At 37.7% G+C, this 72,089-nt stretch overlaps 3 protein-coding genes across 4 annotated transcripts; 1 reads left to right on the forward strand and 2 right to left on the reverse strand.

Moving 5' to 3' along the window:
- Positions 1 to 7,189: 7,189 nt before the first annotated feature.
- LOC129008760 (putative olfactory receptor 10D4) lies at positions 7,190 to 8,125 on the reverse strand. Its single transcript, XM_054441071.2, is given in 1 exon segment — positions 7,190 to 8,125. A coding segment is annotated over 1 exon segment (936 nt).
- Positions 8,126 to 18,903: 10,778 nt separating this feature from the next.
- On the reverse strand, positions 18,904 to 19,836 carry LOC129008761 (olfactory receptor 10N1-like). Its single transcript, XM_054441072.2, has one exon. It carries the CDS (start codon positions 19,834 to 19,836, stop codon positions 18,904 to 18,906), a length of 933 nt encoding a protein of 310 aa, XP_054297047.2.
- Positions 19,837 to 29,219: 9,383 nt separating this feature from the next.
- Positions 29,220 to 60,275, forward strand: VWA5A (von Willebrand factor A domain containing 5A). Of its 2 annotated transcripts, XM_054441709.2 has the most exons (19): positions 29,269 to 29,300; positions 30,385 to 30,499; positions 31,316 to 31,373; positions 31,492 to 31,694; positions 32,002 to 32,224; positions 32,346 to 32,521; positions 32,789 to 32,903; positions 36,745 to 36,914; positions 37,151 to 37,239; positions 37,443 to 37,587; positions 38,023 to 38,102; positions 48,705 to 48,819; positions 49,595 to 49,759; positions 50,034 to 50,134; positions 50,443 to 50,696; positions 55,011 to 55,154; positions 55,855 to 55,985; positions 58,585 to 58,711; positions 59,214 to 60,275. In XM_054441709.2, exons 3-19 carry the CDS (start codon positions 31,331 to 31,333, stop codon positions 59,291 to 59,293), a joined length of 2,361 nt encoding a protein of 786 aa, XP_054297684.1. In that variant the 5' UTR covers positions 29,269 to 29,300; positions 30,385 to 30,499; positions 31,316 to 31,330; the 3' UTR covers positions 59,294 to 60,275. The 2 variants fall into 2 exon arrangements, with proteins under 2 accessions (XP_054297681.1, XP_054297684.1); XM_054441706.2 differs by lacking the exon at positions 30,385 to 30,499 and having other exon boundaries at positions 29,220 to 29,300.
- Positions 60,276 to 72,089: the final 11,814 nt, after the last annotated feature.

The following is a 72,089-nucleotide window of genomic DNA, read 5'->3' on the forward strand; positions in this document are numbered from 1 at the left end:
ATGAGCAACTTGGATTGTAGGAAGCACCCTAGCAACCTGGGAATAGAATGATGTGATAACGTACACTGAGGGAGCCTAATCAGTCACCTTTCTGCCCACTTCCTCGTCTCTGTGTGCCAACTATTGATGAATAGAAGTAAAGATCCAATTGGATCAAAATGTTGGTCATTAATGATAAAACTGCATTAAGAATGCAAGGGAAAATCCTATCTCTTTTCTTCTAAAGCTTTGGAACCAGCAGCATCTCAGATTGCCTTCTCCACTTCTGGGGGAAAAGCAGGACTCTGACTTCAGCCAGCTTGTTGCCAGGCAACCCAGGGGGAGCTGCAGGAATCAGCCAGCAGGATGCCCTGCTTGGCTGTCTTCAGAACACAGTGTACATTGATTTAATATCAAGGACACACTTCACTCTCAGCCAAAAATGCATTCTCTAATCTATTTCTCATCACAAATTGTCTAGTCATAGCATTCAATATAGCCCAAAAGAAAAAACAGTAAAACGAACATTCACAAGTGTTAAAATATGCCAAATAATATAATGCCAACAAAATTAAACGGCACACAAATATAAATTCTAAATATGAATTTTTGGTATTAAATTTTCAGAACGAAATGAAAATACAAATATGAAATATCCTTTTGTTGTATATTAAAGTCCAAAGAATTACAAGTCCAACATTTCTCCCTCCACAATTTTATATTCATGTTACTCTAAGGCTGAGTGCCTTATTTGAGGCACCAGGTCCTTCTTCTTTGGCTAACCTCTGGGCTTTCTCTTGATGAAATAGGGTGGGGCTCCTTTTAGTACTTCCAAATTTCAATGCTCCAACTCAAAGGCTGTGTGTTAGTTTCCGCTTTCCCAAGTGGAAATATATGAATTTCACAATACCAACCTAGTATCTAAAATAGTAAAAAACAATAAAAAAATTCCTAGCCATGTAGTAACATTTCAAGCAAAATAATATTCTCAGGACCCAGTACATGGTATAATTTCAACCAACTGCTACTGCAAAAATTATATGAGAGAACTAGTGGTCTGGAAGTTAGGAGTGTAACTTCTAGAGACAATATGAGAGAAAGGAGAAAAATCTTGATGTCATCCTGTCCGGATGCTAGTCAGTCTGTGCAGGTTGCCTGGAACCCATAAACAGTGAGTCTGGATTTAGAATTCAACTGCCAGTAATATCTTATTGAGAGATGCATATGGTATTAGCCTGCCATATCCTGGGAAATAATTTACCTATAGATACTTCTTTCTCTCTTTGGTAAATAAATGTCAGGTATTCCTGTTTTTATGAAATATTTAGAAATTTACAGCGGTGACATCAGTCTCCAAGTTTTACTGAAGGCTCCCTTCTTCCTTTGATGTAAGTTTCTTAAAGGTAGGGCCCGTGTTCATTTTATTCACCTCTGTACTCGAAGATCCTAACTATTGTACAGAGTATGTCAACAAATAAGTGCTGAATAATAACATGCAATTTGGTATATGCTTAACCTATTAATTTCCAGTCCTTTTGAGCCTTGTGTTTCTGACACACCAGTTATAAAGGAAGTACAGTTATTCTAACTCATAATCAGGGGACCCTACATTTATAACTCTGCAAGCCATGTTTATGGTTTTGTATTCTCTCCAGACAAAATCTCCTTCATTCTCCAGAGGTGATTTGCTCTACGCTCGGTTGTATCACACCCTCTTCAGTGCCCATCTCCCACAAATGTCCAAAAACTGTTTAGGGGTCTGCCGTTTAACTTATTGCCCACTTAAGTGAGTTTTAGACAAGGTTATTTCATATCATGTGCTGAAGGTGATAATTTACAGAAAACCTTGAAAGTTTAGTAAGATTTTAATGGACAAAGAAATCACGTTTTCAAAGTGTTCTGGGCTGGGCGCGGTGGCTCACGCCTGTAATCCCAGCACTTTCAGAGACCGAGGCGGGCAGATCACGAGGTCAGGAGATCGAGACCATCCTGGCCAACACGGTGAAACTCCGTCTCTACTAAAAATACAAAAAACATTAGCCGGGTGTGGTGGCGGGCGCCTGTGGTCCCAGCTACTCGGGAGGCTGAAGCAAGAGAATGGCGTGAACCCGGGAGGCGGAGCTTGCAGTGAGCGGAGATCGTGCCAATGCACTCCAGCCTGGGCGACAGAGCGAGACTCCGTCTCAAAACAAAACAAAACGACAAAAAAAAAAGTGTTCTATTCCCAGTGCACTTGACTTAGGCCTTTTGGCTAGTATAGAGTGCAAGGCAATTATGTTTTGTAGAAACTGAAATTTTTAAACAGCTTTGGGTGATGTAAAGGTATAGATTGAAATAAAGTCCTGATTGAGATGGACGTTGGAATTCTTGATGTGATTTCCCAAGAACTCTGGGAAACGGATTCATTTTCTAATTCTGCAGCACCTAATTCAGAAATGTTTTCATAGCAAATGCTGTAGACTGCAGAGACTGAAAGCAGTGGTTTAGGACTTTGTCACGGTGTGAGTTTACTTTGCACTCTATTCTATAATCATATTGTGTACTTGTATAATGCTGAGATTGATGAGGTATAACCGCTTCTGGCTGAGGTATTTGGCAACACATACATACAGGAATGGTCAAGCCTTGTATTCTAATGTACAGTCTGAGGGGGGTGAATGATGTTTCCAGAGGCTCTAATGTAAACTTATTCATTCCTATATTCTTATGAACAGCCCTGTGTTCAATGGTGAGATTTGGGTCCAGGGAACTGGCATCTCCTGTCTTGAAAAATGTTGGTGATCTCTCAATAATATATCCTGATCATGTCTCTTCTTAAAACAAATAAATCCTGTTATTGGCTTGACTGCCGTTATTGTCTAGTATTTAATATTTAATATTTACAACTGGCGGGTACTAAGCAAGTGAAAGAGGATTTTTTTTTTTTTATTTGCTGGCTGATTTACAAAGGCTTCCTAACCCCCCTCCCTCCCAGGCTTCCCATATGCCATTTCTTCCTCTCTCTATGCTTCCATTTTTCCAACGATGTAAGTGATTCTACAGTTATGAGACAGCCATATGGAATCACAGAATTAGTATTTCAGAGTTGGAAGGTAACTTAAAAGTCATCTAGTTTAGTGGAAGGATCTCCCTTTAATATTTTTTACATCTCCTCTCTTAAAAAGGGATGTTCTTCCTCCGATGAGAGATAATGTCCTAGTATAATCATCTTATCCCATGATTCCAGCTGACAGAGCAAAAAGATTGGTATCATATGCTTTATTCAGTTAGTTACAGTGTCATTTTGATATAAATAGAGGGAGAGATAAAGATCTTCTTTATAGTAGAAAACCAATGACCTAATGTGGTAAGAATAGTTAATTTGGAAAGTTATTATTTGGCAATTGTAACAATAATTCAGACAAGAATCGTCTATGAATGCTAAAAGTAGCAGATAAAATTGAGAAGTAATAGGATATGTATATAATTGCAAAGTTTCCATCCCTCCAAAAAAATCATTATTAATTTGGAAGGTAAAATAATAACTTTATGGTTGAGTAGTCTGACAGACACTACCTTAACCAAATGATCAAAATTAACCTCACTAGTAATGGAACAAATTCACAGCAAGTACCTCCTGATATAATATACTAGAAAGAACACAGCATCATTTCGGAGTTGGTTCTGTCAAAAACACATTACCTGAATCTAACCAGGAGAAAACATTAGACAAACTCAAACTGATGTATGTTGTACAAAGTACCCATCTTAAAATATTCAAAAACAATAATGTCCTTGAATACAAAGGACTCAGAGACTATTCCAGATTTAAAAAAAAAAGATAAATAACATTATGCAATATATAATACTGGACATTTTGTGCTATAAAAACATTATTAGAATAATTGGGAAAAGCTAAAGAATACCTGTAGATTAGATGATATTATTGTATCCGTATTCATTTCCTGGTTTTGATAACTATATTATAGTTATATAAGGGGACACCCTTTGTTTTAGGAAATAAACTTTAAGTAAGATATGGGGAAAAGGACCACATGATTGCAACTCGTTCAGAATAAAGTGTACACACACACACACACACACACAATATTGGGGGAAGGGGTAAAGAGAGAATGAGAAAGAGAAGGAATAAAACAAATACAATATGCTGATAACATTGGGAATCTGAGTAACAAATATACGTGGACTTTGTATTACCTTTTCAACTTTTCTGTAAGTCTGAAATTGTTTAAATCTTTAAAAGTCAATTTGATGAAACTTCTAGGAATGCTTTAACAGAACAGAAAAACTAGAAATTATTTCTTTTGTGTTAAATTTTTTATCTTTAAAAACTTTCAATGTTTTATATTAGAATAAATAAATATTCTGATTCAACAGATACATTCTTACAATAAAATATTTATTTTTATTTAGTATATTTATTGCTGTTATGACTTGTGCAAAGATTAATTAAACTTATGTTGCATCAAGGTTATCCATAAATTTCTCACTTGGCATTATAAGTTTGTGAAGTAAAATGAGAACTGAACTGAAAATCAGAAGACCTGGATTCTACTTTTGGTTCTTCCATTAACTAAAGAAATTTCTGAATCCAGGTGCTTAGCCTGTAAACCTGAGCCTTGGATGAAAAGTGAAGCAACTGAGAGAGAAGAGCTGGAATGACATATTAATGCACATAAGAGGAAACTGTCAGGGAAAAATTCAAAGAGATTTTCTAAACCATTGTAACTTTACAAGTGATTATTATTTTTTAGTATTGCCATCTGTTTCTTTGTAGTGACAAGTGGCAACATGCTTAAAACAGAAGTGTGTATGTGTGCATTTGTGCATGTTAAAAGACAGAAGAGTGGAGGTTGTGAAACATATGGCTGTTTCAGCACTTGCCTGCCAAAAAGAGAAGGCCAGGAAAGAAAACATGGATATTGAAGACAGGAGTGACTGTTATGTGTCTTGGTTAACAGAACATTGAAAATTACAACAACCTTGCTGTAATGGATAGTTATTACCTGTTTCAATGTTTATATTAGAGAGATAAAGGGAAATGAAGCTATTATTTACATTTTATCTTTTAACATTTGACATGTTTAATATTATAATCCAACTATTACTTATCTGGAAGGAACTTGTTACAAAGACTTCTTGAAATTGAATAAGTCTATTTTATTTCTAGATAGAGTAACTATCTAGATTATAAATAAAATAAGTCTATTTTATTTCTAGATAGAGTAACTGACTACCTGATTGCTTGTGAGGTACACTTATGGTTTTCTCATCTTAGAGGCTCTTATATAGCACATCACAAATCACCTGTCACCAATGTGCCTTCACTGGGGCTCATTTAACATCTTTTAGTAGCTCGCTGCAGGCTCAGTGTGATGGCTTATAGTTTCCACTTGGAGAACTGATGTTCAATCACCTGTGTTGATAGGAATTGAAGGTAAGAGAAGGAAGGTAATAATCATTCCATTATGAAGTACTATTTTAGCTCTAAATATAGCTTTCTTTCTATTTACTTTTCTTTTTTTCTTTCTTTCTTTCCTTCCTTCCTTCCTTCTTTTCTCCCTTTCTTTCTCTCTTTTTCTTTCCTTTTTCTTTCCCTCCCTCCCTTCTTGCTTTCTTGCTTGCTCTTTCTTTCTTTCTTTCTTCTTTCTTTCCTTCTGTCTCTCTCTCCCTCTCTTCTTTCCTTCCTTCCTCCTTCCATCTTTCTTTTTGTTTATCCTTTGCTTCTTTACAAAAAGGACTTCAAGTAGCTTAAAAGAAAAGGCAGACATATTGGAAATAAAATATAAAAAGAAACAGAAAATAAAATCAGGAAAAGAGAAAAAAGAATACATTCATTATAAAATGTAACATTATTTCCATAAGCAAAATTTACCTACTTTTCCCCCAGCATTATGGAACACAGAGATTAGAAGAAAAATAAATTATATAGATTGTATTATGAGAAAAAAACAAATGTACTCTTTCTCAGGTGGACAAATTTATTATTGTTACCTGAATTTCAATGAAAATTCTAACATGGGCTTTCTATGACAGACACGGAAATACATCTACATTCCTTTTTAAATTAAATTAAATTAAACTTTTTTTTTTGAGAAAAAAGTACACATAACCTTCCAGGGATTTAATAATACAAGGAAAATATATATATTCCAAAGGGATCTGTATGCTAGAAAAATCTTGAAATCACACAATACTGAATACTAGAAGGATTACCTTAAACAGTACTTAAGTTACTTTGAGTTTTAATATTGATTGGCAGAAAATTAAAGATTATAAACTGCAGTAAAGTAGGATTTTCTGATTTCTCTTCTTTCATTCTCTCCTTCCTTTACATGTATATAAAAATGCACTTTTAACAGGGACTATGATAGGAGAAAGCAAATGTGTTCTCTTAACTCTTTCAAAGGTTTAAAGAACAAAGAAATGTTTGGGGCAAAGGTGTGTGTCAGTGGTGTTAACAGAATCCTTACTACAAAAGAATTGAGCCCATGGAGGTTGCAGTGAGCTATTATTGCACCACTGCAATCCAGACTGGGTTACAGAGCAAGACCCTGTCAAAAAAGAAAAAGAAAGAAAGAAAAGAAAGAAAGGAAAGAAAGGAAGAAAGAGAGAGAGAAAGAAAGAAAGAAAGAAACAAAGAAAGAAAGAAAGAGTGCAATGTCTGCTAAATTACCCTATTAATTACAATTAATTACATTTAATTCTAGGCTGGGCTTAGTGGTTCATGCCTGTAATCCCAGCACTTTGGAAGGCCGAGGCCGGCAGATCACTTGAGGCCAGGAGTTTGAGACCAGCTTGGCCAACATGGTGAAACCCCGGCCCTACTAAAAATACAAAAATTAGCCAGGTGTGGTCCCAGCTACTCGGGAGGCTGAGGCAGGAGAATCACTTGAGCCCGGGAGGCAGAGGTTGCAGTGAGCCAAGATCACGCAACTGCACTCCAGCCTGGAGTGCAGCAATTACACATTATTTCTTATTCCTATCTTTAAACCCTCCAAAAGTAAAAAAAAAAATTAATTCTAAAGTATAGGGAAATATACCAACAGACAGATATTTTAAAAGAGCGAGATTAAGTAGTAGATTGATTCGGAGTACATTTCATTTCAACATGCCTTGTCAGCAGCAGATGGGAAATTTTCTTAGGGAGTAGAGAATCAAACTTTAAAATGTTATCAAAATCTTAAATCCAGCAAAGCTTTAAATGTTCTCATTTATTTCCCAGAGCAAAGCTTTTCTTGGGAAATACATTCCTCAGGGCTGATTTTACATCCTTATTCCTAAGGCTATAGATTAGTGGATTCAACATTGGGGTTACCAGATTATTCAATATCTGAATTATGGCACCAAGCAAAGCACTGGGATTGGGTTGTAGAAAGATGATGATGACTGGCCCATAAGCACAAAGGATTGCAGTGAGGTGAGTGCTGCAGGTGGAGAAGGCCCGCTGCCTGCCCTCTGCTGAGCGGATTTTTGATATGGAAATCCCAATGCAAGTATAGGAAACAAGGATGAGAAAAAAGCAAATGAGAGACAAAAGACCAACATTTGTAAAACCTACCCTCTAGGCTAAGGATGTGTCCTTACAGGCTAGAGGTAACACTGCAGGAATATCACAGAAGTAATAGCCCACCTTGTTAGAGCCACGGTAAGGTAACTGGAAGGTGAGGGATGTTAGGATCATGGCATGGACACAGCCACTCATCCAGGTCCCTGTGGCCAACGTAAAGCACACCCTGTGGTTCATGATGAACGTGTATCTCAAAGGAAAACATATGGCAACAAAGCGGTCACAGGCCATCACTGTGTAGAGGAAACACTCGGTACAGCCTAGGAAATGGTAGAAGAAAAGCTGGGACAAGCAGCCTGCATATGAGATAGCGTGGCTGTTCCCTGAAAGGTAGAACAGCATCTTGGGAGCAGTTGTCGAAGAGAAACTCAGGTCAAAGATGGAGAGGTTTCCCAAGAAAAAATACATAGGAGTGTGAAGTCGAGTGGAGGAGATGATAGCTGTAAGGATAAGCACGTTTCCCAAGAGGGTGCATAAATAAAATGAGGAGAACAGGAATAAAAGGGCTGTCTCTAGGCCCTCTGTCTCAGGGATTCCCAGAAGGATGAATTCAGTCACCATTGTGTGATTTCTCATTCTTGGGGAGGCATCAACTCTTGGGTGTCTGTGAAAAGAAATATGTAGTTAAATTTAATATGCATGTAAATTACCTGTGTTTAGATCAATGAAATGGAAAAGAAGCAAGAGATCTAGATAGTTACAGAGGAATGCTTCCTGGTAGAATCATCTTGATCTGCCTGCTTTGCTCTGTACTGGATATCATTCTGCAGAGGTTTCTTTTCTTGTTTGTAACTTTTTATTTTTACAGATTTAAGAGGCACAAGTGCATTTTTGTGATATATTTTGTTACATGGGTATATGGCCAAATACTGAAGCCTGGGTTTATAGCATAGTCATCACCCAAATGGTGTACGTTGCACCCAATAGGTAATTTTTCTTCCCTCACCACCCCCTCCCACCCAAATCGACTTTTAGAGTCATTCCACTCTGTACGTTCACGTGTGCCCATTGTTTAGCTCCCACTTAGAAGACTGCAGTGCAGTTTCTAATTGCAGATGCCTCTCATTTAATAATTTTACCAAGAAGCCTTGCACGACTAGTCTTGTAGCTGCCATTCTCCATATTTACCATTAAATAGCATAAATTACATATGCTCTAAAAGGACAAATGTAAATACTTAATGTCTTTATAACAAACAAGGTCTCATCCAAATTTCTTATATTCATCTAAGAAAATTTTGTTACAGTAACTCTCCAAAAGTTATTTATAATTCTGTAAGACATATACAAAATATAAAGTATCTTTCCCTCATTGTCTCCCTGGCCATGAGGGTCAACAGTGAGAAGAAGGATCTCAGATAGCTCTTAATGAACAGAAAATTACAATAACAAGTTCCTTATCCTCTGCAGTCACCTGAATTCAGTGCACTTGAGTAACCGGTAGACTTCATTTCTATCTCCAAAGTCTGTAATTGTCTAACCAGACCCAAGTTAAGCCACATCCTAATTTTGTGGCAGCAGAAGGTACAGGGGTAGCAGTAGTAAAGACTCCTTCCCAAGTTTCATACTTTAAAAAAAGCTAATATATTTTTCTACTTGTTTTAATTTTTTTTGGAGGTAAGATCTATAAATTATAGATCAGCCCGTATATTCTATTACCTAAGATGATTCCCTTTCTCTCTCTCTCTCTCTCTCTTTCCTTCTCTCTCTCTCTCTCTCTCATTTTTCCTGGAGATTGTGAAGGGAGGAAGACAGTGAAAGCCAAGATAAAAAGTGAAGGGCAAAATGTGTGCACTTATGTGGCAAACAGGGAACATAATTGGCTGCTACTTGTGAGTGTTGTCCTCCTTTCCTTCCCCAGCAGAAGGAAGGTTCGTGCCTAAATCCCCATCAGCCTAGAGTCTACAAGTAGGTGACTTGAATTCTTTTTGTTTTTTCAATCACTTTCAAATAGAATGCCACAAATCTAAATATGCATCAGCTGCCTTGCAGTAATTTCCTGTCTAACTCCAGGAACTGCAATCATTCCTCAATACAGGACGTTTTAAATAACCTTGGTATTCCCTGGGGTATTAATCCCTCAACTTAAGGAACTTTTTAAGCAAGGGAGCAATTAACTACTTTGTATAATTACACCTTAGAAATGAATGAGAGAAGAGAAGAGAGAGAGGGAGAGAGAGAGAAAGAGAGAGAGAGAGAGAGCCTGATTATTATAATTTCCTTTGTAAAATATACTTCTGTGGAAGAATATTTTTAAACATTCCTTTGACACATATATCACACATATTTATGGTGTATTTTTATATTTACTGCTTTTCATGTGTTTATACTATTTTTTTATAAATAAATTATACCTTATTTTCCTACATAGTATTGACAGGATTGACTATTGCAAGCAACAGTAACTGGGGTAGCTTAGAGAACTAAAGAAACTAATGGAAAACTAGGCTCAGGAAGGGTGGGAAGTAGGGCAGCTGGAGGGACCTTAGCTGTTAGAATTCATGGAGCAGCCTCAGGGCACCGCCATCAGCTTGTTCTACTTCAGCTGCCTTTGCTTCTGTGTGCCTCACCCCAAGATTCGAATCTGACTTCCTTGGCTGGGTCACACGCCTATCTCTGTGAGCAGGGTACAGGCTACGGTGGGATGGAGATGGGCAGTTCTCCAGCAGGGAGTGAAAGGGGCTATTGCCAGAAGAAAGATGGAAGAAATATGCCGGGAGTTCAAACATAATGTTAAGCTATCACTTGAAGTATCTGTCCTTATACTACTTGACATCTATTAAAGCTTCTGAGTTAAATACTTTCAATACTCAATACATATTAGGGGTTGAGGTGGAATACAGACTTCCTCATTGAATACATTCTTTCATTTGTTTATTTATATATACATTTACTTTAACAAATGTTGAGTGCCAATCATCTGTCAGCATTGATTATTTGCCAGGAGAGAGAAAGGTTGTGGGTAGGTGAAGTGGGTTAGACATTGTCTCTCTGCTCAAAAAACGTATAATCTATCTGGAAGAAAAATATATTTTACAGTTTTACTTAAACCTCAAAACTCTGGTGAAGTCCTCTACAGATGAGGAAAGTAAGGGTCAAAGAAGTTAAATCACTTTCTTAACTTGGAGGGAGTTTAGATTTAGTGTCTTCTTTAGGATTTTGGCCATAAAGTTTCAGTGTTTAAGGAATGTTTAGGTAGTTGCACTATTCCAAATACATCTGGAATTTTTATATGAAAAGAAAACTGTTTTGCTGCACATCTAGCAGATGACAAAAGAGTAGAAAATTCAATAATTCTGCCATTCTATTTATCTTTGATTATCTTTAATGTTTTGAAACATGACTAACTTGAAAAAATATTTTGTACAAAAAAAGAGGAAGTAAACTTTTAACTAGCAAGTAACATCTCATGAAATTTACTGGTCTGGTAAAAAATGTATTCAGGGAAGTCAAATGCCATGGACTATTTTAGATCTCCAAATAGAATGTTTTAGAATAAAAATGGCACGTGCTAAATTAATGGGATGGTCACAGTAAACACTCATGTTCTACATCCCCAAAGGTCAAATGTTCTCAGTGACAATACCTGTTACAGAAGAAATAGTGATCAGATCACGGCAGGAAAGACTTCAATACAGTAACTAAAATGTTTTCTGGTCGGTCGCGGTGGCTTGTAATCCGAGCACTTTGGGAGGCCAAGGAGGGTGGATTACCTGAGGTCAGGAGTTCAAGACAAGCCTGGCCAACATGGTGAAACCCCGTCTCTACTAAAAATACAAAAATTAGCTGGGTGTAATGGCATATGCCTGTAATCCCAGCTACATGGAAAGCTGGGCAGGAGAATTGCTTGCACCCGGGAGGTGGAGGTTGCAGTGAGCAGAGATGGCGCCACTGCACTCCAGCCTGGGCAACAAGAGCAAAACTCTGTCTAAAAAAAAAAAAAAAAAAAAAGTTTTCTTATTACTGCTTACAGTTCAATTATCATAAGCAACAAAAGTGTCATTGCAAGTTGTATTTTGTCTGCATTTTAAAGCAAAGGTTCAATGTTTGATCAATTTTCATGTTAAACATAGATTCTATATGTGTCTTGAGCATGTTAAATATTTATATTTAATAAAATTTAGCTTTATTTTAATTGACAAATAAAACTGGTATATACGTATGGTGTACAACATAATGGTTTGAAATATGTATACATTGTGGAATGGCTGAATCAAGCTAATTAACAGGTATTATCTATCTCACATACTTTTTTGGGTAAGAACACTTAAAATCTATTCTCTTAGCAACTTTTAAGGACACATTATTAACTATAATCACCACGTTGTACATTAGATATCTTGAACTTATTCCTTTGGTTTAACTGAAATTTTGTATCTTTCACCAACATCTGCCCCATCCCACCCGATAACTATTATATCATTCTACTCTTCTGTTTCTACGAATTTCGCTTTTTTAGTCTCCACTTACAACTGAGATCATGTGGTATTTGTCTTTCTGTACCTGACTTATTTCACTTCGCATAATATCGTTCAGTTTCATCTACACTGTCACAAATGACAGGATTTCCTTCTTCTTAAAGGCTGAATGGGCCGGGCGCGGTGGCTTACGCCTGTAATCCCAGCACTTTGGGAGGCCAAGGTGGGCAGATCAAGACGTCAGGAGATCGAGACCATCCTGGCCAACATGGTGAAACCCCGTCTCTACTAAAAATACAAAAATTAGCTGGGCGTGGTGGCATGTGCCTGTAGTCCCAGCTACTCAGGAGGCTAGGGCAGAAGAATTGCTTGAACCCAGGAGGTGGAGGTTGCAGTGAGCCAAGATCACGCCACTGCACACCAGCCTGGGTGACAGAGTGAGACTCCGTCTCAGAAAAAAAAAAGAAAAAAAAAGAAAAAAGAAAAAAAAAGGCTGAATCATATTCCATTATGTAGATATACCACAATTTTTGTATTTATTAATCCACTCATGGGCACTTGCAGATTGAAAGATTGGCTATTGTGAATAGTGCTGCAATGAACATGAGCAAGCAGATATCCCTTCAATATACTGATTGCAAAGAAATAGAAATTTTTAAATTTTCGTTTCATTTAATTTTACACAGCAAAACCATGTACTCAGGATTCCAATTTTCTTCAACAGATGAAGGTTACATTAGGAAAGTTATCATGTAAAAAAAAATTATCCAGTAGGAAATTTAATTTTTTAAAAACTAATATTCATTCACAAGGCCTTGCAATGCATACAGCACTGTGCGCGATAGTAAACGTCATATAGACAACTAAATGATGACATGGTGTACTTGACCTAGGCTCTCCATATGGGACAGAGAAAGGGTAAAGATCACAGAGAACTATTGGGGACACCATCATTCTTCCTGTCTCTCCTGGCTTCAGTTGTCCCGCTGTGACAGGTGCAATAAATCAGGTAGCTCTTGGGCCGCAGGTCCTGCTGTCTCCAATTCAGCCTAGAAAGAAGGGTCTCCACTTAGGTTTGGATTAAGCCACATTTTCCGCTCAATTTCCCAGAGAACTTCGTGACTGGGAATATTGAGATCTTGCTGATCTTTTCATTCTCCATTTGCTGGTGATTTCAATTTTCATTCTTTGTGAGTGAGAGCCTAAAAGTTAAGTAGAAGTTTGAGACCCCAAACTCATGAATAGTCATTCCAGTAAGAAATAGGATCAATACTGTAGAGGAAAAGTATTAAAACTGCTAGCAAACACTAGAGGTAGACGATAATAAATTTGTAGAATTGCTGACCTGCTTGGTTTGTGATTTTTCTCTAAAAGAGCGTAACAGGGTGGGTGTATGAATGGAACAGGCAGGTGAGCTCACTGAAGACTAGGCAGGAAGACATGATGGAGGGAAGGATTTTAGTAATTTAGAACTAATTATAATAATGTTTAAGACATCTGAAGCAGATAAGAAGCTAAGCAAAGGCAAAGGCAAGAAAAGGCTACAAGAGGAGAAAAGTTTACGTGAACAAATTAGAGATTTTATTGAGGTCATTTTAGCCTTTATTACATCAAAAATTTATTAGAGCTACCATCATACACAAAAACAGCCATGTTCTGGTGAACAGGAACTAGCCATGGTCTCTGTCCTCAATGAGCTTACAGTCTAGTAGAAGAAGAGAGGCATTGCTCAAATAATCCTACATGTATAAATGATAATTATTTAAGGTGGTAAGGGCTAGGAAGAAGTGCTTGGATTGAAAAGCTATCATGGTAGAGTATTTGTATCCTACTCATGTTCCTCTTTCATATCAGTAAATTAAATATGTATTCACATCATGACTTATATGGCTAACTGATGTTCCTTGAAGGTAGAAGAGGACTTCCCTGAGAAAATGTTATCCCAGCTGAGATCTGAAAGTGAAAACCTTTCTAGGCGGGGGTAATAGCATGTGCAAAGCCTTCACTGGAAAGATGTAAAGTATATTTGAAGAACTTGAGCAAAGAGAGGAAAAAAATTGAGATAAAGCTTGAGAGGCAGAAAAGCAAATGATGACTAAAGGCTCTGCTCTTTAAAGATTGCAGTCTCTACATTAGGAGGCTTAAGAATATGTAAGACAGTTTTAAGCAGCATTGAGTTTCGGTACATTGTGGAAGAGAGAATGTGAAAGATAATTCTAACTACAGTCAGGAGAGCAGTTGTGGGGGGCAAGAGCACCTTCAGGGAGACAAATAAGGAAGATCACTGGGCTATAGAATTTTGAGATATTTGGTCAGGAAAAAAAGAGGAAAGATAGGCACTAGGGCAAAGAAATGCTGCGGGGAATGTGTGTGGATTAAGGCCCTGCTTTAGCCTCGTGTGACAATGTCAGAACAAAGCTACATTTTCTGCTTACATTTCTATACCTGAATGTGCACTACGAACCACACTTTAACTCTAATTATCAGGTAAAGCCCCACACAGGTATCGTCTGGGAATACCCAGAGGATTAGAACCAAGAGAGGATAGTAACAAGATAAGAATGAGCATGATCGCACCCCACTCTGTGGGATTAGAATATTTTATTACAAATGAGTTTTCTCTCAGATGAGCTTTCACGCATCTGAGAGATTGAAAGGGAAAAAAAAAGTTGGGGTAAGTTTTTTTTTGAGGGGGGTGTGGAAGGCCAAATGTTTATTTCTAAAGTTTCATCAAATGTGCTGTATTGTGCAGAGCTGCATGAAGATCTGAAACAGATTCCCAGTCACATCCACAAACTAATTGTGTGGCTTAAAGAAAATTACCTAACATCCCTAAATCTCATTTCATCTTCTGTAAAATGATCTCACAGAACTCATATGTAAGTTACATTAGATAATATATAAAAAGTAATTACACAGTGCCTGGTGAGGAATAAGAGCTCAATGAATGGTGACTTACAATTATTACTCTAGGCAGATCTTCTGAAAAGCTAACTTAGACTACCTTCTCAAACTTTCTCTGCCCACACCAAGTGGAGGTATAAAAAATAAAGAAACAGTGATTTGAGAGGGTTCAACTACAGTAGATGTAGTTATAGGAAAAAGGAGATAACTAATAAGCCACAGAATGTGCGAAAACTGCATAAGCAACCTTTAAAAAAAATGTAGGCCAGGTGTGGTGGCTCACGTCTGTAAGCCCAGTACTTTGAGAGGTCAATATGAGAGGATCCCTTTATCCCAGGAGTTTGAGACCAGCCTGGGGGCAACATAATGAGATCTCATTTCTAAAAGAAATTTCAAAAATTGGCTGGGTGTGGGGTGCACACCTATAGTCCCAGATACTCTGGAGGCTGAGGTGGGAGGATCTCTTGAGTGGGGAAGTCCAGGCTATAGTGAACCATGATTGCACCACTGCACTCCAGCCTGGGTAACAGAGCAAGATTCTCTCTCAGAAAAAGAAAATTGTGGTAAAATACACAAAGCATACAATTTAACATCTTAACCATTTTGAAATATATAGTACTGTAGTGTTAAGTATATTTACATTGTTGCTCGACTATTTACATTGTTGCTCAACTAATCTCCTGGACTTTTTCATCTTGCAGAACTGAAACTCTATAACCATTAAACAACTTCTCCATTGCCTTCCCACATCTGTGGCTCCTGGGAACCAACATTCTAGTTTCTTTTTCCATGAATGTGACTACCCTACATACCTCATATTACTGGATTTAAATAGTCTTTTTGTAACTGGCTTATTTCACTTAGCATAATGTCCTCGAGGCTTATCCATGTTGTGGCATGTGTCAGAACTTCCTTTCTTTTTAAGTCTGGATAATGTTTTGTTGTGTGTATATACCACATTTAGTGTATCCATTCATTGAATGAATACTGGGTTGCTTTCAACTCTTGCCTATTGTGATTAATGCTGCTAGGAATGTGGGTGTACAAATGTATCTTCAATACCCTGCTTTTATTTCTTTTGTATGTATACCAACAGCTGGAATTGCTGGATCATAGGTGGTGGCTCAAGCCTGTAATCCCAGCACCTTGGGAGGCCGAGGCAGGGGGATCACGAGGTCAGGAGATCGAGATCATCCTGGCTAATACGGTGAAACCCCGTCTCTACTAAAAATACAAAAAATTAGCCGGGCGTTGTGGCAAGCGCCTGTAGTCCCAGCTACTTGGGAGGCTGAGGCAGGAGAATGGCATGAACCCGGGAGGCGGAGCTGGCACTGAGCCGAGACTGCGCCACTGCACTCCAGCCTGGGTGACAGAGCGAGACTTGGTCTCAAAAAAAAAAAAAAAGGAAAATACTGCACCATTTTACATTCTCGTCATTAGTGTACAAGTGTTCCAATTTCTCACATCATAGCCAAAGCTTATTACTATTGTAATTTTTAAAATAGTAGCCATCCTTATTGAAGTGATATGTCATTGTGGCTTTAATTTGCATTTCCTTAATGCTTAGTGGTATTGAACATCTTTCCATATGCTTATTCACCATTTGTGTCTCTTCTTTGGATAAATGTCTACTTAAGTCCATTACCCATTTTTCAATCAGGTTATTTGGTTTTGTTGCTGTTGTTGTTAATGAGGTAAGATTTTAAAAAGTGATTGTGTGTGTCTGTGTGTGTTTATGTATGTGTGCGCACGTGTTTTAAATAAAATCTCATGTTGTGTGCTTTTAGATATAGGAAAGATTTAAACAGTTAAAGTTTCTGTTTTCAGTGCCAGTCATTGCAAGAGTAATTTAGAAAGAGCCAAAAAGTTGGTCATTCAGATTTTGTCTTTTATATATCATCAGTTTTACCTAAACATGAATATATATTTAAATTCAGACATAATATTATTCTGTATCTTAATTATTTCACACATGTTCCTCTGTATCAATAAATATACAATTGCATCACAATTTGAATGGGTAAAGAGGTATCCATTCATTCATTCAGCAAACCTACACTGGAAGCTTACTATGTCACTGGGCTATGTCGTATGGATACAATGGTGAGCAAGACACACATAATCCTTACTTTTATGAAACTTTCCATTGTCTAGAAAAGAAATCTATTATAGAAGTATCGGTGTGTTGAACATCTGTTCCTAAACACTATTCAGGCTTTACCAGATATCATGACATGTAGATTCTTCTACAAATATCCTGCATTAGTAGAACAGCAAACTAACACTAGGGTTATTTGAATCCAGCATATCATCTCTGATAGGCATCTCCAAAGTGTGGGAATAAGATACTATGACATCTTGGATTTTTGCCAATCAAGTTAGGAGGAGCCATGGAATCCTCCTATTGCACTAAAACCATTTAACTATGCTTGAAGGAGCTTCATTTTATCCTTTTTGCTTCACGCTATTTGTAAAGTAAGCATTTTTATTAGAGATTTTTACTTGTTTTTGTTTACTGGTTTCAAATATGAAGGGAACTTTGGGGACTATAAATGGAATAGAAAAACTACAAATAACTAAAATGTCATGGAAACTAGGAGCTGGCGTGTCTGTGGGATCCCCAATTAATAGTACCGTTTCTTTCACTTTAGATTCTGAGAAAATTGAGAAACAGTTATCAACTCCAGTCTCATTGGTAGTTAAATTACAAAATGTAACTTGTTGGGAGAATCAAATGAGCATGCTAATTAAGCCCCATAATTAGACCATCTTCTCTTCAACAACACTGGATGGAAAGACTTCCCCTGCGTTTACACTAAAGAGTATTTTGACATATTGGCAGCGTGATGCAGTAGGAAAACCATGACACAGTAGGACTTAAGAGGGCTTGGGTCTAGGGCTGGCTTTAGCATAACTGAATGTAGTACACAAGGAAGACACTTATTGCTGTATCTCAGTGCCACCATCTACAGGTGGGAACATTGGGTAGTAGAATAGAGCAAGTGGAGATAATAATAAAGTCAATACAGTCGTCCTTCAGTATCCTCAGAGGATTGGTTTTAGGATCCCCGTAAACACCACAATCCAAGTATACTCATGTCCGTTATTTAAAATGGTGTAGTGTTTGCGTATAACCTATGTACATCCTCCTGTATACTTTAAATCATCTCTAGATTACTTATAATACTTAATACATTGCCTACCACCATTTCATGCATATGAATTCAATGTAGTACTCAAGTGAGGCAAATTCAAGTTTTGCTTTTTGGAACTTTGTAAAATTTATTTTCTGAATATTTTTGATCCACAGTGGTTGAATTCACAAAGGCAGAACCCATGAATATTGAGGGCTGACTGTACATAGACATAACCTCTGTCAGTACTTATATTACCAGTTATTTATCAGACAACTTCTTTGTATTGTGAGCTCTGGAGAGAGGTAATTAGGATGAGTAAATTGCCAAGCAGGTCACTTAGGGTAGCTATGTGGTACAGGAATCTATAGCAGGGAGGTGATTTGGAGTTAACAGGAGCTGAGTTTGAGGTCTGATTTGCTACTTAATGTGTAACCGTGGGTTCATTATTTGAAATATTTAATCCTCAAAACTCTTTTCTACATTATGTGAAATCTACTTTATAGGGGTGATGTGAAGATTTAATAAGATGATGTATGTGAAATGTTCATCACAATGCCCAGAAGACACATCATGCTCTATGAATGTTAGTTAATATTCTTCTTCACAAGGTGGAAGAACTGAAATTCTTATAGGCAGAAAAGGGGAACAATTACATTTTAATTGGAGCAAAAAAATAAGGTAAAATTGAATGTTGATTTGGACAGAGAGGAACTATTGAAGGGTGCTTCTTGGACTGCTACAGATATTTATCCTCAACCAGGAAATATTGGCTACCTATTATAGGGACAAGAAATCTATCTCCAAGTGCTTCCTATGCCCTTTGGATTCCTTATCCAGAACTAAGAGACAAAGAATAATGTTAATTATGACATTTATTCCCAATAATAACTCATAATTTATTCACAAACAGTAAGTAAAACATTTTGGAATACTCTTTTCAGGGACCTTTTCACTTCCTTGTTCCTTAAGGAATAGATTAACGAGTTCAGCATGGGTGAGACAACATTATTTAATATTTGCACCATGGCACCAAGCAAGGGGTTGGATGTGGACTTCAGATAGATGATGATTACAGGTCCATAGGCACAGAGGATTGCAATGAGGTGAGCACTGCAGGTGGAGAAGGCTTTCTGCCTGCCCTCTGATGAGCAGATTCTCAAGATGGCAATCCCAGTGCGAGTGTAGCAGACGCAGACACTGATCAAAAGTGTTAAAGCCAGAAAGCCAATATTTATGGAACCCACCCTCTGGGCCAGGGCACTGTCAGTACAAGCCACGGGTAAAACAGCAGGAATGTCACAGTAGAAGTAGTCCACCTGATTAGGGCCACAGTAGGACAACAGAAAGGTAAAGGAGGTCAGAATGGTGGCGTGAAGACAACCCACCAACCCGGCCACCACAACCAAGCTGACACAGACTCCAGGCTTCATGATGAGCATACATCTCAGTGGGTGACAAATGGCAACAAAGCGATCATAAGACATCACAGAATAGAGGCAGCCTTCAGCAGAACCCAGCAAGTGATAGAAGAAGAGCTGTAAAGCACATCCCTTAAAAGAAATGACTGGGCTCTGGCCAGAGAGATACAATAGCATCTTGGGACATGTTACAGGTGGGAACAATATGTCAAAAGTAGACAGGAGTCCCAAGAAGAAATACATAGGAGTGTGAAGGGTAGAGGAAGAAACAATCGCTGTAAGGATGAGTAAATTTCCAAGTAGGGTGAAGAGGTAGATGAATGAGAAGACAGCACAGAGTACAGCCTCCAGTCCCTCTGTCTGAGGTATTCCCTGTAGAATGAACTCATTCAGCAATGTGTGATTCCTCATGTTCATGGAAGGGTAGTCTGGGTTTTCACAAAATATGTGAAAATATGAATGTGGAGGCTGATTGGGATAAACCCAATACCAATACATTCATTGGCACCAATTTTTGTTTAAACATTAAGTTGATGTTGAAATTAAGAATTAGAAATTATTCCAAAGACATTTAGGGATTAGTAAAGCGTGTATATGCCTTCATATCTTGAGATATATTCCTTCATGAATATAGACACAAAACAAAATGAAACATTAATATGGTGAAATGTTGGATGAGCTAAGAGAACAGAGAACATAATTAATGTCCACAACCAATTATACAATAAAGAATGCCCTAAAAAGACCAACTTGCAAGTCAGATCCTCCTGATTCCTCTTCAGAATATTTCTACAGTTACTCAGAGATGTGATCAGATGCCCTAATTATTCACCAAAAGTCAATTTGGTCATTGACATGTCTAATAAGAATGATGGATTGAGATACAATGCAATGAGCATTAAGATTTGGGTTGTGTTAGTATCCTTCTAATTATAGATAAACTTTTTATTTTTGGCATGTTCTTATTTGGAAATATTCATTTGTCTGAAAAGAAACTAACAGTGACTAATTTGGTTATTACTCTGAGGTTTTAAATTGCTTTGAGATTGGCAGCTGAGATATATTATTATATCCTAGTTTTAGGTTTTAGTGAAGTCACATCATATATAAAGATGCAGATATGAAATATTTAATCTTTGCTAACAATTGGAATTTTTGAATCCTTAAAATAATGAAACTAAGATATTTCAATTCTGAAGCTTTTTGTGTGTTTTTATCTTTAAAATTTTTTTTTATTATTTTGTTGTGTAAGAGCACTTAACATGAGAAGTACTCTCTTACCAGATTTTCAGTATAGAATACAATATTATTATTAACAATATAGGGACAATATTGTACAGCAGATCTCTCATCTTGCATTACTAAAACTTTAGAGCCATTGATTAGTAACTCTCCATTTCCCTCTCTTCCCTGCCCATGACAACCATCATTTTGTGCACAGCTTCTGTGAATTTGACTGTTTTATTTTAAGGGAAAGAGGTAACTGTATATGCTGAGAACATGTAACTGCCTCTGGGATATGACAATGCTTGAATACAAAAACTCTTGTGAATCATCCAAGAAGGATGTTTTTGTTTTCAGTTTTTACTTTTTTGTTATATATTTTTTTGATAGTCCCAAATATGAAAACAAATAATTGCCCTTATCTCTACTTACAATTCCTGGTCAATTTCTCTGATCCTCTTTATAAGTAATAGTTATTGATTGATAATTTTAGCCTCTAAAAATATGGAAGTGGTAAGATAGATCAATATCATCCGTATATACACAGCAAGTACTGAAGGAATTAAGTTCAGGTTCTGTTAGACTTCCAGATCCCTGAGAGTAGTAGCTATAATTTGTCATTGAATCTGTAGCACGTGTCACAGTGCTTCTGAATAGCAGGAACTTAAATATTTGTTAGAGGAATGAATGAATGAAAAGTTGGAAATTAATTTATGGATATTATCTGACTGTGAGTTCTGTGAAGAGATCATGTTTATTCTTGCTCATCATTGTATCACTAGGATTTAAGAAGTAGCAGCACCCAACAAGTGTGTTTATTTAGATCAAATTTTTGAATGCTCTAGAATTATTCCTTTGGTCCTTCGACTATTTTAAGTCTTTTTTTCTGAACCCCAGCAAAAAATGGTTGTAGTCAGCCTACTTTTGGCTTCAGATACACACCTAATAAAAGGAATTTAGATATTCATTGAAATGTAGAGTATCTAATTGCTGAACTAGGAGAGATAGGATGAGGCTTCAATATCTTCAAAATTGCTGTAACTCATAATTACCTCTTGCTGGAGGAGAGTTAAGGAAGGCAAATGGACCTTTCTGAAGAGAAGGAAAAGAACAAAATTATGATTAGTGGAAAGTTCTCTCACAGCAACAACTAAAGAATGTGAAAATGAGTTATTGTAAACAATATCTTAAATAGGACAAAATTATTCACACAACCTTAGGTACCAGATTTAGATCCTATGTCTTAGATCATGTGATAATCAAATCGGGAAAAGTGTTATCACAACATATTAATGAAATTGATGCAATCTATTATTGTCTTAAGGCATCAAGTCTGTAGAGATTCTGTTTATTGTATTGGGTTCTTTGAATTTTGGGGTCCTTTGGGGTTTCTTGTTGGGGGAAAGCTAGTATTTTTCATTCCCCTCCACTACCCCACCTCCTTACCCCAGGATCCTTTTGTCTTCTTCCTCTGGGGGATCATCTGGATCTGAAATCAGTTTGTATGTGTGCCTTACAAATTAGTTTGTATGTGTGCCTGATCTGAAATCAGTTTGTATGTGTGTTGAAGAACAAGTGCATGGCCACTGGGTGGCCTCCATAATCTGGATTAGTCATCTCTTCACATAGGTATCTTGGGAGGTTTCTGAACAATTTCAGTTAGGCTCAATGAACAGAGGACAAATAGAGTTAACTGCTATGTAGTTATTTTAACACATTCCTAGAAAAAGACATTTAATAACTCAGCACAGAAAAGTAGAGTGTAATATGTGACTTTTAAACTAAGAAAATCTAGGGGATAAATGGAAAAACTAGTTTGATGTTGGAAATCAAGACCAAGTCAATGGGAAAATATTGCCAAAATGTGGGATGTTCTTATAGTTGTGCTTGGTATATAGTGAGTATCCACTGTTTGTTTTTGATTAACTGAGATAATACTTACCTCACAGAATTGTGTGAGGATTACGTATGATGATATTCCTGATATAACCTTGAAAGAGAGAGAGAATTCTATTGTTCTCTGCTTGGATGAGAGGAGCCAATAAGGCAATGTTGATAAGGAAAGACAAGATTTTAAGCCAGGCAGATTTTGTTTTACATCTAGGCTCTTGCTTACTATTTCTGTGACTCTGCTATGACTTCAATTTGCTTATCTCTAAAATAAGGATAGTATTACATTCTAAGGGTTGTTTGGTAGACTGAATGGGATAATGTAATATAAGGCATCTAATAGGGTGTCTGATATATTTCAGACGCCCAGCAACGTTTACTTAGTCCTTTGCTCTGACAAGGGTAAAAACACTTTTGTAATGTATTGACTTAATATCAGCATGAGTATAGCTAATGCTAAGTAGCTCACAGTTTGGGGAAGTGTTTAGAAAATACCCCTGAGCACTGATGGAGGTCGCCTCTGAATTATATTGAGGTGCAAAAATAATATATGTGATAGAGGAGATTGGAAACCATGGCTTAAGTGCCTCCTGCATCCTCCACACCCCATAAGCAAGAACCCCTCCCAATCGTTCAAAAATGAATTATGCTAATACATGGTATCAGTGATAGACAAAGTGAAATGTGAGTTATTCAGCTATTGACTCGAAAGCAGTACAGTATAAACATGACTTTCTGTAAGATAAAAATTCAAAGAAAAGGAGATCTATGAGAAATAGCTCATGAAAACAATACCATTTCAGGTTGAGATTTTATTAACCATGACTTTTAAAAAATTCTGTCCTGATAACTTCAAATATTATTTTTTAAAATTTTAAACATTTAAGTTCCTCACCATTTCTAGACCCACAACCATCAAAGCAATGAGGAACTGAGAGTGATAATTTAAACAGTAATTTAGGGTTGCAACCATAATAGAAATAGATACAGCTTTCCTAGAAGATTCTATTCAAATCCAAACATTTGTCTAGAAAAGAGACATTATAGAATATTAAAAAGAACTTAAATCAGAGGTTTAAAGATTCAAGCTCAAGTTCTGCTATTTGGTGGTGTGACTATGGGCCAGTAATTTATATTCTCTGAGCCTCGGCTTCCCATCGTTACAGAAGCAGAAAGTATTCCTTGCACTGGTAGCCTAAACCTTAACTAGGCAGCTAAAAATTGTCATTCAAACTAGGACACTTTAAAAGCAAAGGGGAGCATGACTAATAATTAAGGTGGGGCAATAAGGGTAAAATAGGACAGTTCTTTGCATTTCACCAACCTGTATTTTGATATCTACACTATAATTGTGCTTCTTGAATATGTGGAATGTTTTTATAACTGTGCTTGGTTTATACTAAGTACCCACTCATGTTTTTATTAACTGAGATATTTATCTTACAGAATCGCTGTAAAGATTAAATATGGTGATGTTCATGAAAGAGTTTGATACCTAATAAGATGTTATATAATAGTTCATTATTATTATATTTACTGTGGGGAGTCCATATAATATATATAAATAATGAATATGTAATATTCATTATTATTATATTTACTATGGGGAGTCCCATGCTAAAAAAGATTGGAAAACTCTCTAGCATGGGACTCCCCATAGTAAATATAATAATAATGAAGATGATAGTCAATGTCTTAAGCCTGAATGAGATCACTAGGAGAGATTGGTGTAGTCAAGACAAAATAGTAATGGAGGCCAAACGTTGAGAAATACTACATTTTAGGAAAAGGAGAAGGAAAGGGAGTCACTTAAGAAGAAATGTACATATTCTTCAGAGAATTGGGAAGAGAACCAAGAGAATGTCTATTATATATATATTTGTCTGCTAAAGATTATTTATTTTCTCCATGTCAAGGAATATATCCAACTAAATTTTAATGCTAAGCAACTGTGTGGTGCTTGGAATGTGATAGATGCTGAATTCATTAGTAACAACAAAAGGAAAGGAATCAAGAAATGCATTCCTAAATCTGTATGAGAAGGTGAGTGGAGGAAAAGACTCTGGCTGCCATATAGAATGAGAAAGAAGCCCTTCACGGTGATTTCTTCCAACAATTCTTGCTACTCAGGTCTTTGGAGTGAGGAAAACAAGTAAAAATTAAGGAAGTTGAGGAGAAGCTCTGAATACTTACATAATCACAAGGATCACGACCAGCTCAATTAAGGAACACAAATGTTTTTAACCCTTCTTTTGTCTTCAGTTTCTTCTATAGAGTATGGGGCTCTCCATCCCAAACATCTCTTTTCTCAGTGGCCAAGGAGGTGGGTTTGAGTTCCCTAGTTGCAGATCCCAAATGGCTTTTTGTTTTTCATTCAGAACCATACAGAAGATATTACACATCTGATGGCTGCCCTATGGCCTAGGATGACTTCCTCAGAGTTAGCGAAAGTAAAAATATCCCCTACCTTTGTGGAATTTTAAATGGTCTCATAGTCCGTTGGAGCCTCATCTATGATCTATCCTGAGACAGGGAGCAGGAGCCCTCTGAGCACAGGGATCAATTAAATGGCAGATATTGAAAGAGTTTAGGAGTTAGAAAATAGGATGCAGTAATCACGATACCCTTTAAAGTAACTGGGAATCAAAGAGCTGTGGATCCCTCCTGACCACCCTATTTTTCTGGTTTGGGTAGATATCTCATCAGTCTCTTTTGTTCTGTGTAGACTTCAGGGATTTGGCCTGCCAAATCTGTCATTTTTCCAGTTTCTACCCATCTGTATACCTCTTATGGCTGTGGAAGAAATTATAACATAATGAATAGAATACTCACTTTGGAGCCAGAAGGTTCTGAGTGTGAAGAACAAGTTTGTTTCTCATTAGCTATATGTCCTTGAGCAGGTACACGGTGCTCTTTGAGCCTTCACATTGTGTTGTGTAAAATGGAGTTATGATAGTATTGCACAGGGTGATTGTGAGTGTTTAGATAATGCTTGTAAACTTCCTGACATACTGTGTACCCATGAGATTTATATTTCTTGAAATTGGATAAACAAAGATTTCTCACCTCTTTAATTTCATTGTTAGAATCCTTCCTTTTGCTTTTCACTCCACTTGCTCTTTTTGTCTTTTCCTTCCCAATTTTAAGATGAGGGTTTTTTAAAAACAATGTTTGGTGGTTTTGTTTTGTTTGTTTTAACGATGAGTAATTAAAACCAAAAGATGGTGAGCAGAAAAAACTACCAAACCAAAACTAAGATAATGTTGCCAGATTTAGAAAAAGTATAAGAAATCTCAGAATCCTTTTCATGAAAGTAGCCTTTCTGTGTGGAAATCTAAATGGCATATAGTTTTCCAGATTCTCAAAATTCAGCTGGCCAGCCCAATAAAAGGTAAGTGGAGCTAACATTTAGAGAAATGCCAGCTTGTGACGTATGCCTTAAAACTCTTATTTCATTTAATGATTACAACATACATATAGACTAGGTATTATCAGTTCATTCTACAAATGATGACATGGACTCGGAGTAGTTAAATTGCTTTCTCACGATTATACAACTATTAAGAACTAGAGGTAGGACTCAAGCCCCAGACTGAATCTAAAGCTCACAGACTTGATTATGTGACAGAGCCAAGCAGATCCTGATAAATTAGAACCTGGTTTCTTGTTTTCTCTACAATTTTCCGAACCTCTGGATGAGCAATATATGTTCTTTACAAGCCCTCATAGATTTTTAGACCCTTGAGCTGCATCCTGCCTATCCCCTTTGGCATTTGTCTATGCTTTGGGTTTGTCAGGAGCATATTTGCTTGTAATCGATGAAAATTGTTACTTTTAGGCAGTGGTCACTATCATCCAAGAAATTTCTGATGAACTACTAAGTGATTTGTGATGACAGGCATTATTCCTGTCTGTAATTAATGTGGTTTGACATACTATGTAAAACACTTAGCACTGGTTTCAAATAGGAACTCAATATATAGTACTATACATATTTTTAAATTCACCCTATCTAACCATTCATTTATGATAAGTTTCTGCTGAGCCCGGGTTGTATGTGACATCTTCAAACACTAAATTTCCAAGTTATCAGTGATCATATGAAAATTATACCTATTAATTATAATTGTTATCACCAATACGTAATAAATGCTTATAAGATGGTGCACATGTCTGAGCATTTGTTATTTGATCTTTTGAAATCTGTTCTCCAGTATCTATAGTGGATTGCAATCACAAGACCTAAGCGTATATACAACCACTGGGATTTGTATGTATTTATGCATTAATCAAATAACTTCATGCATTTTAAAAACTTATTTTCTTAAAGGTTTACAACTTTAAGAGCACATAAAGGGATCAAGCATGATAAAAATCAGCAGGAAGTTTTAGATGAATTGCTATGGAAACATCAGAGGAGAGAGAACAAGCAGAACTGGACACTTAAAACTCAATGATGATAGAGAACATTGAAGAAAGAGAATAACAGAAATGAGACAATGACCAAAACAACTTATTGAAAGGCTGTTCTGAACCAATGCTAAGCACTCTATGACAAACAGCCTTTTTATTTCAGGAAGGGAAATGGCTCTCAGAAGAACTGAAGAAAAATAAGTAGCAAACTATGATAAACATAACACACACCGGCATAATTCAGGGTACATGTGTTACAGTGGTGGGTGCTAAAATAAATTGGATATTGTTCTCATAATATACAGATTTCTATCTCCATTATAAGCAAATGCGCTTTTCATATTCTGAAGAAGATAGATTCCTTAAAAGTCTACTTTTTAATTAATCATAATCAATGTATTAGGGTAGGATAAGGACCCAAAGAGCTGTTATAAACCATGGAGAAATTCGTTACTTTATCCTGTAAAATTCTGTGATGATACAGTGGCTTGCTCTATGAGAGTCTCAGGGGCTCTGGATCTTTCTATCTCCATTTTTAGGGGAAATGCTCTAGGCTTTATGGTCTAGTCTTTACGGTTCAAGCTGGCTCAGGATATACCTGCGTTCACACCAGTGAGCAGGAAGAGGGTAAAGTCAATGGGAGGCCATCCTCTTTTCTTTGAAAGGGCATGACATGGTGTTGCACTTATTTCTTGTACCCTATTGGCCAGAGCTTAGTTACAAGGCCACACCAGCTTTAAGGGAGGCTGGGCAATGTTTTTATTCTGAATGGTCATAGACATTGTGAAACTTGGGGTTCCTATTAGTATAAAAAAGAAGGTGAGAATCAATCTTGAAGAATGCCTGGCAACACTAAGGCACAAGGACAGACTTTTAAGTGAAGATACCTCATCTATATCGGTTTAATTGCGTATATTGTGCTAGGTTATGGGAATTTTCACATAGTTGTCTTTTAAACAACCAGCATCTTCTGTGTGTTTCCTGATTCAGCGCCCTCTGTGCATGCCTGGTCTGTGGCAGACTTTTAGTGCTAAGCTCTAAGCCCAGCAGGATCAGATGATGAACTCTGCCCACGTTTCCAGCTCCTCCCTTTTGTTGCGCAGATGTTTCGGCCAATGGAAGAAGGCACAGTCACAAGGAACAATACCAGACATGATTTCTCTCCAGAGAAAAGGATAATTTCCTCTCATAATTAGTTCAGTACATGTAAAAAACATGGTTGTAGGGCCCAGTACTGATAAAATAGAATTTGTGCTTATGTTGTGCTTTACTATATATGCATATATTACATGCATGTAACTTTATATGCATGTGTGTGTGTACATATATACACATATATAATCTATGCATGCACATCCATGTATATAAATGTGTATGTGTGTGTATATATGTATACATATGTATATATGTATATATGTATATATGTGTGTGTGTGTATATATATATATAAAACTTTTATAGCCACTAAAATTCATTAGATCTCACAAAAACAATCAGTGGAGGTATGTCATTATCCCCATGTTTCAGATGAGAGAACAAATAACTTGGGGAGAGTAAAACATCCACAAAAAATACATCACAGAGACCACAATCAAGCTGTGTTTTCCATATGTATCATGTATTCTTTATCCTATAGATTCTCAACAGCAATATGACACTTTAATCCCAGATTTAATAGGTTGTTTTGAAATAGAGAAGCCATGGGGAGCTTGATCACTTCTAATGTCCTTTCGCCAGGTAAATAAGCATAGACATTCTCAGTTACTTACATCGTTAACCCAAACATTTGGTTTCAGGACCCCATAAGTGACCCATGACAGGAAGACTTGGGCTTCCCTGGCTAGAGCTTCTCTCATTAGAGCAGATGTGTGTGCCTTGCACTATCTCCTTATCTTTCCACGTGCTGCAGGGGAGGTGCAACTTGGGGAAAAATGACTCACATTAGAGATAAGGTGTCAATGATATAATGTCCATAAAGCTTTGATTAACAGGGCCCAGGACAGGGTAAGCCTTTGGCAATTAAGCTTTTACAGAAATATGCAGTTTTTAATGTCATTGTTGATGTTGTTCCTGTTGCAGCATTTTCCCTTTCCCTCTTTGCCCGGTCTCTGATTGTTCCTTAGCAAAGAGCAAAGAAAAAAGCAAACGTTCCAAAGTCGAAGACTTTTCCTTTGATACAAACAAGCGAAAGTTCGATTATTTGTTTAATAATTTTCCGTTGATCCCTTAGTCTTGTAGTCGCTACTTTATAACCGGTCCCTAGAAGGGGGCGGTTCTTTCCGGAAATTATGACTGCAGCTGTTTTCGCTCCGTTGCGACTCAGAGCACTCCCGACTGCAGGAGAGAAGGTAGGGGACCAAGCTACCGGTGCAAGGCCTGGATCCAAGCCCTGCTCTGGAAGACTGAGAGCTCCACATTCTAGCTCCCTTTCCCCAGTCCTCAAATTTGTAGGGGCTCCTTGAACTGCACGCCCCGTGGGTGGAGGATTTCATCCTGATGTATGATCCCCAGGAAGGTTCCTGCCAAGTTTGGCAGTTTAGGGGAATCCTTTGGAGGTTGAAGGAGGGATTTAGCCATCTCCTAATCTCAAGGCCCTTCTTCCTACTTTCCTTCTCTTTTACTTTACTTTTTTTCCCCTTTCTTTCTTTAATATAGACAGTTGATGTTTTCTCAGTTTCAGGATAGTGTAAGCTGAGGAAAAGAGGCTGTGAGCCTCCATCTACTCCAATCAATTGCAGCCCCTAAGCCCTTCTCTATAGAAATGTAAGAGACCGACGCAGTCTCTTCTGTAAATACGTGGACATTGGAAATCTAGGACTGAATGGAAAGGTTAAATCAATCTCTGATTTTATCCAAGCCCCACTTCTTACCCCAAATCTCCTCCTTGTCTGGTTCCGAGTTCTCCCCTTCACCCCTGCCACAGGCCGCAGGGATGTGTGTGGCCGGTGGTGCCACCCAGCTCCCCTCCCTCCCTCCTAGCTGCTGAGCGGCCGGTGCTGGGACTCTGCATTCCTGAAGCAGCTACCTGCCTAGGCCGGAAGCCTTGTATTCTCCCAGCTGCTTCAGATTCATGGCTTTCAGCTTGGTGGCCAGTCTCTACCTAAGCCTTGCAAGTTGCCTTTCTGAAGTGCCATCCTGAGAGACAGAACTAATTCTGACCCAAACTAATTTTGTCTGTACTGGGAAGAGTGGGGGCAAGGGTGCAGAATAGCAAGTTTTCCTCAAGGAAGGATTTGTTCTGAGCTTAGAATCAGGAAGCAAAGGCTATTTCCTTGTAGGGGACGCCCTTTGCGTCTCTCTCTTTTACTCAAGCCACCCTTGGTGAGTATTGTGCAGCCTGAGAGCTTCTCTTTCAGCTGTTTAACTCCTGTGTGAGTCTCCTGCTTTAGGCTCTCTGCTTAATGTGTTATTAGAAATTCTTCCCTCCCCTAGCCCAGCCTGTTCTACCAGAGAACTTGCCCAGGTCAGAGGTCTGCATAGAAGCCCTTTTCTGAGCATCCTCTCCTCTCCTCACACCTGCCACTGTCCTCTGCGTTGCTGTCGAATTGTGAGTCATTTTGCCACACTCAGTTTTTATCCAGTTTCTCAAAATAAAAACAGATATGGAATGAAAAGCCTGATTTATTGGTGCTGTTTAGTGGGGGTGCAAATGTAGGCTATGTGCATATGTAATATTTAAATATATTAGACTATCTTGGATGGATACAAACAAATATACTTGTATCTTTTAATTTTGGGTCCCAAAAGAAAAGCCACAAGGTAAATGGCCTGTGGCAGGAGTCCATCGTGGATCACACAGCTTCTCACATGCAGCGCGTCTCTGAATGCCACGATCCAAAGTGAATGGTGGCAGAGGTTTATTGATTAACAGTAACAACAATAATAGGGACAATAGTGATGTCTGTCATCATTGATTAAATGCCTCCTATGGGCCATGTGCTATTCTAGGGACTTCACATATATTAATTCATATACGATGTGTGGATATTATGCTACTCATTTTGGAAAGAAAATACTGAGCCTCAGACGGGTTAGTGACACCTATTCCATATGCCTAAGGAGTGGTGAATTAAATACACTTTTGAGAAAGTGGGATTGGTATTTGAACCAGCCTCAGGGTGTTTCAGAGATTTCCTGTTTAGTAGATATCAGTGAATCTTACATCTTCCCCACCTGGGACTGCCATTTAAAAGGAGCCTTATGATTGAAATCTTTTTCTCCTTTTTTTAAAAGTTCCAACTTCCTAACTCCAACATTTACCCTTTGAATGTATTCTTATGCCAGAGAAAGGCACATAAAGTACTGGTGTCTGAACAGATAACTTCCAACATGTCTCTCTGTTTGTGATATGTCTTTTCTGCAGAAATCTTGCATCACCATGGTGCACTTCTGTGGCCTACTCACCCTCCGACGGGAGCCAGGTAAGCCTAATTTATGACTCTTACTTGCCATTGAATCTTTGGCACCTAGCACAAGGCTTGATCTACAAGGAGGCATTCTACTGAAGCTTGATGAACTTGAACTCTGGTCTATCTCCAGTGCCACTGAAGAGTATCTCTGTGAGCGTGAACATTTACGAGTTTGTGGCTGGTGTGTCTGCAACTTTGAACTACGAGAATGAGGAGAAAGTTCCTTTGGAGGCCTTCTTTGTGTTCCCCATGGATGAAGACTCTGCTGTTTACAGCTTTGAGGCCTTGGTGGATGGGAAGAAAATTGTAGCAGAATTACAAGACAAGATGAAGGTAGTAGAGATTACCTCCTCCCTTCTTATTACATTACCTCCTCCCTTCTTATTTCCTTAATGCATACTCTTTATGATCTCTACTAAATGTACCTTCACAAAACATGCTGAAAGCTCTTTCTTCCACTCTTTTCTAACTGCCATTTTTCTAAAATCATTTGGGGGAAGAAATCAATCAGAGGCATTCAAAGTATACCTGTGATTAGACGAGACCAATCACACAGTCGCTCTGCACTACTCATCTCTTTTTCAGCCATGTCACCCTGGATGTTCCCTTTCTTTCCCATCCCTCACCCTGTTCTTCTCAGGCCCGCACCAACTATGAGAAAGCCATCTCCCAGGGCCACCAGGCCTTCTTATTGGAGGGGGACAGCAGCTCCAGGGATGTCTTCTCTTGCAATGTGGGTAACCTCCAACCTGGGTCGAAGGCGGCAGTCACCCTGAAGTATGTGCAGGAGCTGCCTCTGGAAACAGATGGGGCTCTACGCTTTGTGCTCCCAGCTGTCCTGAATCCTAGATACCAGTTCTCTGGTGAGTACCTCTCCCCTTTGAATTCTAGTGGTGGGTGACATAAATGGGGAAATTTTCTTAAGGTTGAGAGTGTCATAAAAAGTGTTGGCAAGGAAAACAGAACTAAGGTCATCTTTTATAGGGTCGTCTAAGGACAGTTGCCTTAATGTGAAGACTCTTATAGTCCCTGTGGAGGAGCTGCCCTACACACTCAGCATGGTCACCACCATAGATTCCCAGCATGGCATTGAGAAGGTCCAATCCAACTGCCCCTTGAGTCCTACTGAGTACCTAGGAGAGGACAAGACTTCTGCTCAGGTAGTTAATGAGAGAATACTGCTGTTGTCAGTACCTCTGTTGCTTGAGTCTTGACTTGGTCCCCACCCAGTTCTTCCCAAATGGTAACCCAGAGGGGGTCCCACATGCTCCTTCCATATCCTCATTTAATCTCCAGAGCCTTCTCTCCAGCCTCACCTCTGTTCCTGGTCATGCTGTCTCATGGAGGAGGACTGTAGCCCTAACCTCAGCCCCAAGAAGCAAGAAGTTATGATTCTCATGTAGTTCCTTTACCTGTCCTCCACTCAGGTTTCCCTGGCTGCTGGACACAAGTTTGATCGGGACGTGGAACTCCTGATTTACTACAGTGAGGTGCATACCCCCAGCGTGGTTTTGGAGATGGGGATGCCTAACATGAAGCCAGGTATTTTCTTTCTTCCTTTGTAGTCATCCCCTAAGGGGCAACTCCCTGTCCTGGAATTACTGTCAAATTACTCTCTTTTCTTTCCTTCCCTCCAGGGGTGGTTAATACATGTGAAACATTGAAATAGTTTACACTATATCATGCAAAAATGGTTAGGTTTAATGACTGTCATGTGATATGTCTTGTAGGCAAATTTAAGTAGATCAGTAGATAATTGGGCAAAAGCCAGGAAGAGATAATTTACAAGAGAAAACATGGCCAGTTTATAAACATGTGGCAACGATCAGTCTTGACAGACATCCAGATAATCATGTGACATTTTCACCTTTCAAATTATCAACGATTTCCAAATCTGATGCCTCATGCTTTAAAAGGTTTTCTTAAGATTGTGAGTGTGCTAAAAAGTGAATTAACCTTTTGAGGATAAATTTGGCCGTATGTGTTAAATCAATGTTAACTTTGGTAATTTCACTTTTAGAAATCTTGCCTAAGGAAATAAATCCATATATAAGTAAAAATATGCACTGAGATGTCCCCCACCATTTTAATAATATCGAGTATTAGTAAGCAATCAAAATGTCTCTTATTGGCTAAATTTGCTATGCTAGGTATACTTCATGAGTTATTATGCAGCTACTAAAATAGTGTATATTGACAGATTGAAGTAATTGGAAAAATGACCTCCAAAGAATGTTAAGTAAAAGAAAAGTAAGTTATAGACAGATTACCACTTTAAAATAATCTGTGCTTTAGGAAAAACATTTTAAAACACAGGAAGAATGCAAGTAGTAATTGTGATTAGATTGACTAAGTTTAGTTCTTAATTTCTTTTTTATCTAATACATAATTTCTATTGATTGATTCATCACAGCTACATGCAGTCTCAACTGTTTTTTTTCTTTTTGAGATATAATATACGTAACAAAATTGACCATTTTAACTGTTTTTAAGTGTACAGTTCTGTGATCTTCAGGACATTCACCTTGTACAACACCATCACCACCCTTCATCTCCAAAACTTTTTTGTTTTGCCCTAGCTTCTTAATTTCTAAGTTTAGCTTCTTAATAACTTTAGTTTCTTAGTTTCTTTTAATGTTTATTACTTTTGAAATTTTCCTTAATGTATATGCACTCTTTCTTGGAATTTAAATTGGTATAACCCATGTCAGTTTGCTGTGTTCTAGGGGCCTTCCTGGGCTGCCATGCTCCTGAGTTTCAATGACACAGGACTGGAGTGCTATTGCCACTTCTGAAGCATTTACACATGGTGGAATGGACATGTCCTTGGTGACAATCATATTCAATGTGGGACGGCTTGGGTTAGGCTCTTGCTTTTACAATTATAGCTGTTGTCAAGAAAATTCCCTGTAGTTGTTTTTCTACAGAGTACCCTACTCTCTCATTGTTAATGTTTGCTTCCAAAGTAGCTTCATACTTGAGCTCACAAATTGAACTTTTTAGTTTTCCCTCACTTGTTCAACCACTCTTCCTCAGGGCAAGCTCTCCATGCTAAGGTCATTCAAGGGGCTCCCAGCTTCCACCAGATTTGCTGTAACCACCTCCTCTTCCACAAAGCTCCCTGCTCTGTCTTTGTACGTCAGTTATTTGCTTTTTCTTTTCCTTATGGTGACTACTTCCTTGGGTGTCCATGAAATATTCCCATAACAGTGACCTACTTGTCAGTTAAGATTATTTCAAAGGACTATTTTCACCGCAGAAAGTTCCATAATGTTGGATCTCAAAAGGTAAGGATTGAGATCTCAGTCCCTGTTTTTCTAAGAAGTTCCCTTGGCCCCTATGCAGATTTTCTCATCTAGTCCCCATGACCAGCTCTGAAGGCCAAGGGGGGACATCAGGGACAGTCTTTACAGTCTCGTGAATCCCTTCCAGCAGGACTGCTCAAGTCTTGCTTCCCAGGTCATATATTTAGTCAAGATGACTTGCTGTTCTCATCCACACAAGGAAGCGAATGACAGCTTTAAGCGGCAGCTTGGCTCACTGAAACCGTTTAGAGTTCTGCCAAATGAAACCTACAGATATATGACAAAAACACAGTATGTTATTTGTTTTACAAACTTAGAACAGATGTACTTACGATATTAAGAACATAATGTTTTTCTAAAATTTATAATTTAATTTAAAAATCGTATAAAAATAAAATTTACAAATAATTTTATAATATTGTTATTATGGGTTTAATTTGAGTTGAGCCCTAAACTGAGTTCCTTAAGTATATTATATTACTTAACTCTTATAATCAAGCTTGTTCAACTCATGTCTGTGGGCCGCATGTGGCCCAGGATAGCTTTGAATGCAGCCCAACACAAATTTGTAAACTTTCTTAAAACATTATGAAATTATGTTGTGATTTTTTTTTTTTTAGCTCATCAGCTATTGTTAGTGTTTATGTATTTTATGTATGGCCCAAGACAATTCTTCTTCTTATATGGCCCTGGGAAGCCAAAAGATTGGATACCCCTGTTTAAAATAATCTTGACGTAGGTGTTGCTGCCTTGATTTTTCAGAGGAAGACATGAGGCTAGCAAGCAGAGGAGCTAAAGTTTGAAATGCCTCATTTGAAAACAAAGAAGCCGAGACTCATGGAGGTGAAAATAATTTGAGCCAGGCTAAAATTATAGTAGATAATCCACATATAACGCTTACAATTCATCTGGCATTGTAAACAGGTTAAATATGTTACCACATATCATACTCATGCACCCTTTCTGACTCCTCAATATAGCACCAGCTCCATTTAAACCAGCTGTCTCTGAGAATGGAAAGGAACCTTGCTCATCACGAAAGCTCCTCCTCCATCGTATATCCAGACATCTGGATTGTGTAAATGTTGTTTTTTGAACTAGTGTCCTATCATATATTTGATGGGCAACACCCATCTTATTTAGAAGCCAGTTTGGTGTCTGGCATATCCTATGGAGAAGAAATTAAACTGAGCCAGATTCTATTGTCATACCAAATCCTGGGACTACTGAGAATATAAACCTATGATCCTGGAACTGCTTTGTAAAAATGGGATGAAGGAATTTAATTATATAGCCTCTTATATTTTCTGTAAAGCTGGAATTAACCTAGCCATTCTCATTGCATCTTTATCTCAATACTAGCATTTCAATTCCTGTATCAGCCCTCACTTGCTTCTAAAAATAGTCACAGCTATGGCTTTGACAACATGGCCAGATAGACTGGGCTCCTGTGGTCACCCCCACACCATTGTTTGGATGATGATAATAGAATCCAACACGTATCTTAGTATTTCCCTTTCTTCTGGGGACTATCAGTGAGTTATTCATACCCAAAGCAGACAGACTTACCTTGATGGGTATAATACTTATACTCTCAACGCTTGTAAATTGTCAACCTAAAAATTGTCCATGTGAGTATCACTTTTTTCAAAGCTGTAATTAAAGACTTAAGGCCCATGTGATACATTTCCCATTTATTTGATTTGAAGAAAAGGTTTGATTCTGCAGATAAACTTGTCTGATTCTTTTGGCAAATGCTGGAACATTTTAACCTAATGTGTTTCATTCATTTGCCTAGCTGCCAGGAAACTAGTAATCAGTGACAATGTTTTAGCTATTGCTTGTGTCTACTAATTTCTATCCTCTTTCTTCTCTTTCATATCTGTTCTGTTTTTGTCTGTCTTATATATTTATAACTCACCTTGACCCCATTGCAAGCAGTTATGGTATATGAATCATCACAGTGTTTTAGATTTGAGTTTTCTTAGCTCTTAATTGAATTCACTACCATTGATTCTTAGGTACTAGGATTCTTGAATTCCTTTTTGTCTTACAGTGGCTTTATCCTTTCTGAACAGGTCATTTGATGGGAGATCCATCTGCAATGGTGAGTTTCTATCCAAATATCCCAGAAGATCAACCATCAAATACCTGTGGAGAGTTTATCTTCCTCATGGACCGCTCGGGAAGTATGCAGAGCCCCATGAGTAGTCAGGATACATCTCAGCTGCGTATACAGGCAGCCAAGGTAAAGCTAGTTTCTTTCCTCTTCTGGGTCACATGCTCAAGTGAGGATGAATCTGAGGGGTTAAATAAGGGTCTATCTGGAGCCTGAGACAGCAGCACGACCACCCTGAGGCTAGCCTTGGAATGTAAGAAGGCACAAGGTGGGGGATGGCCCACATCCTCAAGAGTTGATTGACAGGGCCCATGTGTTTTGGCGAGCCTCTCTCACTCTGTCTCTTCATACTCTCTTACCTTCAGGAAACACTGATTTTGCTGCTGAAGAGTTTACCTATAGGCTGTTATTTCAACATCTATGGATTTGGCTCTTCCTATGAGGCATGCTTTCCGTAAGTTTCTGGAAAAACAATAGGGAGTACAAAACGAGACTTTAAAGACAGGGACTAAATTGTTAAAGGGGTTACTGCGGAGTTGACTTTGGCATTGGGGGTTTCAGATAAGACTCTTTTAATGGGGGTTTCTCAATTCAGGGACTCTATACTGGGCAAGGTTATGTAACTCTCATGTAACTGGGTTTGTTTGTTTTTCTCAGGGAGAGTGTGAAGTACACTCAGCAAACAATGGAGGAGGCTCTGGGGAGAGTGAAGCTTATGCAGGCTGACCTAGGGGGCACTGAAATCTTGGCACCACTCCAGAACATTTACAGGGGACCCTCCATCCCAGGCCACCCCCTACAGGTAAGAAGTGGAACAGAGCTAACAGAAGAGACAGCAAGTGTGAAATCTCTAAGAATCTATGCCCCTGAGCTTCATGCAGCATGTTGAAATATAGTTTGCAATTCACAGTCTTCTATCATATAGTAAACAGAAAAAAAAAAAGATGATGCATTTTTCTTCTTCCTTAACTCCATGTGATGGAGACACTAGAAGGCCTTTTCTGGAGTGCCACAATAACTGAGATGCAGCTAGGAGGGGAGGTGCTAAAAATTCCCGGGGTTCTGAACAGATCACGTGAGAATGTGGTGCCAGTGACTGAAACATTAGGGATTTCATGCCTCTTTGAAGAGGCACCAGAGCCTCTGCAATGAAATAGGTGGATTTTTCAAGGGCAAATTCTGGTTTCTTAAAATGAACTTGACAAAGACCTGATGAACATTTTCTTTCTTTGTACAGCTTTTTGTCTTTACAGATGGAGAAGTTACAGACACATTTAGTGTAATTAAAGAAGTTAGGATCAACGGACAGAAACACAGGTAGGAAGAAAATATGATTTCTGGGTGATTGGTGCTAAGTAGTGACACACAGACTCTAGTGCTACATGATACCAGTGTTGATATTCCTTGAAGAGGACCAAATGATTTCAGAATTTAGTTTTAGCAGCTGAAAATTTATTTCTCCCTATAAAAATTAAAAAATTTTCCAAATAACATCAACAACACAGCAAAACCATTGTTTCTTATTCTTTCTAAACTACAATGGACACAAGAATTGAATAGTAAGATGTTAATTTTTTCTACTATAAACATTTTTAGGGAAGTAAAACATGCAGAAAACTACACAAATTATAAGGATACAACTGGATAAATTATCACAGTGAATGCACTGTGTGATCGCCACAAAGGTGAAAACTGGAATGGTAGTAGGCCTCTCCATCTGTACCCTTTTCCATCATGTCCTATTCCCTGTCACTACACACTAAAACTTTCCTGACTTACAACACCATGGGTTATTTGTGCTTGTTTTTGAGTGAAAATAAATAAGTTATACAGTATGCTTTTGTTTCTGTGTATATTGTTTCTTTCCTTTCAGCAGTGTGTTAAGAGATTTATATATGAGTATAGCCATAGTTAATTTTCAGTGATGTATAGTATTCCACAAAATGACTATGCCATAATTTATCTATTGATTTTAATGCTGTTGGACTTTGATTTGGCTGTCAAAAATGATGCTGCTGTGAACAGTTTTGTATTCTTTTACTTGTATTGTTTTGCACAAATGTGTATATGCATACATACATATTTATATACATAGATTTTTCTCTGAGTAGACAGAGTTGTGGAGTTTCTAGGGAATGCCAAACACTTTTCCAAATGATTGTACTAATTTAATTCATTAAATTGTAGGAGTGTTCCAATCACCTCATTTCCTATCCAAAACATGATATTGTTTGTCTTTAAATTTTAGTTTTGTGTGTGTGGCGTGGTGTCTTATTATGGTTTTTTTCTGAGATGGAGTCTCGCTCTTTCGCCCAGGCCGGACTGCAGTGGTGCTATCTCGGCTCACTGCAACCTCTGCCTCCCGGGTTCACGCCATTCTCCTGCCTTAGCCTCCCGAGTAGCTGGGACTACAGGTGCCCGCCACTGCACCCGGCTAATTTTTTTGTATTTTTAGTAGAGATGGGGTTTCACTGTATTATCCAGGATGGTCTCGATCTCCTGACCTCTTGATCCGCCCACCTTGGCCTCCCAAAGTGCTGTGATTACAGGCGTGATCCACTGCACCCGGCCCCTTATTATGGTTTTAACTTACATTTTCCTGCTGATGAATGAAGTTTAGCACCACTTCATATTTATTCGCCAGTTGGATGTCCTCTTTTGTGATGTGCTTTCAAGTCTTTTTCCTGTTACTTATTTATTTCTATTAGATTGATTTTCTTACTGATCTATAGTTCATTCTGTAGTCTGGATACAAGCTCTTTGTTGACTGTATGTTCTAGAAATACTGTATAGTTTGCTCTTAGCTTCAAAATGGATTTGAGTAATAGTTGTTAATTTTAATGTAGTTCAATATTTTTCAGTCTTTTCCTTTATGGTTAGTGTTTTCTGTGTCCTGTTAAAAAGTCTTTCCCTATCCAAGGTTTCGTATTTTTGTAATGTGGATATCAAATTGACCCTATTCCACTTATGGAAAAGTTGGTCCTTTTCTCACTAATGCACAGTGTCATCTCTGTCATCAATAAGCACCTATGTACATGTACATTGTTTCTGGATCCTCTGTTCCATTGCATTTGTCTATTCATCTAGACGTGTGCTAGAACTACACCATATAAATTAGTACAGGTTCATGATAAATCTTGATTTCCAATAGTGATAAGTCCTCAATTTTGTTCATTTCATAACCAAGACTGTCTTGGTTACACTTGACTCTTAGTATTTGTATTTAACATTAGCTCGTCAGTTTTTAACAAAAAAGGAAACCTATTGGTATATTGGCTGGAACTGCATTGACTAGATCTATTTAAGCAGGACTTACTATTTACTATATTGAGCATTCCAATCTATTTACATAGTATATTCTTTCATTTACTTAGGTCTTTTCTGATTTCTTGAAGTGTTTGTTTCCAACATTTTATTAAGAAACCTTAAACATACAGAGATGTTGCAAAAATAGAACAATGGGGGCTGGCCGCAGTGATTCATGCCTGTAATCCCACCACTTTTGGAGGCCGAGGTGGGCAGATCACGAGGTCCGGAGCTTGAGACCAGCCTGGCCAACATGGTGAAACCCTGTCTCTACTAAAAATACAAAAATTAGCCAGGGCATCGTAGTGTGTGCCTGTAATCCCAGCTACTCAGGAGACTGAAGCAGGAGAATTGCTTGAACCCGGGAGGCGGAGGTTGCAGTGAGCCGAGATCGCACCACTGCACTCCAGCCTGGGTGACAGAGCAAGAACCCATCTTGAAAAAAAAAAAAAAAAAAGAACAGTGGACACCATATACCCTTCACCCAGGTCTACCAGTTGTCAACCTTTTACCACATTTGTTTCAGCTGTTTTTTGTCTGAAATATTTGAGGGCAAGCCACAGATATCATAACCCTTCATATATAAACACTTATGCACTCATCTTTTAAGAACAAGAACATTCTGCTACATCACAATAAAACTATTAAATTCAAGACATTTAAAGTTGAGATAACACCATTATCTAAATGCAGGCCATATTTGTCAATTTTTCTTTATGTTCTTTTTATTAAGTTCTGGGATACATGTGCAGAACATGCGGGTTTGTTACATAGGTATACATGTGCCATGGTGGTTTGCTGCACCCATCAACCCATCATCTACATTAGATGTTTCTAATTCTATCCTTCCCCTAGCCCCCCACCCCCTGACAGGCCCCAGTGAGTGATGTTCCCCTCTGTGTGTCCATGTGTTCTCATTGTTCAACTCCCACATATAAGTGAGAATATGCAGTGTTTGGTTTTCTGTTCCTGTGTTAGTTTGCTGAGAATGATGGTTTCCAACTTCATCCATGTCCCTGCAAAGGACATGAACTCATCCTTTTTTATGGCTGCATAGTATTCCATGGTGCATATGTGCCATATTTTCTTTATCCAGTCTATCATTGATGGGCATTTGGGTTGTTTCCAAGTCTTTACTATTGTGAACAGTGCTGCAATAAACATATGTGTGCATGTGTCTTTATAGTAGAATGATATATAATCATTTGGGTATATATCCAGTAATAGGATTGCTGGGTCAAATGATATTTCTGGTTCTAGATCCTTGAGGTATCCCCACACTGATTTCCACAATGGTTGAACTAATTTACACTCCCACCAACAGTGTAAAAGCGTTCCTATTTCTCCACATCCTCTCCAGCATCTGCTGTTTCTTGACTTTTTAATGATCACCATTTTAACTGGCGTGAGATGGTATCTCGTTGTGGTTTTGATTTGCATTTCTCTAATGACCAGTGATGAGGAGCTTTTTTTCATGTTTGTTGGCCACATAAATGTCTTCTTTTGAGAAGTGTCTGTTCATATCCTCTGCCCACTTTTTGATGGGGTTGTTTGTTTTTTTCTTGTAAATTTGTAAGTTCTTTGTAGATTCTGGACATTAACCCTTTGTAAGATGGATAGATTGCAAAACTTTTCTCCCATTTTGTAGGTTCCCTGTTCACTGTAATGATAGTTTCTTTTGCTGTGCAGAAGTTCTTTCGTTTGATGAGATCCCATTTGTCAATTTTGACTTTTGTTGCCATTGCTTTTGGTGTTTTAGTCATGAAGTATTTGCCCATGCCTATGTCCTGAATGGTATTGCCTAGGTTTTCTTCTAGGGTTTTTATGGTTTTAGGTCTTACATTTAAGTCTTTAATCCATCTTGAGTTAATTTTTGTATAAGGTCTAAGGAAGGGATCCAGTTTCAGTTTTCTGCATATGGCTAGCTGGTTTTCCCAACACCATTTATTAAATAGGAAATCCTTTCTCCATTGCTTGTTTTTGTCAGGTTTGTCAAAGATTAGATGGTTGTAGATGTGTGTCATTATTTCTGAGGCCTCTGTTCTGTACCATTGGTCTATATATCTGTTTTGGTACCAGTACCATGCCGTTTTGGTTACTGTAGCCTTGTAGTATAGTTTGAAGTCAGGTAGCATGATGCCTTCAGCTTTGTTCTTTTTGCTTAGGATTGTCTTGGCTATATGAGCTCTTTTTTGGTTCCATATGAAACTTAAAGTAGTTTTTTCTAATTCTGTGAAGAAAGTCAATGGTAGCTTGATGGCAGTATGGCCATTTTCACAATATTGATTCTTCCTATCCATGAGCATGGAATGTTTTTCTATTTGTTTGTGTCCTCTCTTATTTCCTTGAACAGTGGTTTTTAGTTCTCCTTGAAGAGGTCCTTCACATCCCTTGTAAGTTGTATTCATAGGTATTTCATTCCTTTGTAGCAATTGTAAACGGGAGTTCTCTCATCATTTCGCTCTCTGTTTGTCTATTATTGGTGTATAGGAATGTTTGTATTTTTGCACATTGATTTTGTATTCTAAGACTTTACTAAAGTTGCTTATCAGCTTAAACAGATTTTGGGCTGAGACGATAAGGTTTTCTAAATATACAATAATGTCATCTGCAAACAGAGAGAATTTGACTCCCTCTCTTCCTATTTGAATACCCTTTATTTCTTTCTCTTGCCTGATTGCCCCTGGCCAGAACTTCCAATACTATGTTAAATAGGAGTGGTGAGAGAAGGCATCCTTGTCTTGTGCCAGTTTTCAAAGGGAATGCTTCCAGCTTTTGCCCATTCAGTATGATATTGGCTGTGGGTTTGTCATAAATAGCTCTTATTATTTTGAGATACATTCCATCAATACCTAGTTTATTGAGAGTTCTTAGCACAAAGGGGTGTTGAATTTTATCGAAGGCCTTTTCTGCATCTATTGAGATAATCATGTGGTTTTTGTCATTGGTTCTGTTTATGTGATGGTTACATTTATTGATTTGCATATGTTGAACTAGCCTTGCCTCCCAAGGATGAAGCTGACTTGATCATGGTGGATAAGCTTTTTGATGTGCTGCTGGATTCAGTTTGCTAGTATTTTACTGAGGATTTTCACATCCATGTTCATCACGGATATTGGCCTTAAATTTTCTTTTTTTGTTGTGTCTCAGCCAGGTTTTGGTATTAAGATGATGTTGGCTTCATAAAATGAGTTAGGGAGGATTCCCTCTTTTTCTTTTGTTTGGAATAGTTTCAGAAGGAATGGTACCAGCTCCTCTTTGTACCTCTGGTAGAATTCAGCTGTGAATCCTCCTGGTCCTGGGCTTTTTTTGGTTGGTAGGCTATTAATTACTGCCTCAATTTCGGAACTTGTTATTGGTCTGTTCAGGGATTCAACTTCTTCCTGGTTTAGTCTTGGGGTGGGGGGTGTATGTGTCCAGGAATTTATCCATTTCTTCTAGATTTTCTAGTTTATTTGCATACAGCTGTTTATAGTATTCTGTGATGGTAGTTTGTATGTCTGTGGGATCAGTGGTGATACTCCCTTTATCATTTTTATTGTGTCTATTTGATTCTTCTCTCTTTTCTTCTTTATTAGTCTGGCTAGCGGTCTATTTTGTTAATCTTTTCAAAAAACCAGCTCCTGGATTCATTGATTTTTTGAAGGGTTTTTTCTGTCTGTATCTCCTTCAGTTCTGCCCTGATCTTAGTTATTTCTTTTCTTCTGCTAGCTTTTGAATGTGTTTGGTCTTGCTTCTCTAGTTCTATTTAACTGTGATGTTAGGGTGTCGATTTTAGATCTTTCCTGCTTTCTCCTGTGGGCATTTAGTGCTATAAATTCCCCTCTGAACAGTGCTTTAGCTGTGTCCCAGAAATTTGGTGCATTGTGTCTTTGTTCTCATTAGTTTCAAAGAACTTATTTATTTCTGCCTTAATTTTGTTATTTACCCAGTGGTCATTCAGGAGCAGTTTTGTTCAGTTTCCATGTAGTTGTGTGGTTTTGAATGACTTTCTTAATCCCGAGTTCTAATTTGATTGCACCGTGGTCTGAGAGACTGTTTGTTATGATTTCCATTATTTTGCATTTGCTGAGGAGTGTTTTACTTCCAATTATGTGGTCAATTTTACAGTAAGTGTGATGTGGTGCTCAGAATAATGTATATTCTGTTGATTAGGGGCAGAGAGTTCTGTGGATGTCTATTAGGTTCACTTGGTCCAGAGCTGAGTTCAAGTCCTGAACATATTTGTTAGTTTTTTGTCTCATTGATCTGTCTAATATTGAAAGTGAGGTGTTAAAGTCTCCCACTATTATTGTGTGGGAGTCTAAGTCTCTTTGTAGGTCTCTAAGAATTTGCTTTATGAATCTGGGTGCTCCTGTATTGGGTGCATATATATTTAGGATAGTTAGCTCTTCTTGTTGCATTAATCCCTTTACCATTATGTAATGCCCTTCTTTGTCGTTTTTGATCAAGAAGCCCTTGAAGAAACAGTTTTTAGTGAATATTGTTTTTAGTGAAAGCAATAAATAAAAATCAATATTTGAGTGTTACGTCTGTTCCTTACTATTGGGCTGTTATTTATTCTTGGCATTTTCAACAGACAGAACTGGCAAATGTTTTTAAAAAATTCTGAAATTTTTACTTATGCCCCTGCTTCAAAGGTAGCAGTGTAGCATTCTTCCTCTTTTCCCCAATTCTGTATTTATGTCTTCTTTTCTACCGTGAGATAAACCTAGCTTCCAGCAAAATCAGTAAACTTACTCATTTCTTCAATCCACCTATAAGTAGTCCACCCTTACCCATCAGGTATACCTTCCAAGACTCCTAGTGGGCGCCTGAAACTGTGGGTACTATACCAAACCGTATATGTACCATTTTTTCCTATACATACATACTTATGATGAAATTTAATTTATAAATTATAAATATCTATCTGATACCTGAGACTGCTACTAAGTGATTAACGGTAATATAGACAGCAAGGAGATGCTGGACAAAGAGGATTCATGTCCAGGATGGGATTGAGCAGCATGGCACAAGATTTCATCATGCGACTCAGAATGGGATGCAATTTAAAATGTATGAATTGTCTATTTTTGGAATTTTTTTATTTAATATGTTTGGACTGCAGTGGACCGCACATAACTGAAACTATAGAATGTAAAACTGCAGATAAGGGAAGCCTTCTGTACACGCAAAATCTCTCTGTAATATTTTATAATTCTCTGTGTAGAGGGCTTCATGCATTTTTTAATTAAATTGTTTCCCTAGGTGTTTGATACTATTTTAAATAGTATTTTTTAATAATTTTATTTACTGGATGTTTATTTCTATATAGAAATGAATTTCAATAGCTTGTTTTACCTTGACTTGTATTTAATGATGTTAATTAGTTTAGATATTAATTAAATTATATATTTGCAGACTCTTTTAGATATTCTATGAAGAATCATATTTGCAAAAAATATGTTTTATTTTTCTTATTTTTTAAAATTTTCTTTTTCTTATTTTTTAAAAAAATTTTTCTTCCCTTCCGGATTAGCCTGGAGAGAACCCCTAATAGCAATCTGAATCAAAATGTTCATATCCTTATTTTATTTTGGATCTCAAAGGGAACATTTCAACTTTGCACAATTAAGTATGGTGTTTGCTGTAAGGGTTTCCCTTTTTTTGTAGTTATCCTTTCTATGATTAAGGAAATTCCCTTTTATTTCTGTTTTGAGGGTTCTTTTCTCTCTTTTCTTTCTTTTGTTTTGAATAATGAATGATTGCTAAATTTCATCAAATGTATTTTATGCATCTGTTTAGATGAATGTGTGATTTTATCCTTTATTCTTTTAAAGTGTGAATTCTAATGATAATTCTTATATGTTAGACCAACCTTGAATTTCTGGAATAAACTTAAAGTAGTTGTGATGTATTAATCTCTTTCATATATTTTTTCATTCAGTTGGATAATACTTTTTTCAGGATTTTGAATCTATTTTCATGGGAAATATTGACATATATTGTCTTATCTTGTTAGGTTTTGATATCAATTTTATGCTAGTATCATAAAATGAGCTGTGAAGGTTGCCTTTTTTCCTTGCTCCAAAAGGTTTTCTTTCATAAATATTTATTAGAATTTGCCAGCAACGCTCTCTTGGCCTGGATTTTTTTGAGAAAGTTTTTGTTTTGAACTATTCATATTTTATGTGTTCTTATTTTTTATAAAAGTTTGTATATTTTATTGAAGTTCTTTGCATGAAATTGTCTATGATATTGCCTAATAATGTTATTAAATTTTGTAGAATATGTAGTGATATTACCTTTTCTTTCCTAATGTTGGTTATTTGTGCCTTTTCTATTAATATTTCTTTCCTTTCACTGGATATTTATCAATTTTAATAATAATTTCAAAACACCAGCACCTTTGGGTTTGTTGGTACTTTCTATCATACAAGTGTTTTCTATTTCATTAATATCTGCTCTTATCTATCTTTATTATTTTCTTTCTTTTACATTCCTTGGGTTCATTGGCCATCCTTTTTTAACATCTTGAGACAGACGCTTGATAGTTGAGTTTTAGACTTTCTTTTCTAATGTGTAGATTCAGAGCTATAGATCTAAGCACATCTGTAGCTGAATTTTAAATATGGATATGCCATTTGCCATTGTCATCCACTTAATATTTTCCAATTATCATTATGATTTCTTTTTTAAGCTTGTATGATTCACAAGTACAGTGCCTAATTTCCCAATATTTGAGGATTTTCTATTTTTGTTAGTTGTCAAATAAAAAATGATAGAAATTAGATGATCCTCTGGATGACATCTTCCCTCTGAGAGGATTCATTCTTTTCATTCTTTGCTTCTGAATGGTCGCTGGATAGACTGGGAACAGATAATGTTAATCCAGTCAGGGTCTGATGAACTTCAGTCGCGGTGATGGCTGGTCTATTTCTGATTCACCTCTACCTCTGGGATGTAGTCCTTTAGGGTTTTATCCTAAATTCTTAGTTGTTTACAAGAACACCTTCGCTATGGAAAGCGCAAATTGATATTTTGTTCCTCCCGCCTGCGTGTAACCGCTTGGGTTTTAAGTCATCTGCTTTTGTACTTGGCACTTGCTTCAAAGGGTCAAGGAACATCAGATGCTGGGCTCATTTCTCTTGGCTTCTCTCTTCTCCCAGGTCTTGGCCTATAGATTTTTATCTTGGTAGATCTTTGATGTTTTCAAACAAATTATTGTAAATATTGTATACAGCCTTCCTAGTTCTCTGCTGGCTTGAAACAATTTACAGTGGCATTGCTGTGAGCAGGACTTTCCTAGGGTGTTATATTTTAAGTCAGAAGTCATTGATTTAACTTACAGTTCTTCTGCTTGCCTGCAGAAGATGAATCAGCTAATCTCTCTATGCCTTAGTTTCCTCACATGAAAATTAGAAACCTAATAGTACTCACTTTACAGATTTATTGTTATGGTTAAAAGAGTATATTTAAGGAAAGTATTAGGAACTGTGCTAGATAAAATGTAAGTGCTATGTAAAATTTTGCAATTATGGTAATATTTTAATTTTTATTATCATCCACATGCAGCACTGTTGTCAGTTCTAGTTAGTAATCAATATATTTTTGTTGTTGTTGTTTGATTGTTTAGAGACAGGGGTCTGTCACTTTGTTGCCTAGGCTGCTCTTGAACTCCTGGCACTGGCTTCCCAAAGTGTGAGCCACCACACCCAGCCAATATTGTTTAGTTTTGATTTTATACAAAAGACCTTAAAAAATCTAACAGCACTTTATAACATAGGCTACAATTCAAAGATCGTGTTAGAAATTTAAAGGTTGTGATATCAAGATGCTGTCAGGCTGTAGTATTTAGGAAGTATTGTTACAGGTAGGTCCAGTTAGAAGTCTGTTCCTGAGTCTTACAAGTGTAGAGCATTGATCCTAATGCTGATGCCACTAGACTTGAGGATGACGGCTCGCACTAATCTAAGAAAGACTGATACACAACCAGAATTGCAGGGTATTAATTTACAATGAAAATTCTGTCTGTCATACCTTTCAAAAGCGCTTGTGCTAGTACTACCAATATATTCTTTGTTTATATATAATTCTATTTGGGAAATCGCATTATGTTTAAAAAGTTACTTGGTGCACATGGACTAAGGCAGGGCAAGAACTCTCCATTTAGAAGTGCAGGAGGCACACTTCCTTTCTCTAAGAATAGTCTTGCTAGGGGAGATATGGTACCAGCACATCATTAGGTAGGAACTGGTGTTAGTTTCTATCTTTCTGTTAGTTTGCCAGAGGGATCTTGCAGTAAGGCAGACAGTGCTCCAGTGACATTGCTATCATTTAGTAGCTGCATGATCTTGGAAAGATTTCTTAAATTTCCTGGGCCTCCGTTTCTTATCTGCAAAGTGAAACAGAAGCCTGCTTTTTAGGGGTCTTGTGATGATTAAATTGCATCATTGATTTAAGGCATTTTTATACCTCCTAAAATATAGAATATGCTCAGTAAATGGTAGCTGTTACACTTTTGGTCAAGAAAGTAGACTATTTCCTTATGTATTTTTGGCCATTATGTATTAATTTTATATTTTCACTGTTTAATGCCTGCCTCTAACCTCTGTCCTGTTACAATTGCAGGTGTTTCTCATTCGGTATTGGAGAAGGTGCCTCCACCAGCCTAATAAAAGGTATTGCCCGGGCATCAGGGGGCACCTCAGAATTTATCACAGGCAAAGACAGGATGCAGTCCAAGGTGAGGGACAGACTGACTATATCTGTCTGGAGGTGGCAATCCAGACCAAAGTGGAACGGGGTGGGGAACACTGTGCAAGGGCGGGGGTAGCAACTTTCCTCCAGGATACCTGTTCCTATATCCCCAAGGCCTTAGGCGATATACTTAGTCAGGCTACTTTTGGCCTCATGTAATAGAAGCCCACTATAGTATCTGGAAATATGACATCTGGTCCCAGTAGCTGCAAGCTCAGAGACAAGATGCTGAAAGGGATCGGGGTCTTTGCATTTAAGACCAGACACAGACAAACTAAGAGCTTTGACTGTCAAGACTGCGATTCTAGGTCTGCGCTTTAGAACCTCTTTTTGTACTACATGCATCCTCCATGCAAAAGATACAAAAAAAAGGAGGAGGAATAATCATGATATGTCTAATGGATTGGAAGAGGTAGTAAATTGCTATTCCATTTCATCTTCCTGCAAAAGGTGAAGACCCCTCTGGTGGTATTTCTAAGCTCCTCTTTCCCAGTAGGTGCCACCTCTTATCTAATCCCCTTCTCCAAGGGTCTTGTTACTCAAACATTTTCTTTATTTACATTTATGTTACTAAATATTTCAGCTTTGGCTTATTCATATGTAAAGCTTCTTCATATATAAAGCCCATCTCCTAGAATAGTATTGAGGGGTAGGCATGACATGTATTATGTATCACATCTGATACATAATAAATGTTCAGTTAATCGTAGCTGCCATTGTCTGTATCATTTGTGTTTATTCTGTTCTCCTCCCCCCATTAGGCTCTCAGGACTCTGAAACGCTCTCTGCAGCCTGTGGTAGAGGATGTCTCTCTGAGCTGGCATTTGCCTCCTGGTCTGTCTGCTAAAATGCTTTCCCCAGAACAGACTGTCATCTTTAGGGGTCAGAGATTAATCATCTATGCCCAACTGACTGGGAGGATGCCAGTGAGTTCCCATTCTTATTTGTTCCTCTAGTCAAAGAGCTACCACACTGACCATTCCACTAAAGCTGGTAGGTGGATTTCCATCTCAGCCAGAGACGGCACTTGCCAAGTAGAGCTAGCCTACTTCCTTCCCATCATTTCAGGTCTCTGGTTTCCTAGGCTACCTGATTCTTCATCAGATATTTTAATACATTGTTTTGGGTACCTGCCCCTGTTCTGATCCTTCCATGGATGATCTCTTTCTTCCGTCATTTCTACTCATCTCTAATTTGCAGGCAGCAGAGACAACAGGAGAAGTATGCCTCAAATACACACTCCAGGGCAAGACTTTTGAGGATAAGGTGACATTTCCTCTACAACCCAAGCCTGATGTCAAGTGAGAATTCAGTTTCCCTTCCTTCCTTCCTTCCTTCCTTCTTTCCTTCCTTCTTTCCCTCCCTCCCTCCCTCCTTCCTTCCTTCTTTCCTCTGCCATCTTTGGGGATTAGATTTCTTCTCTTAATTCTGGGCTCCATTGTAATTGTTTTCCTACAATCATTTTATATTTCTAAACCACCCAAGTCTTATCTCTCCCCTTATCTGACTTTATCTTAACTCTTCTATTCCTAACTTTTAGGAGCCCTGAGAAACTGGTATATGGATGTCTTTCCCTACATTTCAGTACTTTTTTATTTTTTCCTTTCAGCCTCACCATTCACCGCCTTGCTGCCAAGTCCTTGCTCCAGACCAAGGATATGGGCCTCAGGGAGACTCCAGCAAGTGATAAAAAAGATGCATTGAACCTTAGCCTTGAGTCTGGTGTCATAAGCTCCTTCACAGCTTTCATTGCTATCAATAAGGAGCTCAACAAGCCAGTTCAGGGGCCTCTGGCTCATAGGGACATCCCAAGGCCAATTCTGTTGGGTGCTTCTGCCCCATTGAAGATAAAATGCAAATCAGGTAATGAGTTTTATTCCATTCAAACTCATATAGAATAAAAGATTTTGACTATCTGAGCACATTATTTAAAGGAAAAGGCTGTGAAATGTTCTTAAGTTGCTTTGTTTTCCTTATACCTCCACATCTAGGATTTCTGGTTAGTGTTAAACTTCTGTCCCAGGGAACTAGAATGCATCCCATTGGCAAGGAGATTTAAAATAATCCAAGAGAAAACAAAAAAACAAACATTAAAATGTAGAAAGTGCAGGTAAACACTGAGTAACCAAACTGCCTAATCTGAAGCTGATTTATCTTTTTTATTGAGATATAATTCAAATATCTTACAATTTGCCCATTTAAAGTGTACGATCCAATGGGTTTTAGTATGCTCACAGAGTTGTGCAACTATTGATTGCCACAATCAATTTTAGAGCATTTTCATCACCCAAGAAATAAACTTCATAACTATTAACAGACATTTCCCATTTCTCTCCCTGACCCCACCCGTCTTCTCCTCCACTCCCCTCTCCACCAGTCCCAGTAATCACTTACCTACTTTCTATCTCTATCTATTTGCCTATCCTGTCTTTATATATTTGTTCTGGACTTATTTTCCTTCTTTGTTTTTGAGACAGGGTCTCACTCTGTTGCCCAGGCTGGAGTGCAGTGGCACAATCATGGCTTACTGCAGCCTCAACCTCCCAGGCTCAAGCAGTCCTCCCACCTCGGCCTCCTGAGTGGCTGGGACTACAGGCGCATGCCACCAGGCCCAGCTAATTTTTTTGTATTTTTCGTAGAGATGGGGTTTTGCCATTTTACCCAGGCTGTGGCTGGCTTATTTCACTTAACACAGTGTTCTCCAAGTTCATCTATGTTGTTGTAAATAACAGAATTTTGTTCTTTTTTATGGCTGAATAATGTTACATTGTGTATATATAGTACATTTTCATCATTCATTCATCCACTGATGGATACCTAGGTTGATTCCATGACTTGGCTATTGTGAATAGTGCTGATATCTCTTTGATATTACTGATTTCTTTTCTTTTGGGTATATATCCAGCAGTGGGATTGCTGGATCATATAGTAGCTCCATTTTTAACATTTTAAGGAGCCACAGTTTTCCACAATGGCTATACTAATTTACATTCTCACCATGGTGTGCAAGCATTCCCTTTTCCCCATATCCTCACCAGTACTTGTTATCTTTTGTCCTTTTGATGATAGCCATTCTGACAGGTATGAGGTGATATTTCATCATGGTTTTGATTTGCAATTTCCTGATGATTAGTAATGCTGAACATTTTTTCATATACCTATTGGCCATTTGTATGTCTTCTTTTGAGAAGTGTCTATTCAAGTCTTTTGTCCATTTTTAAATAAGGTTATTTGCTTTCTTGGTTTTGAGTTAAATTCCTTCTGTACTTTGTATATATTAAACCCTTATCAGATGTTTGGTTTGCAAGTATTTTCTCCCATTCCGTAGGTTGTTTCTTCACCCTGTTGATTGTTTTCTTTGCTATACATAAGAGGTAACCTCGTTTATCTATTTTTGCTTTTGTCGCCCATGCTTTTGAGGTCATATCCAAAAATCATTGCCCAGACCAATGTCATAGATATTTTCCCTTATGTTTTCTTCTAGTTGTTTCATAGTTTCACCTCTTACACTTAAGCCTTTAGTTCATTTCAGTTGGTTTTTCTATGTGATGAGAGATAAGGGTCTAATGTTATTCTTTCATATGTGTGTATCCAGTTTTCCCAATGCCATTTATTGAAGAGACTGTGTTTTACCTATTGTGTTCTTAGCACTTTTGTCAAAAATTAGTTGGCTGTAAATGTGTGGATTTATTTCTGGGCTCTCCATTTCTGTTGCATTGGTCAGTGTCTGTTTTTATGCAAATACCATGCTGTTTTGGTTACTATAGCTTTGTAGTATATTTTGAAGTCAGATAGTATGATGCCTCCAGCGTTTGTGTGTGTGTGTGTGTGTGTGTGCATGCATGTGTTTTCTCAAGGTTACTTTGACTATGTTTTTATAATTCCATACAAATTTACGATTTTTTAATTCTGTGATGAATGTCTTTGATATTTTCATAGGTATTGCATTGAATCTGTAAATTGCTTTGGGTATTATGGTCATTTTAGCAATATTTATTCTTCTAATCCAAGAACGTGAGATATCTTTACATTTATTTGTGTTTTCTTCAATTTCCTTCATCAATATCTTACAATTTTCAGTATAGAGATGTTTTACCTCCTCAGTTAAATTTATTCCTAAATGTTTTAATTATTTTGTAGCCATTGCAAATGAGATTGTTTTCTTGATTTCTGTTTCAGAGAGCTTGCTGTTTGTGTATAGAAACACTAATGACTTTTGTATATTGATTTTATATCCTTCAGTTTTGCTGAGTTTGTTTATTCTATTTAACAGTTTTTTTTTTTTTTTGTGGAGTCTTTAGGGTTTTCTATGTTTAAGATCATGTCATCTGCAAACAGGGGTAGTTTAACTTCCTCTTTTCCAATCTAGATTCTTTTTATTTATTTCTCTTGCCTAATTGCACTGGCTAGGACTTCCAGTACTATATTGAATAGAAGTGGTGAAAGTGAGCATCCTTGTCTTGTTTCTGATTTTAGCGGAAATGCTTTCAACTTTTCCCTCTTTAATATGATATTAGCTGTGAGTTTGCCATAATTGTCTTTATTATGTTGAGGTACCTTTCATCTATACCTAATTTGTTGAGAGTTTTTATCATGATGTTGAATTTGTTTAATACTTTTTCTGCATCTATTGAAATGATCATATGTTTTTGTCCTTTTTCTGTTAGTGTGATCCATGTTTATCAATTTATGTTTATTGAACCAACTTTTCATCTCTTGGATGAATCCCATTTGATAATGATGCATGATCATTTTAATGTACTGCTGAATGTGGTTTGCTAATATTTTGTTGAGAATTGTGTGTCTATGTTAATCAAGGATATTGGCCTGTAATTTTACTTTTGTTGTTGTATCTGGTTTTGGTGTCAGGGTAATGCTAGGAAGCTTGTTTTTAGTGTAACACTAGAGAGCTTGATGGAAGCAAGCTGACATATAGGAAAAAAAGTAGAGAAGTCAAGAACTTAGTAGTCCAGATGAGGTCAAAGATCAGGTAAAACAGAAATCTCTAAGTTAGAAAACTGGAAAAATCAGATATTGTATTTTAAAACTAGGAATTTTTAAAAATTTTTTTTTTTTGAGTCAGGATCTCACTCTGCTGCCCAGGTTGGAGTGCAGTGGTGTGATTGTAGTTCACTGCAGCCTCGATCTCTTGGGCTAAAGTGATTCTCCCACCTCAGCCTCCTGAGTAGGTAGGACTCTAGACATGCACCACCATGCCTGGCTAATTTTTAATTTTCATATTATTTAGAGATGAGGTCTCACTACATTGCCTAGGCTGGTCTCAAACTTCTGGCCTTGCATGATCCTTCTGCCTGGGACTCTAGGCACATGTCACCATGCCCAGATAATTTTTAAAACTCTTTATAAAGATGGGGTCTTGCTACTTTGTCCAGGCTGGTATCAAGCTTGTAGGCTCAAGTGGTCTTCCCACCTCAGCCTCCTGAAGTGTTAGGATTACAAGCATGAACCACTGTGCCCAGCTTCAATTTATTTTCTACAAGTGGAACAATTCTTCATGGCTTGGGAGGAAGTGGCAGAAGTAGAATGAAGTGGAAGTTATTGGATTTGATGAAGTCAAAGAAGCTTTGCATTAGGGTGTTTTATAGGCTATCTACATGGGTGATGAAATCTCTCAAGATGATGGTAGGCCTTTCAATGGAGTGGAAGTCTATGGTCTAGTTTTCAGATACTTTAGTGAATGATCGGAAGTAACAAAGAGATTGGAAGTAGACAATAGTGACGACATGTGGAAGGTAAACCACATTTAATGATCTGGATGCAGCATCAGGGACTGAAGAGGTTGCCAACCCTACCTCCCTATTTGAAGTGTGGTACATTGAGCAACAACCGTTTGAGGCTGATGGAGGGAGAATAGTTTTTTGGGAGGATAAATTCAGTTTTAAGTTGAGACTTAGCTGGCAGAAGCCTCCTGTAGTAAAACTAAAGATGCAGGAAAAATTGTTTAGCATGTGTCAGGGGTTCCAGAGGACACAGTAGAAGGAGAGCTCAGAGGGTGAGGGTTTGTGCAGGAGGTGGGCATATGAGAGAAAAATAGCACAGTAAGGGTGGTGACTGAAGCCAATGTGGATGGGAGGGTATGTATGTCGAATTGTCAGTGTCCTTTGCCCACTGCAGAGAGCAGGGAGTGCCACTGTCTTAATGTTTGGATTTTTTCAGATTTTCCAAAGGCCTTACGCTATGCCTGTCCTCCTTCTGCATCTCAGCACAGAGGGGCACTTACGTGTTATGAGGCCAAGACATTCCAGGTGGACGATTACAGTCTCTGTGGGTTGATAAGTCACAAGGACCAGCACAGTCCAGGTGAGTACCTTTATAGGAACATTTTCTCAACAATGTTTTTCTATCACATATATAGGACTAGGCAAGCTAAAAGCTCGTAGTTACAGCTATGACAAGAGATGCATGTTTCTCGAAGAGACTGTCCGTGCGTTGGAAAAGATTCATTCCTCCACCCACAGAACCAACTTGGAAACTTACCATGCAGATGAGGCAGGCCTCGGTTCACCCCTACAATCTATAGGGACTGACAAACTAACCTTCAATGTTCTGCTGCCTGTGGCTTTCTTTACCCAGGAGGTCATCTGTTTGAAAAGCACTGGGCAGAAGGTCAGATTTGTTCCGCCCCTATGTTTCCCAGGGTCAGCCTAGCTAGGTTCATTAGGATATCATATAGTACCCTGAACCCTGCTATCCCAGTGGAGTCTAGGGTGACCCCTAGCCGAACAAACCCCCTTGGCCATCTCAGCTCATACAGCTTGCCTGCAGGCTGCCCTTGCCCCCCGGCAGAGACCTGCTGCCACCGTCTGTGAGCCCCTGTTCCACTGGTCATCCTTTCACAAGTAGGGTTTGAAGACCGATCTTCTGGATGTTGTCTGATGACTTTCTTTCTATTGCATTCTTGCTATGGCCTGTCTCTGAATTTAGCAGCCCTAAATTCAAGTGTGCTGAAGTGCCGATAGCTCCACAATTTCTCATTCTTCCCTTTTCTTTCTCCTCAAAGACTTTGGAGAGAATCATCTTGTGCAGCTGATTTACCACCAAAATGCAAATGGTTCCTGGGATCTGAATGAAGATCTAGCCAAGGTCCTAGGTATGAGCTTGGAAGAAATAACAGCTGCACACCCTGCCGAGGTAAAATTCAATGGAAAAAGGAGTATGTATGTTTTTGAGAGAGAGGTCATCATTGAGAATTGAGGTGATTCAGGACCTACCTGAGGAAGGAAAATATACGGGGCCATAGACTAAATTAATTTGTAATAAATAAAGGCTGAAGGTTTTTCTGGTCATGTTAGAGCAGAAAGAGCAAGGGATTAATGGGGAAGCTCGTAGGAATTGATGGTTTTTTTTGTTGATGGATGACAAAGGGAAAGCAAAAATCCTCTTCCACTTTAATCGTATTCCCTGCCAATCATCTTGGTTATATAACTAATATTTAGTGAGCAATTACTCTGTGCCAAGCACTGTGCTAAGCAGTTAATATTCATGAGCTTATTTATTTCACACATTAATTTAATAAGGTGGATCCCATTTGTGTTGCTGTTTAAAGATGAAGAAACTGAAGATTAGGGAGGTCTAAAAATGTGTCTGAGTTTACCTAGCCCATCAGTGGCAGAGCCAGATTCAGTTCTAAGACTATCTGTCTTGAGAACCCCCAATAATAACCTCATTATTGCTCCTCTTCATACCGATGAAAGTGGTCCAGACATTGGCAAAAGTTAACTGAGGTCAGGATAGGTAAAGTGTTGTTAATAGGAACCACCTAGTTGTTTCAGATGTATTTAAATGTGCTGATAAGGATAAATTGCATTCCAAAATTTCAAGGTGACTTGCAAAATCTTCTAACACTCATTGAGAAGTTGTTAGGCATGAGACAGGTGCAAAAAGCCTGAAGGACAAATAACATTCTAAACTTTCAAAATGTGGAAGGAGATCAAATAAATTTCAGATATTCTGCAATTCCACTGTCCAATACAGTATCCACTAGTCACATGTGGCTATTGTGCCTTTGAAACGTGGCTAATACAAATGAGGAACTAAATTTTTAATTGAATAGAGGTGTGCTATGGTGGGAAATACATACTAATCGCAAAGACTTTATATAAAAAGGAATAAAACATTTCATCAATAATTATTTTTATATTGATTGCATGTTAAAATGATGACTTTTAAATAGATTGGGTTAAATAAAATATATCAGTAAAATAATTATACCTCTTTTACTTTTTAAAATTTGGCTACTAGAAAATTTAAAATTACATATGTGTCTAGCATTATATTTTTATTGGAAAATGCTGTTCTAGAAAAAGTAATTAAGATGATAATTCATACACACTTGGAAGAGGATACAGGGATTATTAGATGCACTGGGAACAAAAAACATCAGACTGACATTTCCTTCTTTGGAATGGTAACCAGGCCAATGAATCAAGTGAACCAACAGACCTGGTGTATCTGAATTTCAGTAAGGAATTTGATTTTTTTTTTAATGATGAGAACATGGACCAAGTACAAACTAGTTGAAAACCCATGGCGCTGAATGATGAATTATTTCAAACTTGAAACAGATTTTTAGACCCACCAGGCTCTGAATTCTCTGGAGGTCCACAGTTTCAATGAAGATTTAGATGAAGATAAAGACCAAGACTTTCCTATTTGTAGATGACAAAACTGGAAGATAAACTATCAGTCAAAAGAATCAGGATCCCAAAAAACCTCTGAATAATGAGTTGAGAAGAGAGCATTTGCACATGAAATGTAGAGAAGAGAGCATTTGCACATGAAAATCAGAGGTTTTAGATGACTACAACTATGTGAATCAGAATATTTAACTAAGAAATGGAGGACAACAGGGTTACCTGAAATGGGCTGTGATTGTAGAATTCTATAAGTGCATTTACCTCCAGATAGACCATTTAAGGAGATATATTTTTAAAAGCATTATGCTGTTTGTTTTTAGACTAGGAGAACAAGCGTGGGGAAGCTTACTGCTTTGACATAAGCAGTCCTCTTAAGGAAGAGATGGAGGAATTGAGAATTCTAATCTGAAATAGACCACTCAGAAAGGACATGACAGCCATTTCCAAGTTTTAAAAGTCATGATATAAAATAGGAATTTCCCTTGATCTCCTGACTCTAAAAGCTGAAGCTGGGAGCAGTGGGTGAAAACTCATGGGAGACAATTTTCTGCTGTATGGCTGAGATTTTCTATTGAGAAATAAGTGCAATATAACTAGAATCAGAATATTTGGCCTTTAGTCTCACTTCTGTCATTTGCTAGACGGCTAAGTTTGAGCAAATCATTTTGTTAATACTTCTATATGAAATCAGTTTTCTTTCTTAAAAATGTTTATTGATATTTTTTCATGATTTCTTTGGTGGGGGGGTATAAGGGTTACAATTTAAAAAACTCATGAAGGTACTTTATAAAGCAATTTTGCCTGTGTTTCTCTTACTAGAGCTGGGTAAGCCTTGTCTTAGGGGTTTCCAGAACTGTCCTGGTGGTTACACTGGATTTAAAACTTAGGATTTTCTATTTCGAGACTCAATGGATTGCTGCCCTGAGGTTTAAGGCCTGGCATTATGCCTTGCAAGTAGTATCTGGAGGTAAAGAGAGACCAGGTAACTCCATCTAGTGGCATTTAGAAGGATGCTAAGTGAGGAGGGAGTGAAGCTTTTTGCATCCTTTTGAGGGACTTCCTGTGCCAACTGGAGCTCTCTATCTACTGTGCAGCTTGTGGATTCCTCAGGCTGGGCCACCATCCTGGCCGTGATCTGGCTGCATAGCAATGGTAAGGACTTGAAGTGTGAATGGGAGCTTCTGGAAAGGAAGGCCATGGCCTGGATGCGTGCCCATGCAGGTAGGAGCACAATTCTAAGGCCTGTCTCCTTCCCCTTCCCTAGCCTGGCAGAAGGTGACCACAAGAGAGTCCCATTGTCACCTGCCTCCACCATCCTGCTTCAGATCTTTACTAATCTTCCTGCTAGTTCTTTTCTTGGGAGGACAAGGGTGAAATATTAAATTGGGGACAAGGTAGGTGGGTAAGTAGGGAGGGAGAGGGACACGAATGGGGAGTGTGAACTGTGAGAAGGACAAGTGGCATTGATTCTCCTTACTGTCTCAGTACCAAGCTGAGTAGAAGACTAGACCTGGTGCGTGTTCTCCTGGCTGTTTATTATCTCACTGCAGCTGAGGGTATCTGGGGCCAGAGAAGATTCAAGGAGAATCTGGGCAGTAAGAAGAGAAAAAGCAGGGATATTGAAGACAGATAAAAGCACAACTCAGGGTAGATGATCTGGGAGGTTTGGAGGAGCCTCTTATTGCAATCCTTCATCCCTGATTCTTGTTTTTCCTCACCACAGGCTCCACCATGCCTTCGGTTGTGAAAGCTGCTATTACTTTCCTGAAGTCATCTGTGGATCCTGCTATCTTTGCCTTTTGAAGATACCGTCCAGAAAAAGAAGTGCCTTTAATTTGCTACTGTCATTTCCTCTATTATCACTTTCGCTGTGATGATGTGTTCTTGTGTTTTATAACTCTTTATTTTTTGCCATAAAAGGATGCTTACTCCACTTTGCTTCTCTACTCCAGGTTCACTTTGGATATGATCTTTCTTTTCCCAACATATGCTCTCAGAAAAGTGACAGTGGTCCCAGAACCTATTCCCTTTCTTGAAGGAGTTCAAAACATTCATAGGCAGTAATGTTCCTTCCAGGATTTCCAGGGAAACAACATGAAAAACAGTTGACATGAACTACAGACTAAAGATTGCAGCATTTATGTTAGGGAATGCTTGAATTAGAGAATTTTCTGCATTATCTTTGTCTGTTCACTTTCTATCTTATATACTTATCAGAAGCATACTGGTAAGCTTGTGTAGGAGGAGTCAGAGAGAAGTTGAAAGCCAACATCTGGATCAGTGTAATGTCAAGATCACAAAGAGAGAGACTGTAGAGGTCCACTGTGAGAGGTGACACTGTTGGGGACCTTCCTGATTCATTCTGCTTGGGCTTTGCTAGCCTGTACAACCTACATGCCTTTTCTTCCACTGCCTGAAAGACTTGGGTTGAACTATAACTGTTGGAGAGAGATGTTCCTCCTTAATCATGAAACACCTTAAGAAGTCTATGATGCAATCCTTAGTCCTACCCTGAACCTATGAGTCCTCTATGTCAGGCCCTGATCTAGTGCAGTAAAGGGAAGGGTGGGCTTAATGGGAGCTTTGCCTGGGACCTGAACCTGGAACACTTACCGCATTAGGAAGAAAGGAGCTCCCCGTAATCGCTCCTGACCCTTGTGTCTCATATACCCTATACTAGTGGAAATGACCTTATTTGATATGCTGTCCCTTAAAATAACTTGTATCAATGCTGTCCCTTAAAATAACTTGTATCAATATTAAAATGATTATTTCTACCCTTTGATGAGTAAATGCAGTGGTTCTTAAAGTGGTCTCATCTCCCTAACCCACAAATCTTTTGGTACTGCCATTTTGGGAAGCCAAGCTAGGATAGTAAATTGACCAGAACAGTTGTGGAAATTTGACCTGAAGTTAGTGAAATAAAACTTAGTAGGGAAAAAAAGCTTAGCAAGAGGTCTACTCTTCCATAGATTCATTTATTGAACTTACATTGGTTTTATTGTCCCTTGTTTTCTGTCCCAGCTTTTCTGATGCCTCCACTGTTCCCATGGTATCCTGACCCTCTATCTTCTGTTGTAGGCTGACTTCTCTTATATGAAGCAAGTAAAGGATACTAATAAGGATACCACTGTAGAATCCTGACCATACCCTTAAATAGTTATGTGATGATGGGCAAATGATTTCACCCTCAGGCATTTAATATCCTCATCTGTAAAACTAAGGGATTAAACTAGAACTTTATTAACACTTTCGAATTCTACTCAGAATTCCTAGAGGAACATCAGTGCCTTTTCGCTCAGAAAGTGGGTGGACTAGGCCTGAGTTTCTTTAAGTTGTTGAGTTACCTGGTATTAGGAAGACTTGTGTGACTTGCATAGTGGAGTCTAATCTCTCAGTCTTTCTTCCAAGTTTGTTTATGCTGAATGTGATCTGTGGAACAGGGTTGTTAGAAATGCAGCTTGTTAGAAATGCAGAATTTTAATCAATACCAGGAACTACTTTATTTAACAAGGCTCCCAGGTAGCATGCATGCACATTGAAGTTTGAAAAGTAAAGGCTTAATATTGTCATGAAATAGGCTTATATCAAAGTCTGCCATCTAGATAGGCCCTACCTATGTAATCTCAGAAAATAGTTTCTTAGGGACCGTGAAACTTGTATAGTTAACCTCTGTGCACACAATGCTGTTACTTTACATTTATTACGTGGAGCATTTATTGTTTATCTCCTTTTTTCTCACCCTTCAGCTTCCAGAGTGGGGCTTGCGCACTTAGTGCAGGGCCTTCTAAAACAAAAAACAAAAAGAACCAAAAGAAACAAAATAAAATTATCAACCTGTCTTTTGACCTCTTTAAAATAAGACAACTACAGTTTTAAAGCGGCATGGTTTTATTTTTCCATTTGGGCTCCTGCACAGTGAAATGTTGTGCCAACTGTAAATTCCTCGAATCTAAACAAGTGTCAGTCTTCATAATCAGCAAATGGCATTTTGGCACATTTGTTGAAACCCCATTTCAAGCCTGATGCTTTATGTTTTGGGAAAGTATAAAGAACCATCTGTAATTTCAGAAACTGGTGGTCCAGGCAAGGAGCCCAGGAGAGAAGCTGTTCTCATCTCCCATTAGTTGCCTTTATCTAGTGCTTGTTTCCCCACAGCAGCAGACTTGGCCACAGGAAAAGTGGCAGATACCATTCCCTCAAGATTCTTCCACTCAAACAGCCCAGGAGCTCCCCTGGAGGGTTCTCTGTTCTACACAGACTTATTAATGAAATCCATCCCCTGTCTTCCCCAACTCTAACAAACACAGTCCCACTCAGGGTCACTAAGCATCTGCTCTTCCTCTCCCAACTCACAGCAATTGCTTCCTTAAAAACAGTCCATCTGCTTTCTGGAGTATCTGATTGACCAGGAGAAAACCAAGAAAAAAACCCAGGCAATGAACTACATATTTTATCAGTTTTTGCCTCATATATTTTGATATTCTCCTAAGTGCATACACATTTAAAATTATTATGCATCCTTGGAAAACTGACTCTTTTATCGTTATTTAATGCTCAACTTTATTCCTGATTTTTGTTGTTGTTGTTCTGAAGTTGGCTTTGTCTGAAATTTACTTAACTACTGCAGCTTTCTGCTGATTGGTTTTGGCAGGGTATAGAAAGATCTCCATCCCTTCACTTTTAGCCTATATGAGTCTTTTTATTTAAAGTGGATTTCTTGTAGACAACATGTGGTTGGGGCTTATTTATTTGTTTTTGTTTGTTTTTAATCCACTCTGGCAATCACTACCTTTAAATTATCTACCCATATCATTTATATTTAGAGTAATTATTGATAAAATTAGGTTAATATCTACCATGTTTGTCAACTGTTTACTATTTATTGCATTTTTTGATTTTTTTTCCTTTTATTTTTGCCTTTTCTCACTTTAACCAGGCATTTCATGTGATTTCATTTTATCTCCACTCAATATATCCATCATATTTCTTGAGAATTTTTTTAGTTGTGGCTCTGGAGTTTGCAATATGCATTTATCACTAATTTAAGCCCACCTTCAAGTTACACTATATTACTTTGCATGTAGTGCAGTTACCTTATAACAGAGTATTCCTAATTCCTTCTTCCCATCCACTATGACATCACTGCCATTCATTTCACTTAGGTCTATATTTTAACTACCCAATTGTTACCATTATAACTTTAAACAGTTATCTTTCAGATCGATTATTAAGAAAATGAAAATATGTATTTCACTTTTATTTATTTCTTCCCTGACATTTCCTTTCTTTACATAGATCTGAGTTTCTTACCTGTATCCTTTTTCTTCTTCCTGAATAATTTGTCTTAATACTTCTTATAGAACAGATCTGTGGGCAATGGATTCCCTTAGTTTTTCTTTTTGTCTGGGGAAGTCCTTATTTCTTCTTCACTTTTGAAGCATAATTGTGCTGAACATATAGCTCCGTGTGTGTGTGTGTGTGTGTGTGTGTGTGTCTTTTTTTTTTTTTTTTTTTTTTGAGACAGAGTCTCGCTCTGTCACCCAGGCTGGAGTGCAATGGCGCAATCTTGGCTCACTGCAACTTCCACCTCCTGGGTTCAAGTGATTCTCCTGCCTCAGCCTCCCGAGTAGCTGGGACTACAGGCGCATGCCACCACACCTGGCTAATTTTTTGTATTTTTAGTAGAGACGGGGTTTCACCACGTTAGCCAGAATGATGTCGATCTCCTGACCTTGTGATCCACCTGCCTTGGCCTCCCAAAGTGGTAGGATTACAGGCATGAGCCACCGCATCCGGCCATCTTGTCTTTTAACACTTTAAATATTTTACTTCAATCTCTTTCAGCATGAACAGTTTTTGGCAAAAAATATGCTGTTATTCTTTTTCCTCTATAGGTAAAGTGTTCTCCCCCTCCTGCCCCGCAGACTTCTTTTGGGATTTTCTCTTTGTCTGGTTTTCTGCAGTTTGAATATTATATTTGTAAATGTAGGGCCTTTTGTATTTATCCTTTTGGTGTTATTTGAACATTCTGAATCTGTAATTTTGTGCTTTTCATTAATTTTGGAAAATTTTTGCTATAACTTCAACTATTTTTCTGCTTAGTTTTTTCTTGTATTTCAATTGCATGTTACACCTTTTGAAATTATCCTGTAAGTTTGAATGTTCTGCTCTGTTTTCCTATGTGTTTGTTTTTTATTTTGTTTTTGTTTTTATCTTTACATTTAAGGTTAGGAAGTTTCTATTGGTCTATCTTCCATTCCAAAGATTCTTTATGTAGCCATGCGAATGTGTGTTTATTTTTTATTTGGTTTTTGTTTTTATCTTTACATTTAAATTTGGGAAGTTTCTATTTGCCTATCTTCCATTCCAAAGATTCTATTCCAGGTTTGTAAATGTCAGCAGTGACTCTGAAGTCACCTGTCTCTCAGGATTTCAGGATGACTATTTGCCTGTGTTCTCAGTTTCTAAAGGGTACAGAGAAATGAGTTTTGTATTATTCCATTCTTGCATTGCTATAAAAAGAAAACCTGTGACTGGGTAATTATAAATAAAAGGTTTAATTGGTTCACAGTTCTGCAGACTATACCAGAAGCATAGCAGCTTTTGGGGAGGCCTCGGGAAACTTAGAATCATGGTGGAAGGCAAAGCAGCTGGTGTCTTCACGTGGCCAAAGCAGGAAGATGAGAAAGAGGAAGGCGGTGCTACACACTTTTAAACAACCAGATCTCGTGACAACTCTGTCACAAGAACAGCACCAAATGGGGAAATCCACCCCCATCATCCAGTCACCTCCCACCAGGCCTACCTCCCACACTGGGGATTACAATTCGACCTGAGATTTGGGTGGGGACATAAATCCAAACCATATCATGTTCAGCTTTTTCTTATGGTAATGATGAGAGGGATGATTTCCAAACTCTTTGCATGTTATAGTTGAAACTGGCCTCCATGTAGTCTGATCTACCAAAATCTCCACACTTCACTGACCCTTCATTTACAGAATTGTACTTTTTGTAACTTCAGAGGTAGAAAACATTTTTTTTTCTATTGTGGTCTATCCAAAGTTAAAAGTTTGTGTTTGTTTGTTTTGCACATAAAACAGTTTTTATTACTAAGTGATGTAACAAACAGACATCCTTAATGGTGAGATATGAAAATGAGGTGAGGTGTGGGGAATAATTCAGTAATGCAGTGAGGGTCCATAAATAGAGTCTCAGGGAGGGATGAGGGTATAATGTTAGGCAATTCTTCTTAAATAATAATAAGCATAGTCATAAAGCTGAAAGTGGAATTGTATAGGAATATAGTCAGGCTTACGTGAGATTATATATATATAAAATATATATAGATTATATATGTAATATATATAACATATATAATATATGTATTTAAAACCTTTGTCAGATATCAAGCTCTGTATAGAGTTTGGAATCCATGCCTTTTTTAGTCTTTATTTCACTTTTTAAAAAAAGCAGCTTAATGAAGTGTAGTTTATGTACTGTAAAATCCATTCATTCACTTTAATTCTTTTTTGAGGTATTGTAATTAACAGTTTAACATTCAGTGGATTTTTAGGGTAAAGATGCTTAAGCTTAAAAGCATGTTTTCTGCTTTACTGAGGTATGATAGACAAATAAAAATGATCACTCTGTGTCTTTTGATTGGAGAATTTATTTCATTTACATTTAAAATAACTATTGATAAGTGAGAACTTATCACTGCCATTTTAATTGTTTTCTGTTTGTTTTGCAGTTGGCTTGTTCTTCTCTTGCTTTCTTCCCTTATTTGATTTTTTTTTTGGTAGCAATTTGCTTTGATTATTTTCTCTTTATCTTTTGAGACTTTTCTTTGTGGTTATCTTAAGGCTTTCATAAAAATATCTTGTAGTTATAACCATCTATTTTAAGTTAATAACAACTTCAACTGCATACAGAGACTCTATGATTGAAAGTATTATTATTTTTTACTTTTAAAAATAAAAAATGTGAAATAGCTACTTGTTTTGAATATTAAGAACAAAGATTATAATACTTTATTAATAAATTAGCTGAATTATCTGGTTTTGGGAGAATCTGTAATCACTAATAGATAAAACCATTAAAATGAATGTTACAGATACAATTAATACAGAGCTATATATTTTCCATTTTGTACCAAATCTTTACTCTATACAATAATCATTTTATAATAATGTTCAGGTGTAAATAAATATATGAATGACACTACCACCCTGGTTCAAGATACGTAGAGTTTCACACATTCAAAACAACTCTATCAATTATGATAGCTAAAAATTAGCACATCTGCTGTTGTGATTTCTTAATGTCCATGGCCAAATAGACACACATCAAACATAGAAGATACTGTAAAATGAAGCTGTAGTTCAAGCAGATCAGATTTGTCTGAGGAATAGATAGAAATATTCTCTTATAACTATCTATTAGAATGCATGATCAAAGGACATGGTGTGACGTTTAAAGGCAGAGATTCTGAATTTGGGTTCAATAATTTCTAAAGCTCTGAGAACTGGTAGTTGGTTCCAAATGGCCTTAATACTGATTGAAACACCAAATACTTTTAGGCTCACATTTCCATTGAGAGATGGAAACTAGTGATTCATTTTAGACATCAAACTGCTCCATCTGATTCCAAGGACTGGTCCAGTATTCTAGCCTGTTATGGTTACCTGACTTATATCCCAACAGGTTACAGGCTTTGAAAGTGGGAGTGGGATCATATAGAAGCATGAAAATTTGTTTAGGAATTAGTGATGACTGAGGATTTCAAATCACTCAAGAAAGTTTCCAAGGATTCAAGTCCCTGATATTGCTTTCATTCCCATCTCTCCCCAATAAAAATGCAGAACATTTTCAGTTCTATATTCCCCCACTAGGTGGGTCACACCTCTTCCATAGAAACCATCAAATTTTTAGGATGCCAAGAACTTTTCCACCAGGAAAAAAAAAATGATAGGAAGGGAGGAAGAACAAAAGGAAGAAAAGGAAATAGCAGCTTCATATATGTGTCTCCCAGTAAATAGCCATCATTATACTCCTTGCCATTTTTGGGCTTACAGCCTAATTCTTCTCCACTGGGTTAACGCAGATAAAGGAAGAAACATGATTGACAATTCACCACAGACCCTTATCCTGCCAAGAAACAACAAAGCACCTGTCATTGGATCAAGAATGCCTAGACTTAAGCTTGCTATTTATAAACAGAAAATTTTGCTGAAGGATTAGTTGAGGAATCAGTTGTTGCTAGACTATGTCATGACTTACTTGAATACCTGGAGCAGGAAAAAAAAAAGGAATTAAATTAAGCAGACTAAAACAAAGATGATGCAAATATAATGCAAATTTCCCCACAAGTCATACCATAGAAAGTGACCTCTTCTGAGAAATATGTAGTAAACTTTCCAGTGGGATTTTTTCTCTAGGAAACAGAACATGAGCTAAATAAGTGTCTCTCTCTCTCTCTGTTTCTCTGATGCTTTATGATTATGATTATGATTATTATTGAGACAGACTCTCACTCTGTCACCCAGGCTGGAGTGCAGCGGTATGATCTTGGCTCACTGCAACCTCTGCCCCCTAGTTTAAGCAATTTTCTGACCTCAGCCTCCGAGTAGCTGGCATTACAGGCATGCACCACCATGCCAGGCTAATTTTTGCATTTTTAGTAGAGATGGGGTTTCACCATGTTGGCCAGGCTGGTCTCGAACTCCTGGCCTCAAGTGATCTGCCTGCCTAGGCCTCCCAAAGTGCTGGGATTACAGGCATGAGCCACCGTGCCCAGCCTATCTCATTATATTTTGATGCCATAATCTTGTCAAGGAATCCAGGATAAAAACAGTAATAACCATAAGGTTATATAGAAGGCTTAACCAAATATCCAAATGAATCTATTAATAATTTATCTCTCATCCAGAGACAGCTGCTTTCTGTATGGAGTCACTTTGGGAAGCAGTGATGATGTAGTGGAAAGAGAGCTAAACCTGGGAATGCCTGGGCTCTTCTACGGTCTAACTTTAGAAAAGCCAGAATTGCTCTGAGGTTTAACGTCCTGATTTGTAAAGTGGAGTTAAGAAAACCCACCTGACACAGCTCTTAAGAATTAATTAAAACTACAGAAAAGCGTATTAGAAAACTAGAACAACTACAAATGTTAGGTGGTATTAGTTATTAATGAGTATTTGAAAATCAAAATTAGTGATAAACTTATTTGTCTTCATAACACAAAGGGAGAAGTCATATTATTCTGGATTTGAGATAAAACTCCATCATTAACCAACTCTGTTACCTTAGTTATGTTGATTAAACTCTTTGAGATTAAGCTTTCTACTATAAAAAATAGATAGAAATACATTTTTGGTAAATATTGAAAGATATTAAATACAGAGCCCTCATCACAATTCCAGTATATAACAAATCCACAGAAAATGTTAGCTATTATTAAAAATGTGATGTACTTACTAAGACATCCCAACAAACTGCGTCCATCCTCTGAGACCCTATCTGAGCAGTATCTGTACACCCCCCACAACCTGCTTTTCTCTTCTTTTTAAAATGCTTCAGCAACAGCTTTGGTATTACAATGGTAATAGTTTTGTAAACTTTGTAACTACTTTTGAAACTACTATGGACATATTCATAATTGCCTTTGCTTTAGGGGTTAGTTGAATTATCATTAATTTAAAGCTCCGCTTTTATTGTGTTAGGTCAGTATCTTTGAAAAGTTTTATGGTGGAAATAAAATCAAATAATTTTATACTATGAAAAAACTTTAAGTTTTTTGAATTTATGTTATTCATTCAAATTGAGAATATCCTTAATGGTATACCTGAAAGATGGTTCTCTTTACCTCTTCTTGAATACTTCTAGTGATGAGATCATTACATCAAAAGGTTGCTTATTTCATTGATGCACATTTTCTAATAATTAAACAATTCCTTTTTACATTGAAAATAAATCTGTCTTTCTACTACATCTGCCCATGATTCTTGAGTCTGTGTAAAATAACTCATATCGAGTCTACTCACCAGCTTTGCAAGGATTTGAAGACCACATTAAATCTCTCTTTCTCTTCTTTTGGTGCAAGACTCAAATCTCTGTAATTCAGCACAGCCCAGTGCTTAAAAGAATTGGCTTTGAAATTACAGTCTCAGCTCATTTACTTTCTAGTTGTGTAATCTCTAGATTATTTAATCTGTTTTTCAGTTTCTTTGTCAAATAATACCGTCTACTTCATAAAGTTTCATTTGGAGATTAAATGTAACAATGAATTAAACAAATTAGCATGACAGTTTATGGTAAGTGCTTACAGTGGGTTGTTAATTAAATAATGGCATTTTAGTTTATTGTTTTTTGGTTTATAGCTCCTCTATTTATACTGGTCATCTTCCCAGCAATGTGTCCAGTATGTGAGACTATTATTCTTTAGGAGTAATGACCTGAAGATACATCATGATAGTAGATGCATAATAAATATCTACTGATTAGGCTTCTGTCTTGAATAGTGATGTTTATTAGATATAGCCATATAGTCACAGGCATGTATAGACAATTTCAAAAGTGATGAGGCAAATGGTAACACGAACTATCATGAGATCGTGAGCTTATGATGTTGAGCTGAATTGGAGCAAAGACTTGAAGGTGTAAAAGACAACCAAACAAACAGATAGCAATGCAAACGATCTGATGTTAAAACTGGTGTTTTTCTACCATGCAAACAGTCTTGGGGGAACATATTTCCCACTTTAGAGCATCCCTTTCCAATGATATTATTACTGTTATCTCATGATTGGGTGATAAATGTTATTGACAAACTAATTGCTCCCTCAGAAATATCACTGAGTCCCAAATAGGGCTTAAGGTGATCTGAGAAGGACTTTCAAGAAAGCAGTCCAGAGAGAGTGAGTGTGTACAGGTCTTGATTGTACAAATCCTATGAGACTTGATTCTTTATAAACAGGATAATTAAGGCTCCTTTGGCTGGAGCACCTTGTGCTCTGCTGAGAAAAAGTAAATGTGAGATCTTGTTATAACAGTTGGAAAACTTGACTACATTCTCAGGTGGACTGTGTGAGTGTTCAAACTTCTACCCATGTCTCACTGTTAGCCTCTTCCCCTCACACATTAATGGGTTCGCACACGGAGAATTTCCTGGTCTTTGGTGACTTCTTCCTGAAATGGACTTAAAAATCAAATTATGGAATCACAGGATATCATGGTGTCCGATCATTGGCAAAACCAGGTTCTCTCTCTCTTGCCTTTGCTGACCAAGGAGATGAAAGCTCATAGGAATCTGCGCTGCTCAGAGAGACGATTCAGGTGTGGCTAGAATTAATAACAAGGGGCAGACTGCAGAAGCATTTCTTCCCCAGAATGTCACTGTTTCTATATTGTCTTTACTTTTGCCCAGTTCTTGGGTAATATGTGGGTGACTCATTCTGGCTTGGTCACTCTCTTCAGAGATGTTTTTTCATGACACTTGCCACAGCTTATGATTGGGATCCCCATGTTGAACGTGGCTCTGCAACTTGAAAGCTCCTGAATTGGAGCTGATACTAAGGTCTAAAGGGATAGAAAACACCTGTTATGTGGTATTTATCAAGTGGGCTCTAAAGTCAAGACTGGAAACGACCAGGAGGAATTAGGACATGAAGACTTTTCCTACCTTAATATAAAGCAATGATGTGAATGCATCTGGAAAGAGTGTCATTGCCGAGCAATGGAACAGGCTGTCTTAGAAAGCAGAGGCAAACAGAAGGCACCATTTCCTAATGATTGAGGGCACAGGAAACGAAATTAAACCAATCTGTCACATACTAGCTTTTTAAGCTCGAGAAATTTGCTTGATTTTTCTAAGCTTCACCTTCCTATCTACAGATAAGAACAGTAATAATAATAGTAATTTCTTTTTATAGGTATAATTTAAAAATAAACAGCAAATTTTAAAATGCTGAGCCTGTCCTTGGAACATAGTAAGTATTCATTAAATGGTGTGTGTGTGTGTGTGTGTGTGTGTGTGTGTGTGTGTATTACCATTATTATTACTAAGTGAGTAATGAGAGATCCCTCAATCTTTCAGGCGCTATACCCTGCTCCTGACTTACATAACCTACCTCATTAGTGCTGTTCTTTGCCTTTCTTTACATGGATCACTGTATTTCTTACTTCGTTACGGTAACATGAATTGGATGCTTTCCTTGCTGATACTGTTTCTCAATATTTCAGTCATCTTAAGTCGGCTTAGAAATGACTATAAGAACCAGAAGAACCAGAACAGCATCTCTTACTAGAGTTGGAGATCTTCGACCTTTCAAGTCTAGAAAGATGTAATCTGAAGAGTATGTAATCTTAAATCTATTCAACGATGTTATTTAATAAAATATTTTTTGCAAATAATTACAGGATACCAACATTAAAGGAAAGTGCTTAAAGAATTAAGTTTAAGATATATAAAATAAAGGGAACTAAGCTATGAAGATGCAAAGGCATAGGAATGATACAATGGACTTTGTGGACTTGGGGGAAAGAGTGGGAGGGGGGCAAAGGGTAAGACTACAAATATGGTGCAGTGCATACTGCTCAGGTCATGGGTGCACCAAAATCTCACAAATCACCACTAAATAATGTACTTATGTAGCTAAATACTACCTGTACCCCAATAACTTACAGAAAAAAAGAAAAAAACTTTTCATTAGGGTTCATAGTTTTGCCAGACATTTTAGCAGATACTTCATAAACTTTACTATAATACTAGGATATTTGTGTTACTGATGTTATAATAAGTATGATTTCCATTTGGCAGATGATGAAACTAAGTCTATGAAAGACGTCATGTAAATTGTTTTAGCAAGTATAGCTAATAAATGGAAAGGCCAGGATTCATATTAAGTTCTCTGGTTTCTAACCTAATTATTTTTCTGTTACATTGCAGACGGCAATGAATAGTGGAAGTTTCTTATGTAAAGACATCACAAGAGTTCAAATAGTAAATATGCTCAAAAAGAATAAATCCATGGTACATAGGCTTCTAACTTAAGTTGAAGTGTTTTAAATATGCCTCTAAACCTCTCATTCTGTAGAAGACAAGTATCTGCCTTTACAAAGCATTCCTTCCATGAGTCGAATAGACTGACTCTAAAATAGGCATTTCCTTATTATCTGATTTTTTTTACATGGATCTCTCTCTTGCCTTTCATAAGGCAGGTTGTTCCTTGTTAAAAATATAGCCAAAGCACTCATTAGCAAAAAGCTTGAGAACTTGACATTGGTATTTAGACTTTGGTGTCTTGGGTACCTTTTCAAGGTTGGATGTTTTCACAGCCATGAGGAATCTCTCAGTGGTGTCCGAATTCATCCTGCTGGGCATCCCTCACACGGAGGGTCTGGAGACTATGCTGTTGGTCCTGTTTTTGTCCTTCTACATCTTCACCCTTATGGGGAACCTGCTCATCTTGCTGGCTATTGTCTCCTCCACTCAGCTTCACATGCCCATGTACTTCTTCCTGTGCAAGCTGTCTGTTTTTGACATATTTTTCCCTTCTGTGAGTTCCCCTAAGATGCTGTGCTATCTTTCAGGGAACAGC

Source organism: Pongo pygmaeus, chromosome 9 (genome assembly GCF_028885625.2).
Source record: "Pongo pygmaeus isolate AG05252 chromosome 9, NHGRI_mPonPyg2-v2.0_pri, whole genome shotgun sequence".
NCBI lineage: Eukaryota > Metazoa > Chordata > Mammalia > Primates > Hominidae > Pongo > Pongo pygmaeus.

Coding starts and splice junctions, on each gene's coding strand:
- LOC129008761 (XM_054441072.2), bottom strand. CDS start 19,836: ATGAGGAATCACACATTGCTGAATGAGTTCATTCTACAGGGAATACCT.
- VWA5A (XM_054441706.2), top strand. CDS start 29,241: ATGACTGCAGCTGTTTTCGCTCCGTTGCGACTCAGAGCACTCCCGACT. Junction 37,588..38,022: donor TCCCAGGCCACCCCCTACAG/GTAAGAAGTGGA, acceptor TTCTTTGTACAG/CTTTTTGTCTTTACAGATGG. Junction 55,986..58,584: donor CAGCTGCACACCCTGCCGAG/GTAAAATTCAAT, acceptor TCTACTGTGCAG/CTTGTGGATTCCTCAGGCTG.